Here is a 72,089-nt window from a genome sequence, read left to right as displayed (position 1 = left end):
CAGAAAGTCTCTGAAACTCTGACACTCTCTGAAACTCTCTGACACTCTCTGACGCTCCCTGAGACTCTCTGAAACTCTGTGACACTCTCTGACAATCCCTGACACTCTCTGAATCTCTCTGAATCACTCTGACACTCTGTGACTCTCTCTGAAGATCTCTGACACTCTCAGACACTATCTGACACTTTCTGAATCTCTCTGACACTCTCTGAATCTCTCTGAAACTCTCCGACACTCTGTGACACTTTCTGAAACTTTCTCACTCTCTGACACTCTCTGAAGATCTCTGCAACTCTCTGAAAATGTCTGACACTCTCTGAAACTCTGTGAAACTCTCTGATACACTCTGACACTCTCTGACATTCTCAGACACTCTCTGACACTCTCTGACACTTTCTGAATCTCTCTGACAGTATCTGACACTTTCTGAAAATCTCGGACACTCTCTGACACACTCTGCAACTCTGTGTCACTCTGTGACACTCTCTGACACTCTCGGAAGCTCTCCGAAACGCTCTGACACTCTGTGACACTCTGTAACTCTCTGAAACTCCCTGACACATCTCTGAAACTCTCTGAAAATCTCTGACACTCTCTGACACTCTGTGACACTCTCAGATACTCTCTGACTCCCGCAGACAAACTTCGACACACACAGAAACTCTCTGGCACTCTCTGACACTTTCAGAAACTCTCTGAAACTCTTTGCCACTCTCTGAAACGCTCTGACACTCTCTGACACTCTCTGAAACTCTTTGACACTCTCTGAAACTCTCTGACACTGTCTGACTCTATCTGAAACTCTCTGACACTCCCTGACACTGTCTGAAGCTCTTTGACACTCTCTGACACTCTCAGAAACTCTCTGAAACACTTTGCCACTCTCTGAAACGCTCTGACACTCTCTGACACTCTCTGAAACTCTCTGAAACTCTCCGACACTCTGTGACACTCTCTGAAACTTTCTGGCACTCTCTGACACTCTCTGAAGATCTCTGAAACTCTCTGAAAATCTCTGACACTCTCTGAATCTCTCTGACACTCACTGACACTCTGTGGCACTCACTGACACTCTCTGAATATCTCTGAAACACTCTGAAAATCTCTGACACTCTCTGAAACTCTGTGACACTCTCTGAAACACTCTGACACTCTCTGATACTCTCCAGCACACACAGAAACTGTCAGAAACTCTCAGGCACTCTCTGACACTCTCAGAAATTCTCTGAAACTCTCTGACACTCTCTGAAACCCTCTGACACTCTCTGACACTCTCTGAAACTCTTTGACACTCTTTGACACTGTCTGACTCTCTCTGAAACTCTCTGAAAATCTCTGACACTCTCTGACGCTCTCTGAAACTCTCAGACACTCTCAGACACTCTCTGACACTCTCTGACACTATCTGAGACTCTCTGAAACTCTCTGACACTCTCTGACACTCTCTGAAACTGTCTGAAACTCTCTGACACTCTCTGACACTCTCTGAAAGTCTCTGACACTCTCTGACACTCTCTGACAGTCTCTGAAACTCTCTGAAACTTTCTGGCACTCTCTGACACTCTCTGAAGATCTCTGACACTTTCTGATACTCTCTGACAGTATCTGACACTTTCTGAAAATCTCGGACACTCTCTGACACACTCTGCAACTCTGTGTCACTCTGTGACACTCTCTGACATTCTCTGAATCTCTCTGAAAATCTCTGAAACTCTGTGACACTCTGTTACTCTCTGAAACTCCCTGACACTCTCTGACACTCTCTGAAATTTTCTGACACTCTCTGACACTCTCTGAACATCTCTGAAACTCTCTGAAAATCTCTGACACTTTCTGACACGCTGTGACACTCTCAGATACTCTCTGACTCCCGCAGACAAACTTCGACACACACAGAAACTCTCTGGCACTCTCTGACACTTTCAGAAACTCTCTGAAACTCTTTGACACTCTTTGACACTCTCAGACACTGTCTGATTCTCTCTGAAACTCTCTGAAAATCTCTGACACTCTCTGACGCTCTCTGAAACTCTCAGACACTCTCTGACACTCTCTGACACTATCTGAGACTCTCTGAAACTCTCTGACACTCTCTGACACTGTCTGAAACTGTCTGAAACTCTCTGACACTCTCTGACACTCTCTGAAAGTCTCTGACACTCTCTGACACTCTCTGACACTCTCTGAAACTCTCTGACACTCTCTGACACTCTCAGACACTCTCTGACACTCTGTGACACTTTCTGAAACTCTCTGACACTATCTGACACTTTCTGAATCTCTCGGACACTCTCTGAATCTCTCTGAAACTCTCCAACACTCTGTGACACTCTCTGAAACTTTCTGGCACTCTCTGACACTCTCTGAAGATCTCTGACACTTTCTGAAACTCTCTGACAGTATCTGACACTTTCTGAAAATCTCGGACACTCTCTGACACACTCTGCAACTCTGTGTCACTCTGTGACACTCTCTGACACTCTCTGAATCTCTCTGAAACTCTCTGACACTCTGTGACACTCTGTTACTCTCTGAAACTCCCTGACACTCTCTGAAATTTTCTGACACTCGCTGACACTCTCTGAACATCTCTGAAACTCTCTGAAAATCTCTGACACTCTCTGACACTCTGTGACACTCTCAGATACTCTCTGACTCCCGCAGACAAACTTCGACACACACAGAATCTCTCTGGCACTCTCTGACACTTTGAGAAACTCTCTGAAACTCTTTGCCACTCTCTGAAACGCTCTGAAAATCTCTGACACTCTCTGACGCTCTCTGAAACTCTCAGACACTCTCAGAGACTCTCCGACACTCTCTGACACTATCGGAGACTCTCTGAAACTCTCTGACACTCTCTGTCACTCTCTGAAACTGTCTGAAACTCTCTGACACTCTCTGACACTCTCTGAAAGTCTCTGACACTCTCTGACACTCTCCGACACTCTCTGAAACTCTCTGAAACTTTCTGGCACTCTCTGACACTCTCTGAAGATCTCTGACACTTTCTGAAACTCTCTGACAGTATCTGACACTTTCTGAAAATCTCGGACACTCTCTGACACACTCTGCAACTCTGTGTCACTCTGTGACACTCTCTGACACTCTCTGAATCTCTCTGAAAATCTCTGAAACTCTGTGACACTCCCTGACACTCTGTGACACTCTCAGATACTCTCTGACTCCCGCAGACAAACTTCGACACACACAGAAACTCTCTGGCACTCTGTGACACTTTCAGAAACTCTCTGAAACTCTTTGCCACTCTCTGAAACGCTCTGACACTCTCTGACACTCTCTGAAACTCTTTGACACTCGCTGAAACTCTCTGACACTGTCTGACTCTATCTGAAACTCTCTGACACTCTCTGACACTCCCTGACACTCTGTGACACTCTCAGATACTCTCTGACTCCCGCAGACAAACTTCGACACACACAGAAACTCTCTGGCACTCTCTGACACTTTCAGAAACTCTCTGAAACTCTTTGCCACTCTCTGAAACGCTCTGACACTCTCTGACACTCTCTGAAACTCTTTGACACTCTCTGACACTCTCTGACACTCTCTGAAACTCTCTGACACTCTCTGACACTCTCAGACACTCTCTGACACTCTGTGACACTTTCTGAAACTCTCTGACACTATCTGACACTTTCTGAATCTCTCGGACACTCTCTGAATCTCTCTGAAACTCTCCAACACTCTGTGACACTCTCTGAAAGTTTCTGGCACTCTCTGACACTCTCTGAAGATCTCTAACACTTTCTGAAACTCTCAGACACTATCTGATTCTTTCTGAAACTCTCGGACACTCTCTGACACACTCTGCAACTCCATGACACTCTGTGACACTCTCTGACACTCTCTGAATCTCTCTGAAAAGCTCTGACACTCTGTGACACTTTCTGAAACTCTCTGACACTATCTGACACTTTCTGAATCTCTCGGACACTCTCTGAATTTCTCTGAAACTCTCCGACACTCTGTGACACTCTCTGAAACGTTCTGTCACTCTCTGACACTCTCTGAATATCTCTGGCACTCCCTGACACTCTCAGACACTCCCTGACTCTCTCTGAAACTTTCTGACACTCTCCGACACTCTCAAAGCATCTCTGAAAGTCTCTGAAAATCTCTGACACTCTCTGACACTCTGTGACACTCTCAGATACTCTCTGTGTCTCTCAGACACACTCAGAAACTCTCAGAATCTCTCTGGAACTCTCTGACACTCTCAGAAAGTCTCTGAAACTCTCTGACACTCTCTGAAACTCTCTGACACTCTCTGACGCTCCCTGAGACTCTCTGAAACTCTGTGACACTCTTTGTTACTCTCTGACACTCACTGACTCTCTCTGAAACTCTCTGAAACTCTCTGAAACTGTCTGACACTCTCTGACAATCTCTGACACTCTCTGAATCTCTCTGAATCACTCTGACACTCTGTGACACTCTCTGAAACTCTCTGACACACTCTGAAACTTTCTGACACTCTCTGAAACTCACTGAAGCTCTCTGAAACTCTCTGACACTCTCTGAAACTGTCTGAAACTCTCTGACACTCTCTGAAACTCTCTGACAATCTCTGGCACTCTCAGACACTCTCAGACACTCTCTGAAGATCTCTGAAACTCTCAGACACTATCGGAAACTTTCTGAATTTCTCGGACACTCTCTGAATCTCTCTGAAACTCTCCGACACTCTGTGACACTCTCTGAAACTTTCTCGCACTCTCTGACACTCTCTGAAGATCTCTGAAACTCTCTGAAAATCTCTGATACACTCTGACACTCTCTGACATTCTCAGACACTCTCTGACACTCTCTGACACTTTCTGAAACTCTCTGACAGTATCTGACACTTTCTGAAACTCTCGGACACTCTCTGACACACTCTGCAACTCTGTGTCACTCTGTGACACTCTCTGACTTTCTCTGAATCTCTCTGAAACTCTCTGACACTCTGTGACACTCTGTAACTCTCTGAAACTCCCTGACACTCTCTGAAACTCTCTGAAATTTTCTGACACTCTCTGAACATCTCTGAAACTCTCTGAAAATCTCTGACACTCTCTGACACTCTGTGACACTCTCAGATACTCTCTGACTCCCGCAGACACACTTCGACACACTCAGAAACTCTCTGGCACTCTCTGACACTCTCAGAAACTCTCTGAAACTCTTTGCCACTCTCTGAAACTCTCTGACACTCTCTGACTCTCTCTGAAACTCTCTGACACTCTCTGACACTCCCTGACACTCTCTGAAACTCTCTGACACTGTCTGACTCTATCTGAAACTCTCTGACACTCTCTGACACTCCCTGACACTGTCTGAAGCTCTCTGACACTCTCTGACACTCTCTGAAACTCTCTGAAACTCTCTGACACTCTCTGACACTCTCTGAAACTCTCTGACAATCTCTGACACTCTCAGACACTCTCTGACACTCTCTGAAACATTCTGAAACTCTCTGACGCTATCTGACACCTTCTGAATCTCTCGGACACTCTCTGAATCTCTCTGAAACTCTCCGACACTCTGTGACACTCTCTGAATCTTTCTGGCACTCTCTGACAATCTCTGAAGATCTCTGAAACTCCCTGAAAATCTCTGACACTCTCTGAATCTCTCTGACACTCACTGACACTCTGTGGCACTCACTGACACTCTCTGAAGATCTCTGAAGCACTCTGAAAATCTCTGACACTCTCTGAAACTCTGTGACACTCTCTGAAACTCTCTGACACTCTCTGATACTCTCCGGCACACAAAGAAACTGTCAGAAACTCTCAGGCACTCTCTGACACTCTCAGAAATTCTCTGAAACTCTCTGACACTCTCTGACACTCTCTGAAACTCTTTGACACTCTTTGACACTCTCAGACACTGTCTGACTCTCTCTGAAACTCTCTGAAACTCTCTGACACTCTCTGACACTCCCTGACACTCTCTGAAGCTTTCTGAAACTCTCTGACACTCTCTGAATCTCTCTGAAACTCTCCGACACTCTGTGACACTCTCTGAAACTTTCTGGCACTCACTGACACTCTCTGAAGATCTCTGAAACTCTCTGAAAATCTCTGACACTCTCTGAATCTCGCTGACACTCACTGACACTCTGTGGCACTCACTGACACTCTCTGAAGATCTCTGAAACTCTCTGACACTCTCTGACACTCTCTGAAACTCTCTGACAATCTCTGGCACTCTCAGACACTCTCAGACACTCTCAGACACTCTCTGAAGATCTCTGAAACTCTCAGACACTATCTGACACTTTCTGAATCTCTCGGACACTCTCTGAATCTCTCTGAAACTCTCTGTCACTCTGTGACACTCTCTGAAACTTTCTGGCACTCTCTGACACTCTCTGAAGATCTCTGAAACAGTCTGAAAATCTCTGACACTCTGAAACTCTGTGACACTCTCTGAAACACTCTGACACTCTCTGATACTCTCCAGCACACACAGAAACTGTCAGAAACTCTCAGGCATTCTCTGACACTCTCAGAAATTCTCTGAAACTCTCTGACACTCTCTGAAACCCTCTGACACTCTCTGACACTCTCTGAAACTCTTTGACACTCTTTGACACTCTCAGACACTGTCTGACTCTCTCTGAAACTCTCTGAAAATCTCTGACACTCTCTGACGCTCTCTGAAACTCTCAGACACTCTCAGACACTCTCTGACACTCTCTGACACTATCTGAGACTCTCTGAAACTCTCTGACACTCTCTGACACTCTCTGAAACTGTCTGAAACTCTCTGACACTCTCTGACACTCTCTGAAAGTCTCTGACACTCTCTGACACTCTCTGAAACTCTCTGACACTCTCTGACACTCTCAGACACTCTCTGACCCTCTGTGACACTTTCTGAAACTCTCTGACACTATCTGACACTTTCTGAATCTCTCGGACACTCTCTGAATCTCTCTGAAACTCTCCAACACTCTGTGACACTCTCTGAAACTTTCTGGCACTCTCTGACACTCTCTGAAGATCACTGACACTTTCTGAAACTCTCAGACACTATCTGATTCTTTCTGAAACTGTCGGACACTCTCTGACACACTCTGCAAATCCATGACACTCTGTGACACTCTCTGACACTCTCTGAATCTCTCTGAAAAGCTCTGACACTCTGTGACACTTTCTGAAACTCTCTGACACTATCTGACACTTTCTGAATCTCTCGGACACTCTCTGAATTTCTCTGAAACTCTCCCACACTCTGTGACACTCTCTGAAACGTTCTGGCACTCTCTGACACTCTCTGAATATCTCTGGCACTCCCTGACACTCTCAGACACTCTCTGTCGCTCTCTGACATTTTCTGAAACTCTCAGACACTATCTGACTCTTTCTGAAACTCTCGGACACTCTCTGACACACTCTGCAACTCTATGACACTCTGTGACACTCTCTGACACTCTCTGAATCTCTCTGAAAAGCTCTGACACTCTGTGACACTCTCTGAAACTCTCTGAAATTCCCTGACACTCCCTGACTCTCTCTGAAACTTTCTGACACGCTCCGACACTCTCAAAGCATCTCTGAAAGTCTCTGAAAATCTCTGACACTCTCTGACACTCTGTGACACTCTCAGATACACTCTGTGTCTCTCAGACACACTCCGACACACTCAGAAACTCTCAGAATCTCTCTGGAACTCTCTGACACTCTCAGAAAGTCTCTGAAACTCTCTGACACTCTCTGAAACTCTCTGACACTCTCTGACGCTCCCTGAGACTCTCTGAAACTCTGTGACACTCTTTGTTACTCTCTGACAATCACTGACTCTCTCTGAAACGCTCTGACACTCTCTGAAACTCTCTGAAACTGTCTGACACTCTCTGACAATCTCTGACACTCTCTGAATCTCTCTGAATCACTCTGACACTCTGTGACACTCTCTGAAACTCTCTGACACTCTCTGAAACTTTCTGACACTCTCTGAAACTCACTGAAGCTCTCTGAAACTCTCTGACACTCTCTGACACTCTCTGAAACTCTCTGACACTCTCTGACACTCTCTGAAACTCTCTGACAATCTCTGGCACTCTCAGACACTCTCAGACACTCTCTGAAGATCTCTGAAACTCTCAGACACTATCTGACACTTTCTGAATCTCTCGCACACTCTCTGAATCTCTCTGAAACTCTCCGACACTCTGTGACACTCTCTGAAACTTTCTCGCACTCTCTGACACTCTCTGAAGATCTCTGAAACTCTTTGAAAATCTCTGACACTCTCTGAAACTCTGTGAAACTCTCTGATACACTCTGACACTCTCTGACATTCTCAGACACTCTCTGACACTCTCTGACACTTTCTGAAACTCTCTGACAGTATCTGACACTTTCTGAAACTCTCGGGCACTCTCTGACACACTCTGCAACTCTGTGTCACTCTGTGACACTCTCTAACACTCTCTGAATCTCTCTGAAACTCTCTGACACTCTGTGACACTCTGTAACTCTCTGAAACTCCCTGACACTCTCTGACACTCTGAAATTTTCTGACACTCTCTGACACTCTCTGAACATCTCTGAAACTCTCTGAAAATCTCTGACACTCTCTGACACTCTGTGACACTCTCAGATACTCTCTGACTCCCGCAGACACACTTTGACACACTCAGAAATTCTCTGGCACTCTCTGACACTCTCAGAAACTCTCTGAAACTCTTTGCCACTCTCTGAAACTCTCAGACACTCTCTGACACTCTCTGAAACTCTTTGACACTCTTTGACACTCTCAGACACTGTCTGACTCTCTCTGAAACTCTCTGAAACTCTCTGACACTCTCTGACACTCCCTGACACTCTCTGAAGCTTTCTGAAACTCTCTGACACTCTGTGACACCCTCTGAAACTCTCTGAAACTCTCGGACACTCTCTGAATCTTTCTGACACTCTCTGAAACTCTTTGTAACGCTCTGACACTCTCTGACACTCTCTGAAGCTCTCAGACACTCTCAGACACTCTCTGACACTCTCTGACACTATCTGAGACTCTCTGAAACTCTCTGACACTCTCTGAAACTCTCTGACACTCTCTGACACTCTCTGACACTCTCTGACACTCTCTGAAACTCTCTGACAATCTCTGGCACTCTCAGACACTCTCAGAAACTCTCTGAAGATCTCTGAAACTCTCTGACACTATCTGACACTTTCTGAATCTCTCGGACACTCTCTGAATCTCTCTGAAACTCTCCGACACTCTGTCACACTCTCTGAAACTTTCTGGCACTCTCTGACACTCTCTGAAGATCTCTGGCACTCTCTGAAAATCTCTGACACTCTCTGAAACTCTGTGACACTTTCTGAAACTCTCTGACACTATCTGACTCTTTCTGAAACTCTCGGACACTCTCTGACACACTCTGCAACTCTATGACACTATGTGACACTCTCTGACACTCTCTGAATCTCTCTGAAAAGCTCTGACACTCTGCGACACTCTCTGAAACTCTCTGAAACTCCCTGACACTCTCTGAAACTCTCTGAAACTTTCTGACACTCTCTGACACTCTCTGAACATCTCTGAAACTCTCTGAATATCTCTGACAATCTCTGACACTCTGTGACACTCTCAGATACTCTCGACTCTCTCAGACACACTCCGACACACTCAGAAACTCTCAGAAACTCTCTGGAACTCTCTGACACTCTCAGAAAGTCTCTGAAACACTCTGACACTCTCTGAAACTCTCTGACACTATCTGACACTCTCTGACACTCTCTGAAACTCTTTGACGCTCTTTGACACTCTGTGACACTGTCTGACTCTGTCTGAAACTCTCTGACACTCTCTGACACTCCCTGACACTCTCTGAAACTCTATGACACTCTCTGACACACTCTGACACTCTCTGAATCTCTCGGACACTCTCTGAATTTCTCTGAAACTCTCCGACACCCTGTGACACTCTCTGACACTGTCTGAAGCTCTCTGACACTCTCTGGCACTCTCTGAAACTCTCTGAAACTCTATGACACTCTCTGACACACTCTGACACTCTCTGAATCTCTCGGACACTCTCTGAATATCTCTGAAACTCTCCGACACTCTGTGACACTCTCTGAAACGTTCTGGCACTCTCTGACACTCTCTGAATATCTCTGGCACTCCCTGACACTCTCAGACACTCTCTGTCGCTCTCTGACATTTTCTGAAACTCTCAGACACTATCTGACTCTTTCTGAAACTCTCGGACACTCTCTGACACACTCTGCAACTCTATGACACTCTGTGACACTCTCTGACACTCTCTGAATCTCTCTGAAAAGCTCTGACACTCTGTGACACTCTCTGAAACTCTCTGAAATTCCCTGACACTCCCTGACTCTCTCTGAAACTTTCTGACACGCTCCGACACTCTCAAAGCATCTCTGAAAGTCTCTGAAAATCTCTGACACTCTCTGACACTCTGTGACACTCTCAGATACACTCTGTGTCTCTCAGACACACTCCGACACACTCAGAAACTCTCAGAATCTCTCTGGAACTCTCTGACACTCTCAGAAAGTCTCTGAAACTCTCTGACACTCTCTGAAACTCTCTGACATTCTCTGACACTCCCTGAGACTCTCTGAAACTCTGTGACACTCTTTGTTACTCTCTGACAATCACTGACTCTCTCTGAAACGCTCTGACACTCTCTGAAACTCTCTGAAACTGTCTGACACTCTCTGACAATCTCTGACACTCTCTGAATCTCTCTGAATCACTCTGACACTCTGTGACACTCTCTGAAACTCACTGAAGCTCTCTGAAACTCTCTGACACTCTCTGACACTCTCTGAAACTCTCTGAAACTCTCTGACACTCTCTGACACTCTCTGAAACTCTCTGACAATCTCTGGCACTCTCAGACACTCTCAGACACTCTCTGAAGATCTCTGAAACTCTCAGACACTATCTGACACTTTCTGAATCTCTCGCACACTCTCTGAATCTCTCTGAAACTCTCCGACACTCTGTGACACTCTCTGAAACTTTCTCGCACTCTCTGACACTCTCTGAAGATCTCTGAAACTCTTTGAAAATCTCTGACACTCTCTGAAACTCTGTGAAACTCTCTGATACACTCTGACACTCTCTGACATTCTGAGACACTCTCTGACACTCTCTGACACTTTCTGAAACTCTCTGACAGTATCTGACACTTTCTGAAACTCTCGGGCACTCTCTGACACACTCTGCAACTCTGTGTCACTCTGTGACACTCTCTAACACTCTCTGAATCTCTCTGAAACTCTCTGACACTCTGTGACACTCTGTAACTCTCTGAAACTCCCTGACACTCTCTGACACTCTCTGAAATTTTCTGACACTCTCTGACACTCTCTGAACATCTCTGAAACTCTCTGACACTCTCTGACACTCTGTGACACTCTCAGATACTCTCTGACTCCCGCAGACACACTTTGACACTCTCAGAAATTCCCTGGCACTCTCTGACACTCTCAGAAACTCTCTGAAACTCTTTGCCACTCTCTGAAACTCTCAGACACTCTCTGACACTCTCTGAAACTCTTTGACACTCTTTGACACTCTCAGACACTGTCTGACTCTCTCTGAAACTCTCTGAAACTCTCTGACACTCCCTGACACTCTCTGAAGCTTTCTGAAACTCTCTGACAATCTGTGACACCCTCTGAAACTCTCTGAAACTCTCGGACACTCTCTGAATCTTTCTGACACTCTCTGAAACTCTCTGAAACTCTTTGTAACGCTCTGACACTCTCTGACACTCTCTGAAGCTCTCAGACACTCTCAGACACTCTCTGACACTCTCTGACACTATCTGAGACTCTCTGAAACTCTCTGACACTCTCTGAAACTCTCTGACACTCTCTGACACCCTCTGACACTCTCTGACACTCTCTGAAACTCTCTGACAATCTCTGGCAATCTCTGACACTCTCTGAATCTCTCTGAATCACTCTGACACTCTGTGACACTCTCTGAAACTCTCTGACACTCTCTGAAACTTTCTGACACTCTCTGAAACTCTCTGAAGCTCTCTGAAACTCTCTGAAACGCTCTGACACTATCTGACACTCTCTGAAAGTCTCTGACAATCTCTGGCACTCTCAGACACTCTCAGACACTCTCTGAAGATCTCTGAAACTCTCTGACACTATCTGACACTTTCTGAATCTCTCGGACACTCTCTGAATCTCTCTGAAACTCTCCGACACTCTGTCACACTCTCTGAAACTTTCTGGCACTCTCTGACACTCTCTGAAGATCTCTGGCACTCTCTGAAAATCTCTGACACTCTCTGAAACTCTGTGACACTCTCTGAAAGACTCTGACACTCTCTCACACTCTCAGACACTCTCTGACACTCTCTGACACTTTCTGAAACTCTCTGACACTATCTGACTCTTTCTGAAACTCTCGGACACTCTCTGACACACTCTGCAACTCTATGAGACTATGTGACACTCTCTGACACTCTCTGAATCTCTCTGAAAAGCTCTGACACTCTGTGACACTCTCTGAAACTCTCTGAAAGTCCGTGACACTCTCTGAAACTCTCTGAAACTTTCTGACACTCTCTGACACTCTCTGAACATCTCTGGAACTCTCTGAAAATCTCTGACACTCTCTGACACTCTATGACACTCTCAGATACTCTCGACTCTCTCAGACACACTCCGACACACTCAGAAACTCTCAGAAACTCTCTGAAACTCTCTGACACTCTCAGAAAGTCTCTGAAACACTCTGACACTCTCTGAAACTCTCTGACACTATCTGACACTCTCTGACACTCTCTGAAACTCTTTGACGCTCTTTGACACTCTGTGACACTGTCTGACTCTGTCTGAAATTCTCTGACACTCTCTGACACTCCCTGACACTCTCTGAAACTCTCTGAAACACTTTGACACTCTTTAACAATCTCAGACACTGTCTGACTCTATCTGAAACTCTCTGACACTCTCTGACACTCCCTGACACTGTCTGAAGCTCTCTGACACTCTCTGACACTCTCTGAAACTCTCTGAAACTCTATGACACTCTCTGACACACTCTGACACTCTCTGAAACTCTCTGACAATCTCTGACACTCTCAGACACTCTCTGACACTTTCTGAAACTCGCTGACACTATCTGACATTTTCTGAATCTCTCGGACACTCTCTGAATCTCTCTGAAACTCTCCGACACTCGGTGACTCTCTCTGAAACTTTCTGGCACTCTCTGACACTCTCTGAAGATCTCTGGCACTCTGAAAATCTCTGACACTCTCTGAAACTTTCTGGCACTCTCTGACACTCTCTGAAGATCTCTGACACTCTCTGAAACTCTGTGACACTCTCTGAAACACTCCGACACTCTCTCACACTCTCAGACACTCTCTGACACTCTCGGACACTTTCTGAAACTCTCTGACACTATCTGACTCTTTCTGAAACTCTCGGACACTCTCTGACACACTCTGCAACTCTATGACACTATGTGATACTCTCTGACACTCTCTGGATCTCCCTGAAATGCTCTGACACTCAGTGACACTCTCTGAAACTCTCTGAAAGTCCCTGACACTCTCTGATACTCTCTGAAACTTTCTGACACTCTCTGAAACTTTCTGACACTCTCTGAAACTCTCTGAAGCTCTCTGAAACTCTCTGAAACTCTCTGACACTCTCTGACACTCTCTGAAACTCTCTGACACTCTCTGACACTCTCTGAAACTCTCTGACAATCTCTGGCACCCTCAGACACTCTCAGACACTCTGTGAATCTCTCTGAAACTCTCCGACACTCTGTGACACTCTCTGAAACTTTCTGGCACTCTCTCACACTCTCAGACACTCTCTGACACTCTCGGACACTTTCTGAAACTCGCTGACACTATCTGACACTTTCTGAAACTCTCGGACACTCTCTGAATCTCTCTGAAACTCTCCGACACTCGGTGACACTCTCTGAAACTTTCTGGCACTCTCTGACACTCTCTGAAGATCTCTGGCACTCTCTGAAACTCTGTGACACTCTCTGAAACACTCCGACACTCTCTCACACTCTCAGACACTCTCTGACACTCTCGGACACTTTCTGAAACTCTCTGACACTAACTGACTCTTTCTGAAACTCTCGGACACTCTCTGACACACTCTGCAACTCTATGACACTATGTGACACTCTCTGAAACTCTCTGGATCTCTCTGAAAAGCTCTGACACTCTGTGACACTCTCTGAAACTCTCTGAAAGTCCCTGACACTCTCTGACTCCCTCTGAAACTTTCTGACACTCTCTGACACTCTCTGAACATCTCTGAAACTCTCTGAAACTCTCTGACACTCTCTGACACTCTGTGACACTCTCAGATACTCTCTGACTCTCTCAGACACACTCCGACACACTCAGAAACTCTCAGAAACTCTCTGGAACTCTCTGACACTCTCAGAAAGTCTCTGAAACACTCTAACACTCTCTGAAACTCTCTGACACTATCTGACACTCTCTGACACTCTCTGAAACTCTTTGACACTCTTTGAAACTCTGTGACACTGTCTGACTCCCTCTGAAACTCTCTGACACTCTCTGACACTCCCTGACACTCTCTGAAACTCTCTGACACTCTCTCAAACTCTTTGACAGTCTTTGACAATCTGAGACACTGTCTGACTCTATCTGAAACACTCTGACACTCTCTGACACTCCCTGACACTGTCTGAAGCTCTCTGACACTCTCTGACACTCTCTGAAACTCTCTGAAACTCGCTGACACTCTCTGAAGATCTCTGGCACTTTCTGAAAATCTCTGACACTCTCTGAAACTCTGTGACACTCTCTGAAAGACTCGGACACTCTCTTACACTCTCAGACACTCTCTGACACTCTCTGACACTTTCTGAAACTCTCGGACACTCTCTGACACACTCTGCAACTCTATGACACTCTGTGACACTCTCTGACACTCTCTGAATCTCTCTGAAAAGCTCTGACACTCTGTGACACTCTCTGAAACTCTCTGAAACTCCGTGACACTCTCTGACTCTCTCTGAAACTTTCTGACACTCTCTGACACTCTCTGAACATCTCTGAAACTCTCTGAAAATCTCTGACACTCTCTGACACTCTGTGACACTCTCAGATACTCTCTGACTCTGTCAGACACACTACGACACACTCAGAAACTCTCAGAAACCCTCTGGAACTCTCTGACACTCTCAGAAAGTCTCTGAAACACTCTGACACTCTCTCAAACTCTCTGACACTCTCTGACGCTCTCTGACACTCTCTGAAACTCTGTGACACACTTTGACACTCTCTGACACTCACTGACTCTCTCTGAAACTCTCTGACATTCTCTGAAACTCTCTGAAACTCTCTGACAATCTATGGCAATCTCTGACACTCTCTGAATCTCTCTGAATCACTCTGAAACTCTGTGACACTCTCTGAAACTCTCTGACACTCTCTGAAACTTTCTGACACTCTCTGAAACTCTCTGAAGCTCTCTGAAACTCTCTGAAACTCTCTGACACACTCTGACACTCTCTGAAACTCTCTGAAACTCTCTGACACTCTCTGAAACTCTCTGACAATCTCTGACACTCTCAGACACTCTCAGACACTCTGTGAATCTCTCTGAAACTCTCCGCCACTCTGTGACACTCTCTGAAACTTTCTGGCACTCTCTGACACTCTCTGAAGATCTCTGGCACTCTCTGAAAATCTCTGACACTCTCTGAAACTCTGTGACACTCTCTGAAAGACTCTGACACTCTCTCACACTCTCAGACACTCTCTGACACTCTCGGACTCTTTCTGAAACTCTCTGACACTATCTGACTCTTTCTGAAACTCTCGGACACTCTCTGACACACTCTGCAACTCTATGACACTATGTGACACTCTCTGACACTCTCTGAATCTCTCTGAAAAGCTCTGACACTCTGTGACACTCTCTGAAACTTTCTGACACTCTCTGACACTCTCTGAACATCTCTGAAACTCTCTGAAAATCTCTGACACTCTCTGACACTCTGTGACACTCTCAGATACTCTCTGACTCTCGCAGACACACTCCGACACACTCAGAAACTCTCAGAAACTCTCTGGAACTCTCTGACACTCTCAGAAAGTCTCTGAAGCACTCTGACACTCTCTGAAACTCTCTGACACTATCTGACACTCTCTGACACTCTCTGAAACTCTTTGACACTCTTTGACACTCTGTGACACTGTCTGACTCTCTCTGAAACTCACTGACACTCTCTGACACTCCCTGACACTCTCTGAAACTCTCTGACACTCTCTGAAACTCTTTGACACTCTTTGACAATCTCAGACACTGTCTGACTCTATCTGAAACTTTCTGACACTCTCTGACACTCCCTGACACTGTCTGAAGCTCTCTGACACTCTCTGAAACTCTCTGAAACTCTCTGACACTCTCTGACACTCTCTGACACTCTCTGAAAATCTCTGAAACTCTCTGACACTCTCAGACACTCTCTGAAACTCTCTGACCCTTTCTGAAACTCGCTGACACTATCTGACACTTTCTGAATCTCTCGGGCACTCTCTGAATCTCTCTGAAACTCTCCGACACTCTGTGACACTCTCTGAAACTTTCTGGCACTCTCTGACACTCTCTGAAGATGTCTGAAACTCTCTGAAAATCTCTGACACTCTCTGAAACTCTCTGACACTCACTGACACTCTGTGGCACTCACTGACAGTCTCTGAACATCTCTGAAACTCTCTGAAAATCTCTGACTCTCTCTGAAACTCTGTGACACTCTCTGAAACACTCTGACAATCTCTGACACTCTCCGGCACACTCAGAAACTGTCAGAAACTCTCAGGCACTCTCTGACACTCTCAGAAATTCTCTGAAACTCTCTGACACTCTCTGAAACCCTCTGACACTCTCTGACACTCTCTGACACTCTCTGAAACTCTTTGACACTCTTTGACACTCTCAGACACTGTCTGACACTCTCTGAAGCTTTCTGAAACTCTCTGACACTCTGTGACACCCTCTGAAAGTCTCGGACAATCTCTGAAACTTTCTGACACTCTCTGAAACTCTCTGAAACTCTTTGTAACTCTCTGACACTCTCAGAAACTCTCAGAAGCTCACTGAAACTCTCTGACACTCTCTGAAACTCTCAGACACTCTCAGACACTCTCTGACACTCTCTGACACTATCTGAGACTCTCTGAAACTCTCTGACACTCTCTGAAATTCTCTGAAACTCTCTGACACTCTCTGAAACTCTCTGACAATCTCTGACACTCTCAGACACTCTCAGACACTCTGTGAATCTCTCTGAAACTCTCCGACACTCTGTGACACTCTCTGAAACTTTCTGGCACTCTCTGACACTCTCTGAAGATCTCTGGCACTCTCTGAAAATCTCTGACACTCTCTGAAACTCTGTGACACTCTCTGAAAGACTCTGACACTCTCTCACACTCTCAGACACTCTCTGACACTCTCGGACTCTTTCTGAAACTCTCTGACACTATCTGACTCTTTCTGAAACTCTCGGACACTCTCTGACACACTCTGCAACTCTATGACACTATGTGACACTCTCTGACACTCTCTGAATCTCTCTGAAAAGCTCTGACACTCTGTGACACTCTCTGAAACTTTCTGACAATCTCTGACACTCTCTGAACATCTCTGAAACTCTCTGAAAATCTCTGACACTCTCTGACACTCTGTGACACTCTCAGATACTCTCTGACTCTCGCAGCCACACTCCGACACACTCAGAAACTCTCAGAAACTCTCTGGAACTCTCTGACACTCTCAGAAAGTCTCTGAAGCACTCTGACACTCTCTGAAACTCTCTGACACTATCTGACACTCTCTGACACTCTCTGAAACTCTTTGACACTCTTTGACACTCTGTGACACTGTCTGACTCTCTCTGAAACTCACTGACACTCTCTGACACTCCCTGACACTCTCTGAAACTCTCTGACACTCTCTGAAACTCTTTGACACTCTTTGACAATCTCAGACACTGTCTGACTCTATCTGAAACTTTCTGACACTCTCTGACACTCCCTGACACTGTCTGAAGCTCTCTGACACTCTCTGAAACTCTCTGAAACTCTCTGACACTCTCTGACACTCTCTGACACTCTCTGAAACTCTCTGACAATCTCTGACACTCTCAGACACTCTCTGAAACTCTCTGACACTTTCTGAAACTCGCTGACACTATCTGACACTTTCTGAATCTCTCGGGCACTCTCTGAATCTCTCTGAAACTCTCCGACACTCTGTGACACTCTCTGAAACTTTCTGGCACTCTCTGACACTCTCTGAAGATGTCTGAAACTCTCTGAAAATCTCTGACACTCTCTGAAACTCTCTGACACTCACTGACACTCTGTGGCACTCACTGACAGTCTCTGAAGATCTCTGAAACTCTCTGAAAATCTCTGACACTCTCTGAAAGTCTGTGACACTCTCTGAAACACTCTGACAATCTCTGACACTCTCCGGCACACTCAGAAACTGTCAGAAACTCTCAGGCACTCTCTGACACTCTCAGAAATTCTCTGAAACTCTCTGACACTCTCTGAAACCCTCTGACACTCTCTGACACTCTCTGACACTCTCTGAAACTCTTTGACACTCTTTGACACTCTCAGACACTGTCTGACACTCTCTGAAGCTTTCTGAAACTCTCTGACACTCTGTGACACCCTCTGAAAGTCTCGGACAATCTCTGAAACTTTCTGACACTCTCTGAAACTCTCTGAAACTCTTTGTAACTCTCTGACACTCTCAGAAACTCTCAGAAGCTCACTGAAACTCTCTGACACTCTCTGAAACTCTCAGACACTCTCAGACACTCTCTGACACTCTCTGACACTATCTGAGACTCTCTGAAACTCTCTGACACTCTCTGAAATTCTCTGAAACTCTCTGACACTCTCTGAAACTCTCTGACACTCTCTGACACTCTCAGACACTCTCTGACACTCTGTGACACTTTCTGAAACTCTCTGACACTATCTGACACTTTCTGAATCTCTCGGACACTCTCTGAATCTCTCTGAAACTCTCCGACACTCTGTGACACTCTGAAACTTTCTGGCACTCTCTGACACTCTCTGAAGATCTCTGGCACTCTCTGAAAATCTCTGACACTCTCTGAAACTCTGTGACACTCTCTGAAAGACTCTGACACTCTCTTACACTCTCAGACACTCTCTGACACTGTCTGACACTTTCTGAAACTCTCGGACACTCTCTGACACTCTCCAGCACACTCAGAAACTGTCAGAAACTCTCAGGCACTCTCTGACACCCTCAGAAATTCTCTGAAACTCTCTGACACTCTCTGAAACCCTCTGACACTCTCTGACACTCTCTGACACTCTCTGAAACTCTTTGACACTCTTTGACACTCTCTGACACTTTCTGAAACCCGCTGACACTATCTGACACTTTCTGACACTCTCTGAAACTCTCTGAAGCTCTCTGAAACTCTCTGAAACTCTCTGACACTCTCTGACACTCTCTGAAACTCTCTGACAATCTCTGGCACTCTCAGACACTCTCAGACACTCTCTGAAGATCTCTGAAACTCTCTGACACTATCTGACACTTTCTGAATCTCTCGGACACTCTCTGAATCTCTCTGAAACTCTCCGACACTCTGTCACACTCTCTGAAACTTTCTCGCACTCTCTGACACTCTCTGAAGATCTCTGAAACTCTCTGACATTCTCAGACACTCTCTGACACTCTCTGACACTTTCTGAAACTCTCTGACACTATCTGACACTTTCTGAAACTCTCGGACACTCTCTGACACACTCTGCATTTCTGTGTCACTCTGTGACACTTTCTGACACTCTCTGAATCTCTCTGAACATCTCTGACACTCTGTGACACTCGGTAACTCTCTGAAACTCCCTGACACTCTCTGACACTCTCTGAAACTTTCTGACACTCTCTGACACTCTCTGAACATCTCTGAAACTCTCTGAAAATCTCTGACACTCTCTGACACTCTGTGACACTCTCAGATACTCTCTGACTCCCGCAGACACACTTCGACACACTCAGAAACTCTCAGAAACTCTCTGGCACTCTCTGACACTCTCAGAAACTCTCTGAAACTCTTTGACACTCTCTGAACCTCTCTGACACTCTCTGACACTCTCTGACACTCTCTGAAACCCTTTGACACTCTCTGACACTCCCTGACATTCTCTGAAACTCTCTGACACTCTCTGACACTCTCTGAAACTCTTTGACACTCTTTGACAATCTCAGACACTGTCTGACTCTATCTGAAACTCTCTGACACTCTCTGACACTCCCTGACACTGTCTGAAGCTCTCTGACACTCTCTGACACTCTCTGAAACTCTCTGAAACTCTCTGACACTCTCTGACACTCTCTGAAACTCTCTGACAATCTCTGGCACTCTCAGACACTCTCTGACACTCTCTGACACTTTCTGAAACTCTCTGACACTATCTGACACTTTCTGAATCTCTCTGACACTCTCTGAATCTCTCTGAAACTCTCCGACACTCTGTGACACTCTCTGAAACTTTCTGGCACTCTCTGACACTCTCTGAAGATCTCTGAAACTCTCTGAAAATCTCTGACACTCTCTGAAACTCTCTGACACTCACTGACACTCTGACACTCTCTGACACTCTCCGGCACACTCAGAAACTGTCAGAAACTCTCAGGCACTCTCTGACACTCTCAGAAAGTCTCTGAAACACTCTGACACTCTCTGAAACTCTCTGACACTCTCTGACGCTCTCTGACATTCTCTGAAACTCTGTGACACACTTTGACACTCTCTGACACTCACTGACTCTCTCTGAAACTCTCTGACATTCTCTGAAACTCTCTGAAACTGTCTGACAATCTCTGGCAATCTCTGACACTCTCTGAATCTCTCTGAATCACTCTGACACTCTGTGACACTCTCTGAAACTCTCTGAAACTCCCTGACACTCTCTGACTCTCTCTGAAACTTTCTGACACTTTCTGACACTCTCTGAACATCTCTGAAACTCTCTGAAAATCTCTGACACTCTCTGACACTCTGTGACACTCTCAGATACTCTCTGAATCTCTCAGACACACTCCGACACACTCAGAAACTCTCAGAAACCCTCTGGAACTCTCTGACACTCTCAGAAAGTCTCTGAAACACTCTGACACTCTCTGAAACTCTCTGACACTCTCTGACGCTCTCCGACATTCTCTGAAACTCTGTGACACATTTTGCCACTCTCTGACACTCACTGACTCTCTCTGAAACTCTCTGACATTCTCTGAAACTCTCTGAAACTGTCTGACAATCTCTGGCAATCTCTGACACTCTCTGAATCTCTCTGAATCACTCTGACACTCTGTGACACTCTCTGAAACTCTCTGACACTCTCTGAAACTTTCTGACACTCTCTAAAACTCTCTGAAGCTCTCTGAAACTCTCTGAAACTCTCTGACACTCTCTGACACTCTCTGAAACTCTCTGACAATCTCTGGCACTCTCAGACACTCTCAGACACTCTCTGAAGATCTCTGAAACTCTCTGACACTATCTGACACTTTCTGAATCTCTCGGACACTCTTTGAATCTCTCTGAAACTCTCCGACACTCTGTCACACTCTCTGAAACTTTCTCGCACTCTCTGACACTCTCTGAAGATCTCTGAAACTCTCTGAAAATCTCAGACACTCTCTGACACTCTCTGACACTTTCTGAAACTCTCTGACACTATCTGACACTTTCTGAAACTCTCGGACACTCTCTGACACACTCTGCAACTCTGTGTCACTCTGTGACACTTTCTGACACTCTCTGAATCTCTCTGAAACTCTCTGACACTCTGTGACACTCGGTAACTCTCTGAAACTCCCTGACACTCTCTGACACTCTCTGAAACTTTCTGACACTCTCTGACACTCTCTGAACATCTCTGAAACTCTCTGAAAATCTCTGACACTCTCTGACACTCTGTGACACTCTCAGATACTCTCTGACTCCCGCAGACACACTTCGACACACTCAGAAACTCTCAGAAACTCTCTGGCACTCTCTGACACTCTCAGAAACTCTCTGAAACTCTTTGACACTCTCTGAACCTCTCTGACACTCTCTGACACTCTCTGACACTCTCTGAAACCCTTTGACACTCTTTGACACTCTCAGACACTGTCTGACTCTCTCTGAAACTCTCTGACACTCTCTGACACTCCCTGACATTCTCTGAAACTCTCTGACACTCTCTGACACTCTCTGAAACTCTTTGACACTCTTTGACAATCTCAGACACTGTCTGACTCTATCTGAAACTCTCTGACACTCTCTGACACTCCCTGACACTGTCTGAAGCTCTCTGACACTCTCTGACACTCTCTGAAACTCTCTGAAACTCTCTGACACTCTCTGACACTCTCTGAAACTCTCTGACAATCTCTGGCACTCTCAGACACTCTCTGACACTCTCTGACACTTTCTGAAACTCTCTGACACTATCTGACACTTTCTGAATCTCTCGGACACTCTCTGAATCTCTCTGAAACTCTCCGACACTCTGTGACACTCTCTGAAACTTTCTGGCACTCTCTGACACTCTCTGAAGATCTCTGAAACTCTCTGAAAATCTCTGACACTCTCTGAAACTCTCTGACACTCACTGACACCCTGACACTCTCTGACACTCTCCAGCACACTCAGAAACTGTCAGAAACTCTCAGGCACTCTCTGACACCCTCAGAAATTCTCTGAAACTCTCTGACACTCTCTGAAACCCTCTGACACTCTCTGACACTCTCTGACACTCTCTGAAACTCTTTGACACTCTTTGACACTCTCTGACACTTTCTGAAACCCGCTGACACTATCTGACACTTTCTGACACTCTCTGAAACTCTCTGAAGCTCTCTGAAACTCTCTGAAACTCTCTGACACTCTCTGACACTCTCTGAAACTCTCTGACAATCTCTGGCACTCTCAGACACTCTCAGACACTCTCTGAAGATCTCTGAAACTCTCTGACACTATCTGACACTTTCTGAATCTCTCGGACACTCTCTGAATCTCTCTGAAACTCTCCGACACTCTGTCACACTCTCTGAAACTTTCTCGCACTCTCTGACACTCTCTGAAGATCTCTGAAACTCTCTGACATTCTCAGACACTCTCTGACACTCTCTGACACTTTCTGAAACTCTCTGACACTATCTGACACTTTCTGAAACTCTCGGACACTCTCTGACACACTCTGCATTTCTGTGTCACTCTGTGACACTTTCTGACACTCTCTGAATCTCTCTGAACATCTCTGACACTCTGTGACACTCGGTAACTCTCTGAAACTCCCTGACACTCTCTGACACTCTCTGAAACTTTCTGACACTCTCTGACACTCTCTGAACATCTCTGAAACTCTCTGAAAATCTCTGACACTCTCTGACACTCTGTGACACTCTCAGATACTCTCTGACTCCCGCAGACACACTTCGACACACTCAGAAACTCTCAGAAACTCTCTGGCACTCTCTGACACTCTCAGAAACTCTCTGAAACTCTTTGACACTCTCTGAACCTCTCTGACACTCTCTGACACTCTCTGACACTCTCTGAAACCCTTTGACACTCTTTGACACTCTCAGACACTGTCTGACTCTCTCTGAAACTCTCTGACACTCTCTGACACTCCCTGACATTCTCTGAAACTCTCTGACACTCTCTGACACTCTCTGAAACTCTTTGACACTCTTTGACAATCTCAGACACTGTCTGACTCTATCTGAAACTCTCTGACACTCTCTGACACTCCCTGACACTGTCTGAAGCTCTCTGACACTCTCTGACACTCTCTGAAACTCTCTGAAACTCTCTGACACTCTCTGACACTCTCTGAAACTCTCTGACAATCTCTGGCACTCTCAGACACTCTCTGACACTCTCTGACACTTTCTGAAACTCTCTGACACTATCTGACACTTTCTGAATCTCTCTGACACTCTCTGAATCTCTCTGAAACTCTCCGACACTCTGTGACACTCTCTGAAACTTTCTGGCACTCTCTGACACTCTCTGAAGATCTCTGAAACTCTCTGAAAATCTCTGACACTCTCTGAAACTCTCTGACACTCACTGACACTCTGACACTCTCTGACACTCTCCGGCACACTCAGAAACTGTCAGAAACTCTCAGGCACTCTCTGACACTCTCAGAAAGTCTCTGAAACACTCTGACACTCTCTGAAACTCTCTGACACTCTCTGACGCTCTCTGACATTCTCTGAAACTCTGTGACACACTTTGACACTCTCTGACACTCACTGACTCTCTCTGAAACTCTCTGACATTCTCTGAAACTCTCTGAAACTGTCTGACAATCTCTGGCAATCTCTGACACTCTCTGAATCTCTCTGAATCACTCTGACACTCTGTGACACTCTCTGAAACTCTCTGACACTCTCTGAAACTTTCTGACACTCTCTGAAACTCTCTGAAGCTCTCTGAAACTCTCTGAAACTCTCTGGCACTCTCAGACACTCTCTGACACTCTCTGACACTTTCTGAAACTCTCTGACACTATCTGACACTTTCTGAATCTCTCGGACACTCTCTGAATCTCTCTGAAACTCTCCGACTCTCTGTGACACTCTCTGAAACTTTCTGGCACTCTCTGACACTCTCTGAAGATCTCTGAAACTCTCTGAAAATCTCTGACACTCTCTGAAACTCTCTGACACTCACTGACACTCTGACACTCTCTGACACTCTCCGGCACACTCAGAAACTGTCCGAAACTCTCAGGCACTCTCTGACACCCTCAGAAATTCTCTGAAACTCTCTGACACTCTCTGAAACCCTCTGACACTCTCTGACACTCTCTGACACTCTCTGAAACTCTTTGACACTCTTTGACACTCTCTGACACTTTCTGAAACCCGCAGACACTATCTGACACTTTCTGAATCTCTCGGACACTCTCTGAATCTCTCTGAAACTCTCCGACACTCTGTGACACTCTCTGAAACTTTCTGGCACTCTCTGACACTCTCTGAAGATGTCTGAAACTCTCTGAAAATCTCTGACACTCTCTGAAACTCTCTGACACTCACTGACACTCATTGGCACTCACTGACACTCTCTGAAGATCTCTGAAACTCTCTGAAAATCTCTGACACTCTCTGAAACTCTGTGACACTCTCTGAAACACTCTGACAATCTCTGACACTCTCCGGCACACTCAGAAACTGTCAGAAACTCTCAGGCACTCTCTGACACTCTCAGAAATTCTCTGAAACTCTCTGACACTCTCTGAAACCCTCTGACACTCTCTGACACTCTCTGACACTCTCTGAAACTCTTTGACACTCTTTGACACTCTCAGACACTGTCTGACACTCTCTGAAGCTTTCTGAAACTCTCTGAAACTCTGTGACACCCTCTGAAACTCTCTGAAACTCACGGACAATCTCTGAAACTTTCTGACACTCTCTGAAACTCTCTGAAACTCTTTGTAACTCTCTGACACTCTCAGAAACTCTCAGAAGCTCACTGAAACTCTCTGACACTCTCTGAAACTCTCAGACACTCTCAGACACTCTCTGACACTCTCTGACACTATCTGAGACTCTCTGAAACTCTCTGACACTCTCTGAAATTCTCTGAAACTCTCTGACACTCTCTGAAACTCTCTGACACTCTCTGACACTCTGTGACACTTTCTGAAACTCTCTGACACTATCTGACACTTTCTGAATCTCTCGGACACTCTCTGAATCTCTCTGAAACTCTCCGACACTCTGTGACTCTCTGAAACTTTCTGGCACTCTCTGACACTCTCTGAAGATCTCTGGCACTCTCTGAAAATCTCTGACACTCTCTGAAACTCTGTGACACTCTCTGAAAGACTCTGACACTCTCTTACACTCTCAGACACTCTCTGACACTCTCTGACACTTTCTGAAACACTCGGACACTCTCTGACACACTCTGCAACTCTATGACACTCTGTGACACTCTCTGACACTCTCTGAATCTCTCTGAAAAGCTCTGACACTCTGTGACACTCTCTGAAACTCTCTGAAACTTTCTGACACTCTCTGACACTCTCTGAACATCCCTGAAACACTCTGAAAATCTCTGACACTCTCTGACACTCTGTGACACTCTCAGATAGTCTCTGACTCTCTCAGACACACTCCGACACACTCAGAAACTCTCAGAAACCCTCTGGAACTCTCTGACACTCTCAGAAAGTCTCTGAAACACTCTGACACTCTCTGAAACTCTCTGACACTCTCTGACGCTCTCTGACATTCTCTGAAACTCTGTGACACACTTTGACACTCTCTGACACTCACTGACTCTCTCTGAAACTCTCTGACACTCTCTGAAATTCTCTGAAACTCTCTGACACTCTCTGAAACTCTCTGACACTCTCTGACACTCTGTGACACTTTCTGAAACTCTCTGACACTATCTGACACTTTCTGAATCTCTCGGACACTCTCTGAATCTCTCTGAAACTCTCCGGCACTCTGTGACTCTCTGAAACTTTCTGGCACTCTCTGACACTCTCTGAAGATCTCTGGCACTCTCTGAAAATCTCTGACACTCTCTGAAACTCTGTGACACTCTCTGAAAGACTCTGACACTCTCTTACACTCTCAGACACTCTCTGACACTCTCTGACACTTTCTGAAACACTCGGACACTCTCTGACACACTCTGCAACTCTATGACACTCTGTGACACTCTCTGACACTCTCTGAATCTCTCTGAAAAGCTCTGACACTCTGTGACACTCTCTGAAACTCTCTGAAACTCTCTGACATTCTCTGAAACTCTCTGAAACTGTCTGACAATCTCTGGCAATCTCTGACACTCTCTGAATCTCTCTGAATCACTCTGACAATCTGTGACACTCTCTGAAACTCTCTGACACTCTCTGAAACTTTCTGACACTCTCTGAAACTCTCTGAAGCTCTCTGAAACTCTCTGAAACTCTCTGACACTCTCTGACACTCTCTGAAACTCTCTGACAATCTCTGGCACTCTCAGACACTCTCAGACACTCTCTGAAGATCTCTGAAACTCTCTGACACTCTCTGACACTTTCTGAAACACTCGGACACTCTCTGACACACTCTGCAACTCTATGACACTCTGTGACACTCTCTGACTCTCTCTGTATCTCTCTGAAAAGCTCTGACACTCTGTGACACTCTCTGAAACTCTCTGAAACTTTCTGACACTCTCTGACACTCTCTGAACATCCCTGAAACACTCTGAAAATCTCTGACACTCTCTGACACTCTGTGACACTCTCAGATAGTCTCTGACTCTCTCAGACACACTCCGACACACTCAGAAACTCTCAGAAACCCTCTGGAACTCTCTGACACTCTCAGAAAGTCTCGGAAACACTCTGACACTCTCTGAAACTCTCTGACACTCTCTGACGCTCTCTGACATTCTCTGAAACTCTGTGACACACTTTGACACTCTCTGACACTCACTGACTCTCTCTGAAACTCTCTGACATTCTCTGAAACTCTCTGAAACTGTCTGACAATCTCTGGCAATCTCTGACACTCTCTGAATCTCTCTGAATCACTCTGACACTCTGTGACACTCTCTGAAACTCTCTGACACTCTCTGAAACTTTCTGACACTCTCTGAAACTCTCTGAAGCTCTCTGAAACTCTCTGAAACTCTCTGACACTATCTGACACTCTCTGAAACTCTCTGACAATCTCTGGCACTCTCAGACACTCTCAGACACTCTCTGAAGATCTCTGAAACTCTCTGACACTATCTGACACTTTCTGAATCTCTCGGACACTCTCTGAATCTCTCTGAAACTCTCCGACACTCTGTCACACTCTCTGAAACTTTCTCGCACTCTCTGACACTCTCTGAAGATCTCTGAAACTCTCTGACATTCTCAGACACTCTCTGACACTCTCTGACACTTTCTGAAACTCTCTGACAATATCTGACACTTTCTGAAACTCTCGGACACTCTCTGACACACTCTGCAACTCTGTGTCACTCTGTGACACTTTCTGACACTCTCTGAATCTCTCTGAAACTCTCTGACACTCTTTGACACTCTGTAACTCTCTGAAACTCCCTGACACTCTCTGACACTCTCTGAAACTTTCTGACACTCTCTGACACTCTCTGAACATCTCTGAAACTCTCTGAAAAGCTCTGACACTCTCTGACACTCTGAGACACTCTCAGATACTCTCTGACTCCCGCAGACACACTTCGACACACTCAGAAACTCTCAGAAACTCTCTGGCACTCTCTGTCACTCTCAGAAACTCTCTGAAACTCTTTGACACTCTCTGAACCTCTCTGACACTCTCTGACACTCTCTGACACTCTCTGAAACCCTTTGACACTCTTTGACACTCTCAGACACTGTCTGACTCTCTCTGAAACTCTCTGACACTCTCTGACACTCCCTGACATTCTCTGAAACTCTCTGACACTCTCTGAAACTCTTTGACACTCTTTGACAATCTCAGACACTGTCTGACTCTATCTGAAACTCTTTGACACTCTCTGACACTCCCTGACACTGTCTGAAGCTCTCTGACACTCTCTGACACTCTCTGAAACTCTCTGAAACTCTCTGACACTCTCTGACACTCTCTGAAACTCTCTGACAATCTCTGGCACTCTCAGACACTCTCTGACACTCTCTGACACTTTCTGAAACTCTCTGACACTATCTGACACTTTCTGAATCTCTCGGACACTCTCTGAATCTCTCTGAATCTCTCCGACACTCTGTGACACTCTCTGAAACTTTCTGGCACTCTCTGACACTCTCTGAAGATCTCTGAAACTCTCTGAAAATCTCTGACACTCTCTGAAACTCTCTGAAACTCTTTGACACTCTCTGAACCTCTCTGACACTCTCTGACACTCTCTGACACTCTCTGAAACCCTTTGACACTCTTTGACACTCTCAGACACTGTCTGACTCTCTCTGAAACTCTCTGACACTCTCTGACACTCCCTGACATTCTCTGAAACTCTCTGACACTATCTGACACTCTCTGAAACTCTTTGACACTCTTTGACAATCTCAGACACTGTCTGACTCTATCTGAAACTCTCTGACACTCTCTGACACTCCCTGACACTGTCTGAAGCTCTCTGACACTCTCTGACACTCTCTGAAACTCTCTGACACTCTCTGACACTCTCTGAAACTCTCTGACAATCTCTGGCACTCTCAGACACTCTCTGACACTCTCTGACACTTTCTGAAACACTCGGACACTCTCTGACACACTCTGCAACTCTATGACACTCTGTGACACTCTCTGACACTCTCTGAATCTCTCTGAAAAGCTCTGACACTCTGTGACACTCTCTGAAACTCTCTGAAACTTTCTGACACTCTCTGACACTCTCTGAACATCCCTGAAACACTCTGCAAATCTCTGATAATCTCTGACACTCTGTGACACTCTCAGATAGTCTCTGACTCTCTCAGACACACTCCGACACACTCAGAAACTCTCAGAAACCCTCTGGAACTCTCTGACACTCTCAGAAAGTCTCTGAAACACTCTGACACTCTCTGAAACTCTCTGACACTCTCTGACGCTCTCTGACATTCTCTGAAACTCTGTGACACACTTTGACACTCTCTGACACTCACTGACTCTCTCTGAAACTCTCTGACATTCTCTGAAACTCTCTGAAACTGTCTGACAATCTCTGGCAATCTCTGACACTCTCTGAATCTCTCTGAATCACTCTGACACTCTGTGACACTCTCTGAAACTCTCTGACACTCTCTGAAACTTTCTGACACTCTCTGAAACTCTCTGAAGCTCTCTGAAACTCTCTGAAACTCTCTGACACTCTCTGACACTCTCTGAAACTCTCTGACAATCTCTGGCACTCTCAGACACTCTCAGACACTCTCTGAAGATCTCTGAAACTCTCTCACACTCTCTGACACTTTCTGAAACACTCGGACACTCTCTGACACACTCTGCAACTCTATGACACTCTGTGACACTCTCTGACACTCTCTGTATCTCTCTGAAAAGCTCTGACACTCTGTGACACTCTCTGAAACTCTCTGAAACTTTCTGACACTCTCTGACACTCTCTGAACATCCCTGAAACACTCTGAAAATCTCTGACACTCTCTGACACTCTGTGACACTCTCAGATAGTCTCTGACTCTCTCAGACACTCTCCGACACACTCAGAAACTCTCAGAAACCCTCTGGAACTCTCTGACACTCTCAGAAAGTCTCTGAAACACTCTGACACTCTCTGAAACTCTCTGACACTCTCTGACGCTCTCTGACATTCTCTGAAACTCTGTGACACACTTTGACACTCTCTGACACTCACTGACTCTCTCTGAAACTCTCTGACATTCTCTGAAACTCTCTGAAACTGTCTGACAATCTCTGGCAATCTCTGACACTCTCTGAATCTCTCTGAATCACTCTGACACTCTGTGACACTCTCTGAAACTCTCTGACACTCTCTGAAACTTTCTGACACTCTCTGAAACTCTCTGAAGCTCTCTGAAACTCTCTGAAACGCTCTGACACTATCTGACACTCTCTGAAAGTCTCTGACAATCTCTGGCACTCTCAGACACTCTCAGACACTCTCTGAAGATCTCTGAAACTCTCTGACACTATCTGACACTTTCTGAATCTCTCGGACACTCTCTGAATCTCTCTGAAACTCTCCGACACTCTGTCACACTCTCTGAAACTTTCTCGCACTCTCTGACACTCTCTGAAGATCTCTGAAACTCTCTGACATTCTCAGACACTCTCTGACACTCTCTGACACTTTCTGAAACTCTCTGACACTATCTGACACTTTCTGAAACTCTCGGACACTCTCTGACACACTCTGCAACTCTGTGTCACTCTGTGACACTTTCTGACACTCTCTGAATCTCTCTGAAACTCTCTGACACTCTTTGACACTCTGTAACTCTCTGAAACTCCCTGACACTCTCTGACACTCTCTGAAACTTTCTGACACTCTCTGACACTCTCTGAACATCTCTGAAACTCTCTGAAAAGCTCTGACACTCTCTGACACTCTGTGACACTCTCAGATACTCTCTGACTCCCGCAGACACACTTCGACACACTCAGAAAATCTCAGAAACTCTCTGGCACTCTCTGTCACTCTCAGAAACTCTCTGAAACTCTTTGACACTCTCTGAACCTCTCCGACACTCTCTGACACTCTCTGACACTCTCTGAAACCCTTTGACACTCTCTGACACTCTCAGACACTGTCTGACTCTCTCTGAAACTCTCTGACACTCTCTGACACTCCCTGACATTCTCTGAAACTCTCTGACACTCTCTGAAACTCTTTGACACTCTTTGACAATCTCAGACACTGTCTGACTCTATCTGAAACTCTTTGACACTCTCTGACACTCCCTGACACTGTCTGAAGCTCTCTGACACTCTCTGACACTCTCTGAAACTCTCTGAAACTCTCTGACACTCTCTGACACTCTCTGAAACTCTCTGACAATCTCTGGCACTCTCAGACACTCTCTGACACTCTCTGACACTTTCTGAAACTCTCTGACACTATCTGACACTTTCTGAATCTCTCGGACACTCTCTGAATCTCTCTGAATCTCTCCGACACTCTGTGACACTCTCTGAAACTTTCTGGCACTCTCTGACACTCTCTGAAGATCTCTGAAACTCTCTGAAAATCTCTGACACTCTCTGAAACTCTCTGAAACTCTTTGACACTCTCTGAACATCTCTGACACTCTCTGACACTCTCTGACACTCTCTGAAACCCTTTGACACTCTTTGACACTCTCAGACACTGTCTGACTCTCTCTGAAACTCTCTGACACTCTCTGACACTCCCTGACATTCTCTGAAACTCTCTGAAACTCTCTGACACTCTCTGACACTCTCTGAAACTCTCTGACAATCTCTGGCACTCTCAGACACTCTCTGACACTCTCTGACACTTTCTGAAACACTCGGACACTCTCTGACACACTCTGCAACTCTATGACACTCTGTGACACTCTCTGACACTCTCTGAATCTCTCTGAAAAGCTCTGACAATCTGTGACACTCTCTGAAACTCTCTGAAGCTTTCTGACACTCTCTGACACTCTCTGAACATCCCTGAAACACTCTGAAAATCTCTGATAATCTCTGACACTCTGTGACACTCTCAGATAGTCTCTGACTCTCTCAGACACACTCCGACACACTCAGAAACTCTCAGAAACCCTCTGGAACTCTCTGACACTCTCAGAAAGTCTCTGAAACACTCTGACACTCTCTGAAACTCTCTGACACTCTCTGACGCTCTCTGACATTCTCTGAAACTCTGTGACACACTTTGACACTCTCTGACACTCACTGACTCTCTCTGAAACTCTCTGACATTCTCTGAAACTCTCTGAAACTGTCTGACAATCTCTGGCAATCTCTGACACTCTCTGAATCTCTCTGAATCACTCTGACACTCTGTGACACTCTCTGAAACTCTCTGACACTCTCTGAAACTTTCTGACACTCTCTGAAACTCTCTGAAGCTCTCTGAAACTCTCTGAAACTCTCTGACACTCTCTGACACTCTCTGAAACTCTCTGACAATCTCTGGCACTCTCAGACACTCTCAGACACTCTCTGAAGATCTCTGAAACTCTCTCACACTCTCTGACACTTTCTGAAACACTCGGACACTCTCTGACACACTCTGCAACTCTATGACACTCTGTGACACTCTCTGACACTCTCTGTATCTCTCTGAAAAGCTCTGACACTCTGTGACACTCTCTGAAACTCTCTGAAACTTTCTGACACTCTCTGACACTCTCTGAACATCCCTGAAACACTCTGAAAATCTCTGACACTCTCTGACACTCTGTGACACTCTCAGATAGTCTCTGACTTTCTCAGACACACTCCGACACACTCAGAAACTCTCAGAAACCCTCTGGAACTCTCTGACACTCTCAGAAAGTCTCTGAAACACTCTGACACTCTCTGAAACTCTCTGACACTCTCTGACGCTCTCTGACATTCTCTGAAACTCTGTGACACACTTTGACACTCTCTGACACTCACTGACTCTCTCTGAAACTCTCTGACATTCTCTGAAACTCTCTGAAAATGTCTGACAATCTCTGGCAATCTCTGACACTCTCTGAATCTCTCTGAATCACTCTGACACTCTGTGACACTCTCTGAAACTCTCTGACACTCTCTGAAACTTTCTGACACTCTCTGAAACTCTCTGAAGCTCTCTGAAACTCTCTGAAACTCTCTGACACTATCTGACATTCTCTGAAACTCTCTGACAATCTCTGGCACTCTCAGACACTCTCAGACACTCTCTGAAGATCTCTGAAACTCTCTGACACTATCTGACACTTTCTGAATCTCTCGGACACTCTCTGAATCTCTCTGAAACTCTCCGACACTCTGTCACACTCTCTGAAACTTTCTCGCACTCTCTGACACTCTCTGAAGATCTCTGAAACTCTCTGACATTCTCAGACACTCTCTGACACTCTCTGACACTTTCTGAAACTCTCTGACACTATCTGACACTTTCTGAAACTCTCGGACACTCTCTGACACACTCTGCAACTCTGTGTCACTCTGTGACACTTTCTGACACTCTCTGAATCTCTCTGAAACTCTCTGACACTCTTTGACACTCTGTAACTCTCTGAAACTCCCTGACACTCTCTGACACTCTCTGAAACTTTCTGACACTCTCTGACACTCTCTGACACTCTCTGAAACTCTCTGAAAAGCTCTGACACTCTCTGACACTCTGTGACACTCTCAGATACTCTCTGACTCCCGCAGACACACTTCGTCACACTCAGAAACTCTCAGAAACTCTCTGGCACTCTCTGTCACTCTCAGAAACTCTCTGAAACTCTTTGACACTCTCTGAACCTCTCTGACACTCTCTGACACTCTCTGACACTCTCTGAAACCCTTTGACACTCTCTGACACTCTCAGACACTGTCTGACTCTCTCTGAAACTCTCTGACACTCTCTGACACTCCCTGACATTCTCTGAAACTCTCTGACACTCTCTGAAACTCTTTGACACTCTTTGACAATCTCAGACACTGTCTGACTCTATCTGAAACTCTTTGACACTCTCTGACACTCCCTGACACTGTCTGAAGCTCTCTGACACTCTCTGACACTCTCTGAAACTCTCTGAAACTCTCTGACACTCTCTGACACTCTCTGAAACTCTCTGACAATCTCTGGCACTCTCAGACACTCTCTGACACTCTCTGACACTTTCTGAAACTCTCTGACACTATCTGACACTTTCTGAATCTCTCGGACACTCTCTGAATCTCTCTGAATCTCTCCGACACTCTGTGACACTCTCTGAAACTTTCTGGCACTCTCTGACACTCTCTGAAGATCTCTGAAACTCTCTGAAAATCTCTGACACTCTCTGAAACTCTCTGAAACTCTTTGACACTCTCTGAACCTCTCTGACACTCTCTGACACTCTCTGACACTCTCTGAAACCCTTTGACACTCTTTGACACTCTCAGACACTGTCTGACTCTCTCTGAAACTCTCTGACACTCTCTGACACTCCCTGACATTCTCTGAAACTCTCTGACACTCTCTGACACTCTCAGAAACTCTTTGACACTCTTTGACAATCTCAGACACTGTCTGACTCTATCTGAAACTCTCTGACACTCTCTGACACTCCCTGACACTGTCTGAAGCTCTCTGACACTCTCTGACACTCTCTGAAACTCTCTGAAACTCTCTGACACTCTCTGACACTCTCTGAAACTCTCTGACAATCTCTGGCAATCTCAGACACTCTCTGACACTCTCTGACACTTTCTGAAACTCTCTGACACTATCTGACACTTTCTGAATCTCTCGGACACTCTCTGAATCTCTCGGAAACTCTCCGACACTCTGTGACACTCTCTGAAACTTTCTGGCACTCTCTGACACTCTCTGAAGATCTCTGAAACTCTCTGAAAATCTCTGACACTCTCTGAAACTCTCTGACACTCACTGACACTCTGACACTCTCTGACACTCTCCGGCACACTCAGAAACTGTCAGAAACTCTCAGGCACTCTCTGACACCCTCAGAAATTCTCTGAAACTCTCTGAAAATCTCTGAAACCCTCTGACACTCTCTGACACTCTCTGACACTCTCTGAAACTCTTTGACACTCTTTGACACTCTCTGACACTTTCTGAAACTCGCTGACACTATCTGACACTTTCTGAATCTCTCGGACACTCTCTGAATCTCTCTGAAACTCACCGACACTCTGTGACACTCTCTGAAACTTTCTGGCACTCTCTGACACTCTCTGAAGATGTCTGAAACTCTCTGAAAATCTCTGACACTCTCTGAAACTCTCTGACACTGACTGACACTCATTGGCACTCACTGACACTCTCTGAAGATCTCTGAAACTCTCTGAAAATCTCTGACACTCTCTGAAACTCTGTGACACTCTCTGAAACACTCTGACAATCTCTGACACTCTCCGGCACACTCAGAAACTGTCAGAAACTCTCAGGCACTCTCTGACACTCTCAGAAATTCTCTGAAACTCTCTGACACTCTCTGAAACCCTCTGACACTCTCTGACACTCTCTGACATTCTCTGTAACTCTTTGACACTCTTTGACACTCTCAGACACTGTCTGACACTCTCTGAAGCTTTCTGAAACTCTCTGACACTCTGTGACACCCTCTGAAACTCTCTGAAACTCACGGACAATCTCTGAAACTTTCTGAAACTCTCTGAAACTCTCTGAAACTCTTTGTAACTCTCTGACACTCTCTGAAACTCACGGACAATCTCTGAAACTTTCTGACACTCTCTGAAACTCTCAGAAGCTCACTGAAACTCTCTGAAACTCTCTGACAATCTCTGGCACTCTCAGACACTCTCTGACACTCTCTGACACTTTCTGAAACTCTCTGACACTATCTGACACTTTCTGAATCCCTCGGACACTCTCTGAATCTCTCTGAAACTCTCCAACACTCTGTGACACTCTCTGAAACTTTCTGGCACTCTCTGACACTCTCTGAAGATCTCTGAAACTCTCTGAAAATCTCTGACACTCTCTGAAACTCTCTGACACTCACTGACACTCTGACACTCTCTGACACTCTCCGGCACACTCAGAAACTGTCCGAAACTCTCAGGCACTCTCTGACACCCTCAGAAATTCTCTGAAACTCTCTGACACTCTCTGAAACCCTCTGACACTCTCTGACACTCTCTGAAACTCTTTGACACTCTTTGACACTCTCTGACACTTTCTGAAACTCGCTGACTCTATCTGACACATTTGTGAATCTCTCGGACACTCTCTGAATCTCTCTGAAACTCTCCGACACTCTGTGACACTCTCTGAAACTTTCTGGCACTCTCTGACACTCTCTGAAGATGTCTGAAACTCTCTGAAAATCTCTGACACTCTCTGAAACTCTCTGACACTCACTGACACTCATTGGCACTCACTGACACTCTCTGAAGATCTCTGAAACTCTCTGAAAATCTCTGACACTCTCTGAAACTCTGTGACACTCTCTGAAACACTCTGACAATCTCTGACACTCTCCGGCACACTCAGAAACTGTCAGAAACTCTCAGGCACTCTCTGACACTCTCAGAAATTCTCTGAAACTCTCTGACACTCTCTGAAACCCTCTGACACTCTCTGACACTCTCTGACATTCTCTGTAACTCTTTGACACTCTTTGACACTCTCAGACACTGTCTGACACTCTCTGAAGCTTTCTGAAACTCTCTGACACTCTGTGACACCCTCTGAAAATCTCTGAAACTCACGGACAATCTCTGAAACTTTCTGACACTCTCTGAAACTCTCTGAAACTCTTTGTAACTCTCTGACACTCTCTGAAAATCACGGACAATCTCTGAAACTTTCTGACACTCTCTGAAACTCTCAGAAGCTCACTGAAACTCTCTGACACTCTCTGAAACTCTCAGACACTCTCAGACACTCTCTGACACTCTCTGACACTATCTGAGACTCTCTGAAACTCTCTGACACTCTCTGAAATTCTCTGAAACTCTCTGACACTCTCTGAAACTCTCTGACACTCTCTGACACTCTCAGACACTTCTGACACTCTGTGACACTTTCTGAAACTCTCTGACACTATCTGACACTCTCTGAATCTCTCGGACACTCTCTGAATCTCTCTGAAACTCTCCGACACTCTGTGACACTCTGAAATTTTCTGGCACTCTCTGACACTCTCTGACACTCTGTGACATTCTCAGATACTCTCAGACTCTCTCAGACACACTCCGACACACTCAGAAACTCTCAGAACCTCTCTGGAACTCTCTGACACTCTCCGAAAGTCTCTGAAACTCTCTGACTCTCTCTGAAACTCTCTGAAAATCTCTGACACTCTCTGACACTCTGTGACACTCTCAGATACTCTCAGACTCTCTCAGACACACTCCGACACACTCAGAAACTCTCAGAACCTCTCTGGAACTCTCTGACACTCTCAGAAAGTCTCTGAAACTCTCTGACTCTCTCTGAAACTCTCTGAAAATCTCTGACACTCTCTGACACTCTGTGACACTCTCAGATACTCTCAGACTCTCTCAGACACACTCCGACACACTCAGAAACTCTCAGAACCTCTCTGGAACTCTCTGACACTCTCAGAAAGTCTCTGAAACTCTCTGACTCTCTCTGAAACTCTCTGACGCTCTCTGACACTCTCTGAAACTCTGTGACACACTTTGACACTCTCTGACACTCACTGACTCTCTGAAATTCTCTGACACTCTCTGAAACTCTCTGAAACTGTCTGACACTCTCTGACAATCTCTGACACTCTCTGAATCTCTCTGAACCACTCTGACACTCTGTGACACTCTCTGAAACTCTGACACTCTCTGAAACTCTCTGACAATCTCTGGCACTCTGTGACACTCTCAGATACTCTCTGACTCCCGCAGACACACTTCGACACACTCAGAAACTCTCAGAAACTCTCTGGCACTCTCTGTCACTCTCAGAAACTCTCTGAAACTCTTTGACACTCTCTGAAGATCTCTGAAACTCTCTGACACTATCTGACTCTTTCTGAAACTCTCCGACACTCTCTGACACACTCTGCAACTGTTTGACACTCTGTGACACTCTCTGAAACTCTCTGAAAGTCCCTGACACTCTCTGACACTCTCTGAAACTTTCTGACACTCTCTGACACTCTCTGAACATCTCTGAAACTCTCTGAAAATCTCTGACACTCTCTGACACTCTGTGACACACTCAGATACTCTCTGACTCTCTCAGACACACTCCGACACACTCAGAAACTCTCAGAAACTCTCTGGAACTCTCTGACACTCTCAGAAAGTCTCTGAAACACTCTGACACTCTCTAAAACTCTCTGACACTATCTGACGCTCTCTGAAACTCTCTGAAACTCTTTGACACACTTTGACACTCTCTGACACTCTCTGAAACTCTCTGAAACTCTCTGACACTCTCTGACACTCTCTGAAACTCTCTGACAATCTCTGACACTCTCAGACACTCTCTGACACTCTCTGACACTTTCTGAAACTCTCTGACACTATCTGACACTGTCTGAATCTCTCGGACACTCTCTGAATCTCTCTGAAACTCTCCGACACTCTGTGACACTCTCTGAAACTTTCGGGCACTCTCTGACACTCTCTGAAGATCTCTGAAACTCTCTGAAAATCTCTGACACTCTCTGAATCTCGCTGAAACTCTCTGACACTCTTTGACACTCTGTAACTCTCTGAAACTCCCTGACACTCTCTGACACTCTCTGAAACTTTCTGACACTCTGACACTCTCTGAATATCTCTGAAACTCTCTGAAAAGCTCTGACACTCTCTGACACTCTGTGACACTCTCAGATACTCTCTGACTCCCGCAGACACACTTCGACACACTCAGAAACTCTCAGAAACTCTCTGGCACTCTCTGTCACTCTCAGAAACTCTCTGAAACTCTTTGACACTCTCTGAACCTCTCTGACACTCTCTGACACTCTCTGACACTCTCTGAAACCCTTTGACACTCTTTGACACTCTCAGACACTGTCTGACTCTCTCTGAAACTCTCTGACACTCTCTGACACTCCCTGACATTCTCTGAAACTCTCTGACACTCTCTGAAACTCTTTGACACTCTTTGACAATCTCAGACACTGTCTGACTCTATCTGAAACTCTCTGACACTCTCTGACACTCCCTGACACTGTCTGAAGCTCTCTGACACTCTCTGACACTCTCTGAAACTCTCTGAAACTCTCTGACACTCTCTGACACTCTCTGAAACTCTCTGACAATCTCTGGCACTCTCAGACACTCTCTGACACTCTCTGACACTCTCTGAAACTCTCTGACTATCTCTGACACTCTCAGACACTCTCTGACACTCTCTGACACTTTCTGAAACTCTCTGACACTATCTGACACTGTCTGAATCTCTCGGACACTCTCTGAATCTCTCTGAAACTCTCCGACACTCTGTGACACTCTCTGAAACTTTCTGGCACTCTCTGACACTCTCTGAAGATCTCTGAAACTCTCTGAAAATCTCTGACACTCTCTGAATCTCGCTGAAACTCTCTGACACTCTTTGACACTCTGTAACTCTCTGAAACTCCCTGACACTCTCTGAAACTTTCTGACACTCTCTGACACTCTCTGAACATCTCTGAAACTCTCTGAAAAGCTCTGACACTCTCTGACACTCTGTGACACTCTCAGATACTCTCTGACTCCCGCAGACACACTTCGACACACTCAGAAACTCTCAGAAACTCTCTGGCACTCTCTGTCACTCTCAGAAACTCTCTGAAACTCTTTGACACTCTCTGAACCTCTCTGACACTCTCTGACACTCTCTGACACTCTCTGAAACCCTTTGACACTCTTTGACACTCTCAGACACTGTCTGACTCTCTCTGAAACTCTCTGACACTCTCTGACACTCCCTGACATTCTCTGAAACTCTCTGACACTCTCTGAAACTCTTTGACACTCTTTGACAATCTCAGACACTGTCTGACTCTATCTGAAACTCTCCGACACTCTCTGAAACTCCCTGACACTGTCTGAAGCTCTCTGACACTCTCTGACACTCTCTGAAACTCTCTGAAACTCTCTGACACTCTCTGACACTCTCTGAAACTCTCTGACAATCTCTGGCACTCTCAGACACTCTCTGACACTCTCTGACACTCTCTGAAACTCTCTGACACTATCTGACACTTTCTGAATCTCTCGGACACTCTCTGAATCTCTCTGAATCTCTCCGACACTCTGTGACACTCTCTGAAACTTTCTGGCAATCTCTGACACTCTCTGAAGATCTCTGAAACTCTCTGAAAATCTCTGACACTCTCTGAAACTCTCTGAAACTCTTTGACACTCTCTGAACCTCTCTGACACTCTCTGACACTCTCTGACACTCTCTGAAACCCTTTGACACTCTTTGACACTCTCAGACACTGTCTGACTCTCTCTGAAACTCTCTGACACTCTCTGACACTCCCTGACATTCTCTGAAACTCTCTGACACTCTCTGACACTCTCTGAAACTCTTTGACACTCTTTGACAATCTCAGACACTGTCTGACTCTATCTGAAACTCTCTGACACTCTCTGACACTCCCTGACACTGTCTGAAGCTCTCTGACACTCTCTGACACTCTCTGAAACTCTCTGAAACTCTCTGACACTCTCTGACACTCTCTGAAACTCTCTGACAATCTCTGGCACTCTCAGACACTCTCTGACACTCTCTGACACTTTCTGAAACTCTCTGACACTATCTGACACTTTCTGAATCTCTCGGACACTCTCTGAATCTCTCTGAAACTCTCCGACACTCTGTGACACTCTCTGAAACTTTCTGGCACTCTCTGACACTCTCTGAAGATCTCTGAAACTCTCTGAAAATCTCTGACACTCTCTGAAACTCTCTGACACTCTCTGACACTCTGACACTCTCTGACACTCTCCGGCACACTCAGAAACTGTCAGAAACTCTCAGGCACTCTCTGACACCCTCAGAAATTCTCTGAAACTCTCTGACACTCTCTGACGCTCTCTGACACTCTCTGAAACTCTGTGACACACTTTGACACTCTCTGACACTCACTGACTCTCTGAAATTCTCTGACACTCTCTGAAACTCTCTGAAACTGTCTGACACTCTCTGACAATCTCTGACACTCTCTGAATCTCTCTGAACCACTCTGACACTCTGTGACACTCTCTGAAACTCTGACACTCTCTGAAACTCTCTGACAATCTCTGGCACTCTGTGACACTCTCAGATACTCTCTGACTCCCGCAGACACACTTCGACACACTCAGAAACTCTCAGAAACTCTCTGGCACTCTCTGTCACTCTCAGAAACTCTCTGAAACTCTTTGACACTCTCTGAAGATCTCTGAAACTCTCTGACACTATCTGACTCTTTCTGAAACTCTCCGACACTCTCTGACACACTCTGCAACTATTTGACACTATGTGACACTCTCTGACACTCTCTGAATCTCTCTGAAAAGCTCTGACACTCTGTGACACTCTCTGAAACTCTCTGAAAGTCCCTGACACTCTCTGACACTCTCTGAAACTTTCTGACACTCTCTGACACTCTCTGAACATCTCTGAAACTCTCTGAAAATCTCTGACACTCTCTGACACTCTGTGACACACTCAGATACTCTCTGACTCTCTCAGACACACTCCGACACACTCAGAAACTCTCAGAAACCCTCTGGAACTCTCTGACACTCTCAGAAAGTCTCTGAAACACTCTGACACTCTCTAAAACTCTCTGACACTATCTGACGCTCTCTGAAACTCTCTGAAACTCTGTGACACACTTTGACACTCTCTGACACTCTCTGAAACTCTCTGAAACTCTCTGACACTCTCTGACACTCTCTGAAACTCTCTGACAATCTCTGACACTCTCAGACACTCTCTGACACTCTCTGACACTTTCTGAAACTCTCTGACACTATCTGACACTGTCTGAATCTCTCGGACACTCTCTGAATCTCTCTGAAACTCTCCGACACTCTGTGACACTCTCTGAAACTTTCTGGCACTCTCTGACACTCTCTGAAGATCTCTGAAACTCTCTGAAAATCTCTGACACTCTCTGAATCTCGCTGAAACTCTCTGACACTCTTTGACACTCTGTAACTCTCTGAAACTCCCTGACACTCTCTGACACTCTCTGAAACTTTCTGACACTCTCTGACACTCTCTGAATATCTCTGAAACTCTCTGAAAAGCTCTGACACTCTCTGACACTCTGTGACACTCTCAGATACTCTCTGACTCCCGCAGACACACTTCGACACACTCAGAAACTCTCAGAAACTCTCTGGCACTCTCTGTCACTCTCAGAAACTCTCTGAAACTCTTTGACACTCTCTGAACCTCTCTGACACTCTCTGACACTCTCTGACACTCTCTGAAACCCTTTGACACTCTTTGACACTCTCAGACACTGTCTGACTCTCTCTGAAACTCTCTGACACTCTCTGACACTCCCTGACATTCTCTGAAACTCTCTGACACTCTCAGAAATTCTTTGACACTCTTTGACAATCTCAGACACTGTCTGACTCTATCTGAAACTCTCTGACACTCTCTGACACTCCCTGACACTGTCTGAAGCTCTCTGACACTCTCTGACACTCTCTGAAACTCTCTGAAACTCTCTGACACTCTCTGACACTCTCTGAAACTCTCTGACAATCTCTGGCACTCTCAGACACTCTCTGACACTCTCTGACACTCTCTGAAACTCTCTGACTATCTCTGACACTCTCAGACACTCTCTGACACTCTCTGACACTTTCTGAAACTCTCTGACACTATCTGACACTGTCTGAATCTCTCGGACACTCTCTGAATCTCTCTGAAACTCTCCGACACTCTGTGACACTCTCTGAAACTTTCTGGCACTCTCTGACACTCTCTGAAGATCTCTGAAACTCTCTGAAAATCTCTGACACTCTCTGAATCTCGCTGAAACTCTCTGACACTCTTTGACACTCTGTAACTCTCTGAAACTCCCTGACACTCTCTGACACTCTCTGAAACTTTCTGACACTCTCTGACACTCTCTGAACATCTCTGAAACTCTCTGAAAAGCTCTGACACTCTCTGACACTCTGTGACACTCTCAGATACTCTCTGACACCCGCAGACACACTTCGACACACTCAGAAACTCTCAGAAACTCTCTGGCACTCTCTGTCACTCTCAGAAACTCTCTGAAACTCTTTGACACTCTCTGAACCTCTCTGACACTCTCTGACACTCTCTGACACTCTCTGAAACCCTTTGACACTCTTTGACACTCTCAGACACTGTCTGACTCTCTCTGAAACTCTCTGACACTCTCTGACACTCCCTGACATTCTCTGAAACTCTCTGACACTCTCTGAAACTCTTTGACACTCTTTGACAATCTCTGACACTCTCTGACACTCTCCGGCACACTCAGAAACTGTCAGAAACTCTCAGGCACTCTCTGACACCCTCAGAAATTCTCTGAAACTCTCTGACACTCTCTGACGCTCTCTGACACTCTCTGAAACTCTGTGACACACTTTGACACTCTCTGACACTCACTGACTCTCTGAAATTCTCTGACACTCTCTGAAACTCTCTGAAACTGTCTGACACTCTCTGACAATCTCTGACACTCTCTGAATCTCTCTGAACCACTCTGACACTCTGTGACACTCTCTGAAACTCTGACACTCTCTGAAACTCTCTGACAATCTCTGGCACTCTGTGACACTCTCAGATACTCTCTGACTCCCGCAGACACACTTCGACACACTCAGAAACTCTCAGAAACTCTCTGGCACTCTCTGTCACTCTCAGAAACTCTCTGAAACTCTTTGACACTCTCTGAAGATCTCTGAAACTCTCTGACACTATCTGACTCTTTCTGAAACTCTCCGACACTCTCTGACACACTCTGCAACTATTTGACACTATGTGACACTCTCTGACACTCTCTGAATCTCTCTGAAAAGCTCTGACACTCTGTGACACTCTCTGAAACTCTCTGAAAGTCCCTGACACTCTCTGACACTCTCTGAAACTTTCTGACACTCTCTGACACTCTCTGAACATCTCTGAAACTCTCTGAAAATCTCTGACACTCTCTGACACTCTGTGACACACTCAGATACTCTCTGACTCTCTCAGACACACTCCGACACACTCAGAAACTCTCAGAAACCCTCTGGAACTCTCTGACACTCTCAGAAAGTCTCTGAAACACTCTGACACTCTCTAAAACTCTCTGACACTATCTGACGCTCTCTGAAACTCTCTGAAACTCTGTGACACACTTTGACACTCTCTGACACTCTCTGAAACTCTCTGAAACTCTCTGACACTCTCTGACACTCTCTGAAACTCTCTGACAATCTCTGACACTCTCAGACACTCTCTGACACTCTCTGACACTTTCTGAAACTCTCTGACACTATCTGACACTGTCTGAATCTCTCGGACACTCTCTGAATCTCTCTGAAACTCTCCGACACTCTGTGACACTCTCTGAAACTTTCTGGCACTCTCTGACACTCTCTGAAGATCTCTGAAACTCTCTGAAAATCTCTGACACTCTCTGAATCTCGCTGAAACTCTCTGACACTCTTTGACACTCTGTAACTCTCTGAAACTCCCTGACACTCTCTGACACTCTCTGAAACTTTCTGACACTCTCTGACACTCTCTGAATATCTCTGAAACTCTCTGAAAAGCTCTGACACTCTCTGACACTCTGTGACACTCTCAGATACTCTCTGACTCCCGCAGACACACTTCGACACACTCAGAAACTCTCAGAAACTCTCTGGCACTCTCTGTCACTCTCAGAAACTCTCTGAAACTCTTTGACACTCTCTGAACCTCTCTGACACTCTCTGACACTCTCTGACACTCTCTGAAACCCTTTGACACTCTTTGACACTCTCAGACACTGTCTGACTCTCTCTGAAACTCTCTGACACTCTCTGACACTCCCTGACATTCTCTGAAACTCTCTGACACTCTCAGAAATTCTTTGACACTCTTTGACAATCTCAGACACTGTCTGACTCTATCTGAAACTCTCTGACACTCTCTGACACTCCCTGACACTGTCTGAAGCTCTCTGACACTCTCTGACACTCTCTGAAACTCTCTGAAACTCTCTGACACTCTCTGACACTCTCTGAAACTCTCTGACAATCTCTGGCACTCTCAGACACTCTCTGACACTCTCTGACACTCTCTGAAACTCTCTGACTATCTCTGACACTCTCAGACACTCTCTGACACTCTCTGACACTTTCTGAAACTCTCTGACACTATCTGACACTGTCTGAATCTCTCGGACACTCTCTGAATCTCTCTGAAACTCTCCGACACTCTGTGACACTCTCTGAAACTTTCTGGCACTCTCTGACACTCTCTGAAGATCTCTGAAACTCTCTGAAAATCTCTGACACTCTCTGAATCTCGCTGAAACTCTCTGACACTCTTTGACACTCTGTAACTCTCTGAAACTCCCTGACACTCTCTGACACTCTCTGAAACTTTCTGACACTCTCTGACACTCTCTGAACATCTCTGAAACTCTCTGAAAAGCTCTGACACTCTCTGACACTCTGTGACACTCTCAGATACTCTCTGACACCCGCAGACACACTTCGACACACTCAGAAACTCTCAGAAACTCTCTGGCACTCTCTGTCACTCTCAGAAACTCTCTGAAACTCTTTGACACTCTCTGAACCTCTCTGACACTCTCTGACACTCTCTGACACTCTCTGAAACCCTTTGACACTCTTTGACACTCTCAGACACTGTCTGACTCTCTCTGAAACTCTCTGACACTCTCTGACACTCCCTGACATTCTCTGAAACTCTCTGACACTCTCTGAAACTCTTTGACACTCTTTGACAATCTCAGACACTGTCTGACTCTATCTGAAACTCTCCGACACTCTCTGAAACTCCCTGACACTGTCTGAAGCTCTCTGACACTCTGTGACACTCTCTGAAACTCTCTGAAACTCTCTGACACTCTCTGACACTCTCTGAAACTCTCTGACAATCTCTGGCACTCTCAGACACTCTCTGACACTCTCTGACACTCTCTGAAACTCTCTGACACTATCTGACACTTTCTGAATCTCTCGGACACTCTCTGAATCTCTCTGAAACTCTCCGACACTCTGTGACACTCTCTGACACTCTCTGAAACTCTCTGACTATCTCTGACACTCTCAGACACTCTCTGACACTCTCTGACACTTTCTGAAACTCTCTGACACTATCTGACACTGTCTGAATCTCTCGGACACTCTCTGAATCTCTCTGAAACTCTCCGACACTCTGTGACACTCTCTGAAACTTTCTGGCACTCTCTGACACTCTCTGAAGATCTCTGAAACTCTCTGAAAATCTCTGACACTCTCTGAATCTCGCTGAAACTCTCTGACACTCTTTGACACTCTGTAACTCTCTGAAACTCCCTGACACTCTCTGACACTCTCTGAAACTTTCTGACACTCTCTGACACTCTCTGAACATCTCTGAAACTCTCTGAAAAGCTCTGACACTCTCTGACACTCTGTGACACTCTCAGATACTCTCTGACACCCGCAGACACACTTCGACACACTCAGAAACTCTCAGAAACTCTCTGGCACTCTCTGTCACTCTCAGAAACTCTCTGAAACTCTTTGACACTCTCTGAACCTCTCTGACACTCTCTGACACTCTCTGACACTCTCTGAAACCCTTTGACACTCTTTGACACTCTCAGACACTGTCTGACTCTCTCTGAAACTCTCTGACACTCTCTGACACTCCCTGACATTCTCTGAAACTCTCTGACACTCTCTGAAACTCTTTGACATTCTTTGACAATCTCAGACACTGTCTGACTCTATCTGAAACTCTCCGACACTCTCTGAAACTCCCTGACACTGTCTGAAGCTCTCTGACACTCTCTGACACTCTCTGAAACTCTCTGAAACTCTCTGACACTCTCTGACACTCTCTGAAACTCTCTGACAATCTCTGGCACTCTCAGACACTCTCTGACACTCTCTGACACTCTCTGAAACTCTCTGACACTATCTGACACTTTCTGAATCTCTCGGACACTCTCTGAATCTCTCTGAATCTCTCCGACACTCTGTGACACTCTCTGAAACTTTCTGGCACTCTCTGACACTCTCTGAAGATCTCTGAAACTCTCTGAAAATCTCTGACACTCTCTGAAACTCTCTGAAACTCTTTGACACTCTCTGAACCTCTCTGACACTCTCTGACACTCTCTGACACTCTCTGAAACCCTTTGACACTCTTTGACACTCTCAGACACTGTCTGACTCTCTCTGAAACTCTCTGACACTCTCTGACACTCCCTGACATTCTCTGAAACTCTCTGACACTCTCTGACACTCTCTGAAACTCTTTGACACTCTTTGACAATCTCAGACACTGTCTGACTCTATCTGAAACTCTCTGACACTCTCTGACACTCCCTGACACTGTCTGAAACTCACGGACAATCTCTGAAACTTTCTGACACTCTCTGAAACTCTCAGAAGCTCACTGAAACTCTCTGAAACTCTCTGACAATCTCTGGCACTCTCAGACACTCTCTGACACTCTCTGACACTTTCTGAAACTCTCTGACACTATCTGACACTTTCTGATTCTCTCGGACACTCTCTGAATCTCTCTGAAACTCTCCGACACTCTGTGACACTCTCTGAAACTTTCTGGCACTCTCTGACACTCTCTGAAGATCTCTGAAACTCTCTGAAAATCTCTGACACTCTCTGAAACTCTCTGACACTCACTGACACTCTGACACTCTCTGACACTCTCCGGCACACTCAGAAACTGTCCGAAACTCTCAGGCACTCTCTAACACCCTCAGAAATTCTCTGAAACTCTCGGACACTCTCTGAAACCCTCTGACACTCTCTGACACTCTCTGACACTCTCTGAAACTCTTTGACACTCTTTGACACTCTCTGACACTTTCTGAAACTCGCTGACACTATCTGACACTTTCTGAATCTCTCGGACACTCCCTGAATCTCTCTGAAACTCTCCGACACTCTGTGACACTCTCTGAAACTTTCTGGCACTCTCTGACTCTCTCTGAAGATGTCTGAAACTCTCTGAAAATCTCTGACACTCTCTGAAACTCTCTGACACTCACTGACACTCATTGGCACTCACTGACACTCTCTGAAGATCTCTGAAACTCTCTGAAAATCTCTGACACTCTCTGAAACTCTGTGACACTCTCTGAAACACTCTGACAATCTCTGACACTCTCCGGCACACTCAGAAACTGTCAGAAACTCTCAGGCACTCTCTGACACTCTCAGAAATTCTCTGAAACTCTCTGACACTCTCTGAAACCCTCTGACACTCTCTGACACTCTCTGACATTCTCTGTAACTCTTTGACACTCTTCGACACTCTCAGACACTGTCTGACACTCTCTGAAGCTTTCTGAAACTCTCTGACACTCTGTGACACCCTCTGAAACTCTCTGAAACTCACGGACAATCTCTGAAACTTTCTGACACTCTCTGAAACTCTCTGAAACTCTTTGTAACTCTCTGACACTCTCTGAAACTCACGGACAATCTCTGAAACTTTCTGACACTCTCTGAAACTCTCAGAAGCTCACTGAAACTCTCTGACACTCTCTGAAACTCTCAGACACTCTCAGACACTCTCTGACACTCTCTGACACTATCTGAGACTCTCTGAAACTCTCTGACACTCTCTGAAATTCTCTGAAACTCTCTGACACTCTCTGAAACTCTCTGACACTCTCTGACACTCTCAGACACTCTCTGACACTCTGTGACACTTTCTGAAACTCTCTGACACTATCTGACACTCTCTGAATCTCTCGGACACTTTCTGAATCTCTCTGAAACTCTCCGACACTCTGTGACACTCTGAAATTTTCTGGCACTCTCTGACACTCTCTGACACTCTGTGACACTCTCAGATACTCTCAGACTCTCTCAGACACACTCCGACACACTCAGAAACTCTCAGAACCTCTCTGGAACTCTCTGACACTCTCCGAAAGTCTCTGAAACTCTCTGACTCTCTCTGAAACTCTCTGAAAATCTCTGACACTCTCTGACACTCTGTGACACTCTCAGATACTCTCAGACTCTCTCAGACACACTCCGACACACTCAGAAACTCTCAGAACCTCTCTGGAACTCTCTGACACTCTCAGAAAGTCTCTGAAACTCTCTGACTCTCTCTGAAACTCTCTGAAAATCTCTGACACTCTCTGACACTCTGTGACACTCTCAGATACTCTCAGACTCTCTCAGACACACTCCGACACACTCAGAAACTCTCAGAACCTCTCTGGAACTCTCTGACACTCTCAGAAAGTCTCTGAAACTCTCTGACTCTCTCTGAAACTCTCTGACACTCTCTGACGCTCTCTGACACTCTCTGAAACTCTGTGACACACTTTGACACTCTCTGACACTCACTGACTCTCTGAAATTCTCTGACACTCTCTGAAACTCTCTGAAACTGTCTGACACTCTCTGACAATCTCTGACACTCTCTGAATCTCTCTGAATCACTCTGACACTCTGTGACACTCTCTGAAACTCTGACACTCTCTGAAACTCTCTGACAATCTCTGGCACTCTGTGACACTCTAAGACACTCTCTGAAGATCTCTGAAACTCTCTGACACTATCTGACTCTTTCTGAAACTCTCCGACACTCTCTGACACACTCTGCAACTCTTTGACACTATGTGACACTCTTTGACACTCTCTGAATCTCTCTGAAAAGCTCTGACACTCTGTGACACTCTCTGAAACTCTCTGAAATTCCCTGACACTCTCTGACACTCTCTGAAACTTTCTGACACTCTCTGACACTCTCTGAACATCTCTGAAACTCTCTGAAAATCTCTGACACTCTCTGACACTCTGTGACACACTCAGATACTCTCTGACTCTCTCAGACACACTCCGACACACTCAGAAACTCTCAGAAACTCTCTGGAACTCTCTGACACTCTCAGAAAGTCTCTGAAACACTCTGACACTCTCTGAAACTCTCTGGAACTCTCTGACACTCTCAGAAAGTCTCTGAAACACTCTGACACTCTCTGAAACTCTCTGACACTATCTGACGCTCTCTGACACTCTCTGAAACTCTGTGACACACTTTGACACTCTCTGACACTCTCTGAAACTCTCTGAAACTCTCTGACACTCTCTGACACTCTCTGAAACTCTCTGACAATCTCTGACACTCTCAGACACTCTCTGACACTCTCTGACACTTTCTGAAACTCTCTGACACTATCTGACACTGTCTGAATCTCTCGGACACTCTCTGAATCTCTCTGAAACTCTCCGACACTCTGTGACACTCTCTGAAACTTTCTGGCACTCTCTGACACTCTCTGAAGATCTCTGAAACTCTCTGAAAATCTCTGACACTCTCTGAAACTCTCTGACACTCACTGACACTCTGTGGCACTCACTGACACTCTCTGAAGATCTCTGAAACTCTCTGAAAATCTCTGACACTCTCTGAACCCCTCTGACACTCTCTGACACTCTCTGAAACTCTTTGACACTCTTTGACACTCTCAGACACTCTCTGACTCTCTCTGAAACACTCTGAAACTCTCTGACACTCTCTGACACTCCCTGACACTCTCTGAAGCTTTCTGAAACTCTCTGACACTCTGTGACACCCTTTGAAACTCTCTGAAACTCTCGGACACTCTCTGAAACTTTCTGACACTCTCTGAAACTCTCTGAAACTCTTTGTAACTCTCTGACACTCTCAGAAACTCTCAGAAGCTCACTGAAACTCTCTGACACTCTCTGACACTCTCTGAAACTCTCAGACACTCTCAGACACTCTCTGACACTCTCTGACACTATCTGAGACTCTCTGAATCTATCTGACACTCTCTGAAATTCTCTGAAACTCTCTGACACTCTCTGACATTCTCTGAAACTCTCTGACACTCTCTGACACTCTCAGACACTCTCTGACACTCTGTGACACTTTCTGAAATTCTCTGACACTATCTGACACTTTCTGATTCTCTCGGACACTCTCTGAATCTCTCTGAAACTCTCCGACACTCTGTGACACTCTCTGAAACTTTCTGGCACTCTCTGACACTCTCTGAAGATCTCTGGCACTCTCTGAAAATCTCTGACACTCTCTGAAACTCTGTGACACTCTCTGAAAGACTCTGACACTCTCTGACACTCTCAGACACTCTCTGAAACTCTCTGAATCTCTCTGAATCACTCTGACACTATCTGACTCTTTCTGAAACTCTCGGACACTCTCTGACACACTCTGCAACTCTATGACACTCTCTGACACTCTCTGACACTCTCTGAATCTCTCTGAAAAGCTCTGACACTCTGTGACACTCTCTGAAACTCTCTGAAACTCCCTGACACTCTCTGAATCTCTCTGAAACTTTCTGACACTCTCAGACACTCTCTGAAACTCTCTGACACTCTCTGAAACTCTCTGACAATCTCTGGCACTCTGTGACACTCTAAGACACACTCTGAAGATCTCTGAAACTCTCTGACACTATCTGACTCTTTCTGAAACTCTCGGACACTCTCTGACACACTCTGCAACTCTTTGACACTATGTGACACTCTCTGACACTCTCTGAATCTCTCTGAAAAGCTCTGACACTCTGTGACACTCTCTGAAACTCTCTGAAAGTCCCTGACACTCTCTGACTCTCTCCGAAACTTTCTGACACTCTCTGACACTCTCTGAACATCTCTGAAACTCTCTGAAAATCTCTGACACTCTCTGACACTCTGTGACACTCTCAGATACTCTCTGACTCTCTCAGACACACTCCGACACACTCAGAAACTCTCAGAAACTCTCTGGAACTCTCTGACACTCTCAGAAAGTCTCTGAAACACTCTGACACTCTCTGAAACTCTCTGACAGTATCTGACGCTCTCTGACACTCTCTGAAACTCTGTGACACACTTTGACACTCTCTGACACTCTCTGAAACTCTCTGAAACTCTCTGACACTCTCTGACACTCTCTGAAACTCTCTGACAATCTCTGACACTCTCAGACACTCTCGGACACTCTCTGACACTTTCTGAACCTCTCTGACAATATCTGACACTGTCTGAATCTCTCGGACACTCTCTGAATCTCTCTGAAACTCTCCGACACTCTGTGACACTCTCTGAAACTTTCTGGCACTCTCTGACACTCTCTGAAGATCTCTGAAACTCTCTGAAAATCTCTGACACTCTCTGAAACTCTCTGACACTCACTGACACTCTGTGGCACTCACTGACACTCTCTGAAGATCTCTGAAACTCTCTGACACTCTCTGAAACTCTGTGACACTCTCTGAAACACTCTGACACTCTCTGACACTGTCCGGCACACTCAGAATCTGTCAGAAACTCTCAGGCACTCTCTGACAATCTCAGAAATTCTCTGAAACTCTCTGACACTCTCTGAAACCCACTGACACTTTCTGACACTCTCTGAAACTCTTTGACACTCTTTGACACTCTCAGACACTCTCTGACTCTCTCTGAAACACTCTGAAACTCTCTGACACTCTGACACTCCCTGTCACTCTCTGAAGCTTTCTGAAACTCTCTGACACTCTGTGACACCCTTTGAAACTCTCTGAAACTCTCGGACACTCTCTGAAACTTTCTGACACTCTCTGAAACTCTTTGTAACTCTCTGACGCTCTCAGAAACTCTCAGAAGCTCACTGAAACTCTCTGACACTCTCTGACACTCTCTGAAACTCTCAGACACTCTCAGACACTCTCTGACACTCTCTGACACTATCTGAGACTCTCTGAAACTCTCTGACACTCTCTGAAATTCTCTGAAACTCTCTGTCACTCTCTGACACTCTCTGAAACTCTCTGACACTCTCTGACACTCTCAGACACTCTCTGACACGCTGTGACACTTTCTGAAACTCTCTGACACTATCTGACACTTTCTGAATCTCTCGGACACTCTCTGAATCTCTCTGAAACTTTTCGACACTCTGTGACACTCTCTGAAACTTTCTGGCACTCTCTGACACTCTCTGAAGATCTCTGGCACTCTCTGAAAATCTCTGACAATCTCTGAAACTCTGTGACACTCTCTGAAAGACTCTGACACTCTCTGACACTCTCAGACACTCTCTGAAACTCTCTGAATCTCTCTGAATCACTCTGACTCTATCTGACTCTTTCTGAAACTCTCGGACATTCTCTGACACACTCTGCAACTCTATGACACTCTGTGACACTCTCTGACACTCTCTGAATCTCTCTGAAAAGCTCTGACACTCTGTGACACTCTCTGAAACTGTCTGAAACTCCCTGACACTCTCTGACTCTCTCTGAAACTTTCTGACATTCTCTGACACTCTCTGAACATCTCTGAAACTCTCTGAAAATCTCTGACACTCTCTGAAACTCTGTGACACTCTCTGAAACACTCTGACATTCTCTGACACTCTCCGGCACACTCAGAAACTGTCAGAAACTCTCAGGCAGTCTCTGACACTCTCAGAAAATCTCTGAAACTCTCTGACACTCTCTGAAACCCTCTGACACTCTCTGACACTCTCTGAAACTCTTTGACACTCTTTGACACTCTCAGACACTCTCTGACACGCTGTGACACTCTCTGACACTCTCTGACACTATCTGAGACTCTGTGAAACTCTCTGACACTCTCTGAAATTCTCTGAAACTCTCTGTCACTCTCTGACACTCTCTGAAACTCTCTGACACTCTCTGACACTCTCAGACACTCTCTGACACGCTGTGACACTTTCTGAAACTCTCTGACACTATCTGACACTTTCTGAATCTCTCGGACACTCTCTGAATCTCTCTGAAACTTTTCGACACTCTGTGACACTCTCTGAAACTTTCTGGCACTCTCTGACACTCTCTGAAGATCTCTGGCACTCTCTGAAAATCTCTGACAATCTCTGAAACTCTGTGACACTCTCTGAAAGACTCTGACACTCTCTGACACTCTCAGACACTCTCTGAAACTCTCTGAATCTCTCTGAATCACTCTGACACTATCTGACTCTTTCTGAAACTCTCGGACATTCTCTGACACACTCTGCAACTCTATGACACTCTGTGACACTCTCTGACACTCTCTGAATCTCTCTGAAAAGCTCTGACACTCTGTGACACTCTCTGAAACTGTCTGAAACTCCCTGACACTCTCTGACTCTCTCTGAAACTTTCTGACACTCTCTGACACTCTCTGAACATCTCTGAAACTCTCTGAAAATCTCTGACACTCTCTGACACTCTGTGACACTCTCAGATACTCTCTGACTCTCTCAGACACACTCCGACACACTCAGAAACTCTCAGAAACTCTCTGAAACACTCTGACACTCTCTGAAACTCTCTGACACTATCTGACGCTCTCTGACACTCTCTGAAACTCTGTGACACACTTTGACACTCTCTGACACTCTCTGAAACTCTCTGAAACTCTCTGACACTCTCTGACACTCTCTGAAACTCTCTGACAATCTCTGACACTCTCAGACACTCTCTGACACTCTCTGACACTTTCTGAAACTCTCTGACACTATCTGACACTTTCTGAATCTCTCGGACACTCTCTGAATCTCTCTGAAACTCTCCGACACTCTGTGACACTCTCTGAAACTTTCTGGCACTCTCTGACACTCTCTGAAGATCTCTGAAACTCTCTGAAAATCTCTGACACTCTCTGAAACTCTCTGACACTATCTGACGCTCTCTGACACTCTCTGAAACTCTGTGACACACTTTGACACTCTCTGACACTCTCTGAAACTCTCTGAAACTCTCTGACACTCTCTGACACTCTCTGAAACTCTCTGACAATCTCTGACACTCTCAGACACTCTCTGACACTCTCTGACACTTTCTGAAACTCTCTGACACTATCTGACACTTTCTGAATCTCTCGGACACTCTCTGACACTCTCTGAAACTCTCTGACACTCTCTGACACTCTCAGACACTCTCTGACACGCTGTGACACTTTCTGAAACTCTCTGACACTATCTGACACTTTCTGAATCTCTCGGACACTCTCTGAATCTCTCTGAAACTCTCCGACACTCTGTGACACTCTCTGAAATTTTCTGGCACTCTCTGACACTCTCTGAAGATCTCTGAAACTCTCTGAAAATCTCTGACACTCTCTGAAACTCTCTGACACTCACTGACACTCTGTGGCACTCACTGACACTCTCTGAAGATCTCTGAAACTCTCTGAAAATCTCTGACACTCTCTGAAACTCTGTGACACTCTCTGAAACACTCTGACACTCTCTGACACTCTCCGGCACACTCAGAAACTGTCAGAAACTCTCAGGCAGTCTCTGACACTCTCAGAAAATCTCTGAAACTCTCTGACACTCTCTGAAACCCTCTGACACTCTCTGACACTCTCTGAAACTCTTTGACACTCTTTGACACTCTCAGACACTCTCTGACTCTCTCTGAAACACTCTGAAACTCCCTGACACTCTCTGACACTCCCTGACACTCTCTGAAGCTTTCTGAAACTGTCTGACACTCTGTGACACCCTTTGAAACTCTCTGAAACTCTCGGACACTCTCTGAAACTTTCTCACACTCTCTGAAACTCTCTGAAACTCTTTGTAACTCTCTGACACTCTCAGAAACTCTCAGAAGCTCACTGAAACTCTCTGACACTCTCTGACACTCTCTGAAACTCTCAGACACTCTCAGACACTCTCTGGCACTCTCTGACACTATCTGAGACTCTCTGAAACTCTCTGACACTCTCTGAAATTCTCTGAAACTCCCTGAGACTCTCTGACACTCTCTGAAACTCTCTGACACTCTCTGACACTCTCAGATACTCTCTGACTCTCTCAGACACACTCCGACACACTCAGAAACTCTCAGAAACTCTCTGGAACTCTCTGACACACTCAGAAACTCTCTGAAACTCTCGGAAACTCTCTGACACGCTCTGACGCTCTCTGACACTCTCTGAAACTCTGTGACACTCTTTGACACTCTCTGACACTCACTGAATCTCTCTGAAACTCTCTGACACTCTCTGAAACTCTCTGAAACTGTCTGACACTCTCTGACAATCTCTGACACTCTCTGAATCTCTCTGAATCACTCTGGCACTCTGTGACACTCTCTGAAACTCTCTGACACTCTCTGAAACTTTCTGACACTCTCTGAAACTCTGTGAAGCTCTCTGAAACTCTCTGAAACTCTCTGACACTCTCTGACACTCTCTGAAACTCCCTGAAACTCTCTGACACTCTCTGACACTCTCTGAAACTCTCTGACAATCTCTGTCACTCTCAGACACTCTCAGACACTCTCTGAAGATCTCTGAAACTCTCTGACACTATCTGACTCTTTCTGAAACTCTCGGACACTCTCTGACACACTCTGCAACTCTATGACACTATGTGACACTCTCTGACACTCTCTGAATCTCTCTGAAAAGCTCTGACACTCTGTGACACTCTCTGAAACTCTCTGAAAGTCCCTGACACTCTCTGACTCTCTCTAAAACTTTCTGACACTCTCTGACACTCTCTGAACATCTCTGAAACTCTCTGAATATCTCTGACACTCTGTGACACTCTCAGATACTCTCTGACTCTCTCAGACACACTCCGACACACTCAGAAACTCTCAGAAACTCTCTGGAACTCTCTGACACTCTCAGAAAGTCTCTGAAACACTCTGAAACTCTGTGACACACTTTGACACTCTCTGACACTCACTGACTCTCTCTGAAACTCTCTGACACTCTCTGAAACTCTCTGAAACTGTCTGAAACTCTCTGACAATCTCTGACACTCTCTGAATCTCTCTGAATCACTCTGACACTCTGTGACACTCTCTGAAACTCTCTGACACTCTCTGAAACTTTCTGACACTCTCTGAAACTCTCTGAAGCTCTCTGAAACTCTCTGACACTCTCTGACACTCTCTGAAACTCTCTGAAACTCTCTGACATTCTCTGACACTCTCTGAAACTCTCTGACAATCTCTAGCACTCTCAGACAATCTCAGACACTCCCTGATGATCTCTGAAACTCTCTGACACTATCTGACACTTTCTGAATCTCTCGGACACTCTCTGAATCTCTCTGAAACTCTCCGACACTCTGTCACACTCTCTGAAACTTTCTGGCACTCTCTGACACTCTCTGAAGATCTCTGAAACTCTCTGAAAATCTCTGACACTCTCTGAAACTCTGTGAAACTCTCTGAAACACTCTGACACTCTCTGACATTCTCAGACACTCTCTGACACTCTCTGTCACTTTCTGAAACTCTCTGACAGTATCTGACACTTTCTGAAACTCTCGGACACTCTCTGACACACTCTACAACTCTGTGTCACTCTGTGACACTCTCTGACACTCTCTGAATCTCTCTGAAACTCTCTGACACTCTGAGATAATCTGTAACTCTCTGAAACTCCCTGACACTCTCTGACACTCTCTGAAACTTTCTGACACTCTCTGACACTCTCTGAACATCTCTGAAACTCTCTGAAAATCTCTGACACTCTCTGACACTCTGCGACACTCTCAGATACTCTCTGACTCTCTCAGACACACTTCGACACACTCAGAATCTCTCGGAAACTCTCTGGCACTCTCTGACATTCTCAGAAACTCTCTGAAACTCTTTGACACTCTCTGAAACTCTCTGAAAATCTCTGACACTCTCTGACACTCTCTGAAACTCTTTGACACTCTTTGACACTCTGTGACACTGTCTGACTCTCTCTGAAACTCTATGACACTCTCTGACACTCCCTGACACTCTCTGAAACTCTCTGACACTCTCTGAAACCCTTTGACACTCTTTGACAATCTCAGACACTGTCTGACTCTATCTGAAACTCTCTGACACTCTCTGACACTCCCTGACACTGTCTGAAGCTCTCTGACACTCTCTGACACTCTCTGAAACTCTCTGAAACTCTCTGACACTCTCTGAAACTCTCTGACACTTTTTGAAACTCTCTGACACTATCTGACACTTTCTGAATCTCTCGGACACTCTCTGAATCTCTCTGAAACTCTCCGACACTCTGTGACACTCTCTGAAACTTTCTGGCACACTCTGACACTCTCTGAAGATCTCTGAAACTCTCTGAAAATCTCTGACACTCTCTGAAACTCTCTGACACTCACTGACACTCTGTGGCACTCACTGACACTCTCTGAAGACCTCTGAAACTCTCTGAATATCTCTGACACTCTCTGACACTCTCCGGCAAACGCAGAAAATGTCAGAAACTCTCAGGCACTCTCTGACACTCTCAGAAATTCTCTGAAACTCTCTGACACTCTCTGAAACCCTCTGACACTCTCTGACACTCTTTGACACTCTTTGACACTCTCAGACACTGTCTGACACTCTCTGAAACTCTCTGAAACTCTCTGACACTCTGTGACACCCTCTTAAACTCGCTGAAACTCTCGGACAATCTCTGAAACTTTCTGACAGTCTCTGAAACTCTCTGAAACTCTTTGTAACTCTCTGACACTCTCAGAATCTCTCAGACACTCTCAGACACTCTCTGACACTCTCTGACACTATCTGAGACTCTCTGAAACTCTCTGACACTCTCTGAAATTTTCTGAAACTCTCTGACACTATCTGACACTTTCTGAATCTCTCGGACACTCTTTGAATCTCTCTGAAACTCTCCGACACTCTGTGACACTCTCTGAAACTTTCTGGCACTCTCTGACACTCTCTGAAGATCTCTGACACTCTCTGAAGATCTCTGACACTCTCTGAAACTCTGTGAAACTCTCTGAAAGACTCTGACACTCTCTTACACTCTCAGACACTCTCTGACACTCTCTGACACTTTCTGAAACTCTCTGACACTATCTGACTCTTTCTGAAACTCTCGGACTCTCTCTGACACACTCTGCAACACTATGACACTCTGTGACACTCTCTGACACTCTCTGAAACTCCCTGACACTCTCTGACTCTCTCTGAAACTTTCTGACACTCTCTGACACTCTCTGAACATCTCTGAAAATCTCTGAAAATCTCTGACACTCTCTGACACTCTCTGAACATCTCTGAAATTCTCTGAAAATCTCTGACACTCTCTGACACTCTTTGAACATCTCTGAAACTCTCTGAAAATCTCTGACACTCTCTGAAACTCTGTGAAACTCTCTGAAACACTCTGACACTCTCTGACATTCTCAGACACTCTCTGACACTCTCTGACACTTTCTGAAACTCTCTGACACTATCTGACACGTTCTGAAACTCTCGGACACTCTCTGACACACTCTGCAACTCTGTGTCACTCTGTGACACTCTCTGACACTCTCTGAATCTCTCTGAAACTCTCTGACACTCTGTGACACTCTGTAACTCTCTGAAACTCCCTGACACTCTCTGACACTCTCTGAAACTTTCTGGCACTCTCTGACACTCTCTGAACATCTCTGAAACTCTCTGAAAATCTCTGACACTCTCTGACACTCTGTGATACTCTCAGATACTCTCTGACTCCCGCAGACACACTTCGACACACTCAGAAACTCTCAGAAACTCTCTGGCACTCTCTGACACTCTCAGAAACTCTCTGAAACTATTTGACACTCTCTGAAACTCTCTGACACTCTCTGACACTCTCTGAAACTCTCTGAAACTCTTTAACACTCTTTGACACTCTCAGACACTGTCTGACTCTCTCTGAAACTCTCTGACACTCTCTGACACTCCCTGACACTCTCTGAAACTCTCTGACACTCTCTGACACTCTCTGGAACTCTTTGACACTCTTTGACAATCTCAGACACTGTCTGTCTCTATCTGAAACTCTCTGACACTCCCTGACACTGTCTGAAGCTCTCTGACACTCTCTGACACTCTCTGAAACTCTCTGAAACTCTTTGACACTCTCTGACACTCTCCGAAACTCTCTGACAATCTCTGGCACTCTCAGACACTCTCTGACACTCTCTGACACTTTCTGAAACTCTCTGACATTATCTGACACTTTCTGAATCTCTCGGACACTCTCTGAATCTCTCTGAAACTCTCCAACACTCTGTGACAGTCTCTGAAACTTTCTGGCACTCTCTGACACTCTCTGAAGATCTCTGAAACTCTCTGAAAATCTCTGACACTCTCTGAAACTGTCTGACACTCACTGACACTCTGTGGCACTCACTGACACTCTCTGAAGATCTCCGAAACTCTCTGAAAATCTCTGACACTCTCTGACACTCTCTGAAACTCTGTGACACTCTCTGAAACACTCTGACAATCTCTGACACTCTCCGGCACTCTCAGAAACTGTCAGAAACTCTCAGGCACTCTCTGACACTCTCAGAAATTCTCTGAAACTCTCTGACACTCTCTGAAACCCTCTGACACTCTCTGACACTCTCTGACACTCTCTGGAACGCTTTGACACTCTTTGACACTCTCAGACACTGTCGGACTCTCTCTGAAACTCTCTGACACTCTCTGACACTCTCTGAAGCTTTCTGAAACTCTCTGACACTCTGTGACACCCTCTGAAACTCTCTGAAACACTGTGACAATCTCTGAAACTCTTTGTAACTCTCTGACACTCTCAGAAACTCTCAGAAGCTCACTGAAACTCTCTGACACTCTCAGACACTCTCTGACACTCTCTGGCACTATCTGAGACCCTCTGAAACTCTCTGACACTCTCTGAAATTCTCTGAAACTCTCTGACACTCTCTGAAACTCTCTGACACTCTCTGACACTCTCAGACACTCTCTGACACTCTGTGACACTTTCTGAAACTCTCTGACTCTATCTGACACTTTCTGAATCTCTCGGACACTCTCTGAATCTCTCTGAAACTCTCCGACACTCTGTGACACTCTCTGAAACTTTATGGCACTCTCTGACACTCTCTGAAGATCTCTGAAACTCTCTGACATTCTCAGACACTCTCTGACACTCTCTGACACTTTCTGAAACTCTCTGACACTATCTGACACTTTCTGAAACTCTCGGACACTCTCTGACACACTCTGCAACTCTGTGTCACTCTGTGACACTTTCTGACACTCTCTGAATCTCTCTGAAACTCTCTGACACTCTTTGACACTCTGTAACTCTCTGAAACTCCCTGACACTCTCTGACACTCTCTGAAACTTTCTGACACTCTCTGACACTCTCTGAACATCTCTGAAACTCTCTGAAAATCTCTGACACTCTCTGACACTCCGGGACACTCTCAGATACTCTCTGACTCTCTCAGACACACTCCGACACACTCAGAAACTCTCAGAAACCCTCTGGAACTCTCTGACACTCTCAGAAAGTCTCTGAAACGCTCTGAAACTCTCTGAAACTCTCTGACACTCTCTGACGCTCTCTGACACTCTCTGAAACTCTGTGACACTCTTTGACACTCTCTGACACTCACTGACTCTCTCTGAAACTTTCTCACAATCTCTGAAACTCTCTGAAGCTCTCTGAAACTCTCTGAAACTCTCTGACACTCTCTGACACTCTCTGAAACTCTCTGACACTCTCTGACACTCTCTGAAACTCTCTGACAATCTCTGGCACTCTCAGACACTCTCAGACACTCTCTGAAGATCTCTGAAACTATCTGACACTTTCTGAATCTCTCGGACACTCTCTGAATCTCTCTGAAACTCTCCGACACTCTGCCACACTCTCTGAAACTTTCTCGCACTCTCTGACACTCTCTGAAGATCTCTGAAACTCTTTGAAAATCTCTGACACTCTCTGAAACTCTGTGAAACTCTCCGAAACACTCTGACACTCTCTGACATTCTCAGACACTCTCTGACACTCTCTGACACTTTCTGAAACACTCGGACAGTATCTGACACTTTCTGAAACTCTCGGACACTCTCTGACACACTCTGCAACTCTGTGTCACACTGTGACACTCTCTGACACTCTCTGACACTCTCTGAATCTCTCTGAAACTCTCTGACACTCTGTGACACTCTGTAACTCTCTAAAACTCCCTGACACTCTCTGACACTCTCTGAAACTTTCTGACACTCTCTGACACTCTCTGAACATCTCTGAAACTCTCTGAAAATCTCTGACACTCTCTGACACTCTGTGATACTCTCAGATACTCTCGGACTCCAGCAGACACACTTCGACACACTCAGAGACTCTCAGAAACTCTCTGGCACTCTCTGACACTCTCAGAAACTCTCTGAAACTCTTTGACACTCTCTGAAACTCTCTGACACTCTCTGACACTCTCTGACACTCTCTGAAACTCTTTGACACTCTTTGACACTCTCAGACACTGTCTGACTCTCTCTGAAACTCTCTGACACTCCCTGACACTCTCTGACACTCTCTGACACTCTCTGACACTCTCTGAAACCCTTTGACACTCTTTGACAATCTCAGACACTGTCTGACTCTATCTGAAACTCTCTGACACTCTCTGACACTCCCTGACACTGTCTGACGCTCTCTGACACTCTCTGACACTCTCTGACACTCTCTGAAACTCCCTGACAATCTCTGGCACTCTCAGACACTCTCTGACGCTCTCTGACGCTTTCTGAAACTCTCTGACACTATCTGACACTTTCTGAATCTCTCGGACACTCTCGGAATCTCTCTGAAACTCTCCGACACTCTGTGACACTCTCTGAAACTTTCTGGCACTCTCTGAAACTCTCTGAAGATCTCTGAAACTTTCTGAAAATCTCTGACACTCTCTGAAACTCTCTGACACTCACTGACACTCTGTGGCACTCACTGACACTCTCTGAAGATCTCTGAAACTCTGAAAATCTCTGACACTCTCTGAAACTCTGTGACACTCTCTGAAACACTCTGACACTCTCTGACACTCTCCGGCACACTCAGAAACAGTCAGAAACTCTCAGGCACTCTCTGACACTCTCAGAAATTCTCTGAAACTCTCTGACACTCTCTGAAACCCTCTGACACTCTCTGACACTCTCTGACACTCTCTGAAACTCTTTGACACTCTCTGACACTCTCAGACACTGTCTGACACTCTTGGAAGCTTTCTGAAACTCTCTGACACTCTGTGACACCCTCTGAAACTCTCTGAAACTCTCGGACAATCTCTGAAACTTTCTGACACTCTCTGAAAGTCTCTGAAACTCTCTGGAACTCTCTGACACTCTCAGAAAGTCTCTGAAACTCTCTGAAACTCTCGGAAACTCTCTGACACGCTCTGACGCTCTCTGACACTCTCTGAAACTCTGTGACACTCTTTGACACTCTCTGACACTCACTGACTCTCTCTGAAACTCTCTGACACTCTCTGAAACTTTCTGAAACTGTCTGACACTCTCTGACAATCTCTGACAATCTCTGACACTCTCTGAATCTCTCTGAATCACTCTGGCACTCTGTGACACTCTCTGAAACTTTCTGACACTCTCTGAAACTCTGTGAAGCTCTCTGAAACTCTCTGAAACTCTCTGACACTCTCTGACACTCTCTGAAACTCCCTGAAATTCTCTGACACTCTCTGACACTCTCTGAAACTCTCTGACAATCTCTGTCACTCTCAGACACTCTCAGACACTCTCTGAAGATCTCTGAAACTCTCTGACACTATCTGACTCTTTCTGAAACTCTCGGACACTCTCTGACACACTCTGCAACTCTATGACACTATGTGACACTCTCTGACACTCTCTGAATCTCTCTGAAAAGCTCTGACACTCTGTGACACTCTCTGAAACTCTCTGAAAGTCCCTGACACTCTCTGACTCTCTCTAAAACTTTCTGACACTCTCTGACACTCTCTGAACATCTCTGAAACTCTCTGAATATCTCTGACAATCTGTGACACTCTCAGATACTCTCTGACTCTCTCAGACACACTCCGACACACTCAGAAACTCTCAGAAACTCTCTGGAACTCTCTGACACTCTCAGAAAGTCTCTGAAACACTCTGACACTCTCTGAAACTCTCTGACACTATCTGACGCTCTCTGAAACTCTCTGAAACTCTGTGACACACTTTGACACTCTCTGACACTCACTGACTCTCTCTGAAACTCTCTGACACTCTCTGAAACTCTCTGAAACTGTCTGAAACTCTCTGACAATCTCTGACACTCTCTGAATCTCTCTGAATCACTCTGACACTCTGTGACACTCTCTGAAACTCTCTGACACTCTCTGAAACTTTCTGACACTCTCTGAAACTCTCTGAAGCTCTCTGAAACTCTCTGAAACTCTCTGACACTCTCTGACACTCTCTGAAACTCTCTGAAACTCTCTGACATTCTCTGACACTCTCTGAAACTCTCTGACAATCTCTAGCACTCTCAGACAATCTCAGACACTCTCTGATGATCTCTGAAACTCTCTGACACTATCTGACACTTTCTGAATCTCTCGGACACTCTCTGAATCTCTCTGAAACTCTCCGACACTCTGTCACACTCTCTGAAACTTTCTGGCACTCTCTGACACTCTCTGAAGATCTCTGAAACTCTCTGAAAATCTCTGACACTCTCTGAAACTCTGTGAAACTCTCTGAAACACTCTGACACTCTCTGACATTCTCAGACACTCTCTGACACTCTCTGTCACTTTCTGAAACTCTCTGACAGTATCTGACACTTTCTGAAACTCTCGGACACTCTCTGACACACTCTACAACTCTGAGTCACTCTGTGACACTCTCTGACACTCTCTGAATCTCTCTGAAACTCTCTGACACTCTGAGATAATCTGTAACTCTCTGAAACTCCCTGACACTCTCTGACACTCTCTGAAACTTTCTGACACTCTCTGACACTCTCTGAACATCTCTGAAACTCTCTGAAAATCTCTGACACTCTCTGACACTCTGCGACACTCTCAGATACTCTCTGACTCTCTCAGACACACTTCGACACACTCAGAATCTCTCAGAAACTCTCTGGCACTCTCTGACATTCTCAGAAACTCTCTGAAACTCTTTGACACTCTCTGAAACTCTCTGAAAATCTCTGACACTCTCTGACACTCTCTGAAACTCTTTGACACTCTTTGACACTCTGTGACACTGTCTGACTCTCTCTGAAACTCTATGACACTCTCTGACACTCCCTGACACTCTCTGAAACTCTCTGACAATCTCTGAAACCCTTTGACACTCTTTGACAATCTCAGACACTGTCTGACTCTATCTGAAACTCTCTGACACTCTCTGACACTCCCTGACACTGTCTGAAGCTCTCTGACACTCTCTGACACTCTCTGAAACTCTCTGAAACTCTCTGACACTCTCTGAAACTCTCTGACACTATCTGACACTTTCTGAATCTCTCGGACACTCTCTGAATCTCTCTGAAACTCTCCGACACTCTGTGACACTCTCTGAAACTTTCTGGCACACTCTGACACTCTCTGAAGATCTCTGAAACATTCTGAAAATCTCTGACACTCTCTGACACTCTGTGGCACTCACTGACACTCTCTGAAGACCTCTGAAACTCTCTGAATATCTCTGACACTCTCTGACACTCTCTGACACTCTCCGGCAAACGCAGAAAATGTCAGAAACTCTCAGGCACTCTCTGACACTCTCAGAAATTCTCTGAAACTCTCTGACACTCTCTGAAACCCTCTGACACTCTCTGACACTCTTTGACACTCTTTGACACTCTCAGACACTGTCTGACTCTCTCTGAAACTCTCTGAAACTCTCTGACACTCTGTGACACCCTCTTAAACTCGCTGAAACTCTCGGACAATCTCTGAAACTTTCTGACAGTCTCTGAAACTCTCTGAAACTCTTTGTAACTCTCTGACACTCTCAGAATCTCTCAGACACTCTCAGACACTCTCTGACACTCTCTGACACTATCTGAGACTCTCTGAAACTCTCTGACACTCTCTGAAATTTTCTGAAACTCTCTGACACTATCTGACACTTTCTGAATCTCTCGGACACTCTCTGAATCTCTCTGAAACTCTCCGACACTCTGTGACACTCTCTGAAACTTTCTGGCACTCTCTGACACTCTCTGAAGATCTCTGACACTCTCTGAAACTCTGTGAAACTCTCTGAAAGACTCTGACACTCTCTTACACTCTCAGACACTCTCTGACACTCTCTGACACTTTCTGAAACTCTCTGACACTATCTGACTCTTTCTGAAACTCTCGGACTCTCTCTGACACACTCTGCAACACTATGACACTCTGTGACACTCTCTGACACTCTCTGAAACTCCCTGACACTCTCTGACTCTCTCTGAAACTTTCTGACACTCTCTGACACTCTCTGAACATCTCTGAAAATCTCTGAAAATCTCTGACACTCTCTGACACTCTCTGAACATCTCTGAAATTCTCTGAAAATCTCTGACACTCTCTGACACTCTTTGAACATCTCTGAAACTCTCTGAAAATCTCTGACACTCTCTGAAACTCTGTGAAACTCTCTGAAACACTCTGACACTCTCTGACATTCTCAGACACTCTCTGACACTCTCTGACACTTTCTGAAACTCTCTGACACTATCTGACACGTTCTGAAACTCTCGGACACTCTCTGACACACTCTGCAACTCTGTGTCACTCTGTGACACTCTCTGACACTCTCTGAATCTCTCTGAAACTCTCTGACACTCTCTGACACTCTGTAACTCTCTGAAACTCCCTGACACTCTCTGACACTCTCTGAAACTTTCTGGCACTCTCTGACACTCTCTGAACATCTCTGAAACTCTCTGAAAATCTCTGACACTCTCTGACACTCTGTGATACTCTCAGATACTCTCTGACTCCCGCAGACACACTTCGACACACTCAGAAACTCTCAGAAACTCTCTGGCACTCTCTGAAACTCTCTGACACTCTCTGACACTCTCTGAAACTCTCTGAAACTCTTTAACACTCTTTGACACTCTCAGACACTGTCTGACTCTCTCTGAAACTCTCTGACACTCTCTGACACTCCCTGACACTCTCTGAAACTCTCTGACACTCTCTGACACTCTCTGGAACTCTTTGACACTCTTTGACAATCTCAGACACTGTCTGTCTCTATCTGAAACTCTCTGACACTCCCTGACACTGTCTGAAGCTCTCTGACACTCTCTGACACTCTCTGAAACTCTCTGAAACTCTTTGACACTCTCTGACACTCTCCGAAACTCTCTGACAATCTCTGGCACTCTCAGACACTCTCTGACACTCTCTGACACTTTCTGAAACTCTCTGACACTATCTGACACTTTCTGAATCTCTCGGACACTCTCTGAATCTCTCTGAAACTCTCCAACACTCTGTGACAGTCTCTGAAACTTTCTGGCACTCTCTGACACTCTCTGAAGATCTCTGAAACTCTCTGAAAATCTCTGACACTCTCTGAAACTGTCTGACACTCACTGACACTCTGTGGCACTCACTGACACTCTCTGAAGATCTCCGAAACTCTCTGAAAATCTCTGACACTCTCTGACACTCTCTGAAACTCTGTGACACTCTCTGAAACACTCTGACAATCTCTGACACTCTCCGGCACTCTCAGAAACTGTCAGAAACTCTCAGGCACTCTCTGACACTCTCAGAAATTCTCTGAAACTCTCTGACACTCTCTGAAACCCTCTGACACTCTCTGACACTCTCTGACACTCTCTGAAACGCTTTGACACTCTTTGACACTCTCAGACACTGTCGGACTCTCTCTGAAACTCTCTGACACTCTCTGACACTCTGTGACACCCTCTGAAACTCTCTGAAACACTGTGACAATCTCTGAAACTCAGTGTAACTCTCTGACACTCTCAGAAACTCTCAGAAGCTCACTGAAACTCTCTGACACTCTCAGAAACTCTCAGACACTCTCAGACACTCTCTGAAACTCTCTGGCACTATCTGAGACCTTCTGAATCTCTCTGACACTCTCTGAAATTCTCTGAAACTCTCTGACACTCTCTGAAACTCTCTGACACTCTCTGACACTCTCAGACACTCTCTGACACTCTGTGACACTTTCTGAAACTCTCTGACTCTATCTGACACTTTCTGAATCTCTCGGACACTCTCTGAATCTCTCTGAAACTCTCCGACACTCTGTGACACTCTCTGAAACTTTCTGGCACTCTCTGACACTCTCTGAAGATCTCTGAAACTCTCTGACATTCTCAGACACTCTCTGACACTCTCTGACACTTTCTGAAACTCTCTGACACTATCTGACACTTTCTGAAACTCTCGGACACTCTCTGACACACTCTGCAACTCTGTGTCACTCTGTGACACTTTCTGACACTCTCTGAATCTCTCTGAAACTCTCTGACACTCTCTGACACTCTCTGACACTCTCTGAAACTTTCTGACACTCTCTGACACTCTCTGAACATCTCTGAAACTCTCTGAAAATCTCTGACACTCTCTGACACTCTGTGACACTCTCAGATACTCTCTGACTCTCTCAGACACACTCCGACACACTCAGAAACTCTCAGAAACCCTCTGGAACTCTCTGACACTCTCAGAAAGTCTCTGAAACGCTCTGAAACTCTCTGAAACTCTCTGACACTCTCTGACGCTCTCTGACACTCTCTGAAACTCTGTGACACACTTTGACACTCTCTGACACTCACTGACTCTCTCTGAAACTCTCTGACATTCTCTGAAACTCTCTGAAACTGTCTGACAATCTCTGGCAATCTCTGACACTCTCTGAATCTCTCTGAATCACTCTGACACTCTGTGACACTCTCTGAAACTCTCTGACACTCTCTGAAACTTTCTGACAATCTCTGAAACTCTCTGAAGCTCTCTGAAACTCTCTGAAACTCTCTGACACTCTCTGACACTCTCTGAAACTCTCTGACACTCTCTGACACTCTCTGAAACTCTCTGACAATCTCTGGCACTCTCAGACACTCTCAGACACTCTCTGAAGATCTCTGAAACTATCTGACACTTTCTGAATCTCTCGGACACTCTCTGAATCTCTCTGAAACTCTCCGACACTCTGCCACACTCTCTGAAACTTTCTCGCACTCTCTGACACTCTCTGAAGATCTCTGAAACTCTTTGAAAATCTCTGACACTCTCTGAAACTCTGTGAAACTCTCCGAAACACTCTGACACTCTCTGACATTCTCAGACACTCTCTGACACTCTCTGACACTTTCTGAAACACTCTGACAGTATCTGACACTTTCTGAAACTCTCGGACACTCTCTGACACACTCTGCAACTCTGTGTCACACTGTGACACTCTCTGACACTCTCTGACACTCTCTGAATCTCTCTGAAACTCTCTGACACTCTGTGACACTCTGTAACTCTCTAAAACTCCCTGACACTGTCTGACACTCTCTGAAACTTTCTGACACTCTCTGACACTCTCTGAACATCTCTGAAACTCTCTGAAAATCTCTGACACTCTCTGACACTCTGTGATACTCTCAGATACTCTCGGACTCCAGCAGACACACTTCGACACACTCAGAGACTCTCAGAAACTCTCTGGCACTCTCTGACACTCTCAGAAACTCTCTGAAACTCTTTGACACTCTCTGAAACTCTCTGACACTCTCTGACACTCTCTGACACTCTCTGAAACTCTTTGACACTCTTTGACACTCTCAGACACTGTCTGACTCTCTCTGAAACTCTCTGACACTCCCTGACACTCTCTGAAACTCTCTGACACTCTCTGACACTCTCTGAAACCCTTTGACACTCTTTGACAATCTCAGACACTGTCTGACTCTATCTGAAACTCTCTGACACTCTCTGACACTCCCTGACACTGTCTGAAGCTCTCTGACACTCTCTGACACTCTCTGAAACTCTCTGAAACTCCCTGACACTCTCTGAAACTCTCTGACACTCTCTGACACTCTCTGAAACCCTTTGACACTCTTTGACAATCTCAGACACTGTCTGACTCTATCTGAAACTCTCTGACACTCTCTGACACTCCCTGACACTGTCTGAAGCTCTCTGACACTCTCTGACACTCTCTGACACTCTCTGAAACTCCCTGACAATCTCTGGCACTCTCAGACACTCTCTGACGCTCTCTGACGCTTTCTGAAACTCTCTGACACTATCTGACACTTTCTGAATCTCTCGGACACTCTCGGAATCTCTCTGAAACTCTCCGACACTCTGTGACACTCTCTGACACTCTCTGAAACTTTCTGGCACTCTCTGAAACTCTCTGAAGATCTCTGAAACTTTCTGAAAATCTCTGACACTCTCTGAAACTCTCTGACACTCACTGACACTCTGTGGCACTCACTGACACTCTCTGAAGATCTCTGAAACTCTGAAAATCTCTGACACTCTCTGAAACTCTGTGACACTCTCTGAAACACTCTGACACTCTCTGACACTCTCCGGCACACTCAGAAACTGTCAGAAACTCTCAGGCACTCTCTGACACTCTCAGAAATTCTCTGAAACTCTCTGACACTCTCTGAAACCCTCTGACACTCTCTGACACTCTCTGACACTCTCTGACACTCTCTGAAACTCTTTGACACTCTCTGACACTCTCTGACACTCCCTGACACTCTCTGAAGCTTTCTGAAACTCTCGGACACTCTGTGACACCCTCTGAAACTCTCTGAAACTCTCGGACACTCTCTGAAACTTTCTGACACTCTCTGAAACTCTCTGAAACTCTTTGTAACTCTCTGACACTCTCCGAAACTCTCAGAAGCTCACTGAAATACTCTGACACTCTCTGACACTCTCAGACACTCTCTGACACTCTCTGACACTATCTGAGACTCTCTGAAACTCTCTGACACTCTCTGAAATTCCCTGAAACTCTCTGACACTCTCTGACACTCTCTGAAACTCTCTGACACTCTCTGACACTCTCAGTCACTCTCTGACACTCTCTGACACTTTCTGAAACTCTCTGACACTATCTGACACTTTCTGAATCTCTCGGACACTCTCTGAATCTCTCTGAAACTCTCCGACACTCTGTGACACTCTCTGAAACTTTCTGGCACTCTCTGACACTCTCTTAAGATCTCTGGCACTCTCTGAAACTGTCTGACACTCTCTGAAACTCTGTGACACTCTCTGAAAGACTCTGACACTCTCTGACACTCTCAGACACTCTCTGACACTCTCTGACACTTTCTGAATCTCTCTGACACTATCTGACTCTTTCTGAAACTCTCGGACACTCTCTGACACACTCTGTAACTCTATGACACTCTGTGACACTCTCTGACACTCTCTGAATCTCTCTGAAAAGCTCTGACACTGTGTGACACTCTCTGAAACTCTCTGAAACTCACTGACACTCTCTGACTCTCTCTGAAACTCTCTGAATATCTCTGACACTCTCTGACACTCTGTGACACTCTCAGATACTCTCTGACTCTCTCAGACACACTCCGACACACTCAGAAACTCTCAGAAACTCTCTGGAACTCTCTGACACTCTCAGAAAGTCTCTGAAACTCTCTGACTCTCTCTGAAACTCTCTGACACTCTCTGACGCTCTCTGACACTCTCTGAAACTCTGTGACACTCTTTGACACTCTGACACTCACTGACTCTCTCTGAAACTCTCTGACACTCTCTGACACTCTGTGATACTCTCAGATACTCTCTGACTCCCGCAGACACACTTCGACACACTCAGAAGCTCTCAGAAACTCTCTGACACTCTCTGACACTCTCAGACACTCTCTGACACTCTCTGACACTTTCTGAATCTCTCTGACACTATCTGACTCTTTCTGAAACTCTCGGACACTCTCTGACACACTCTGTAACTCTATGACACTCTGTGACACTCTCTGACACTCTCTGA

Source organism: Heterodontus francisci, chromosome 18, assembly GCF_036365525.1.
Source record: "Heterodontus francisci isolate sHetFra1 chromosome 18, sHetFra1.hap1, whole genome shotgun sequence".
Taxonomy (NCBI): domain Eukaryota; kingdom Metazoa; phylum Chordata; class Chondrichthyes; order Heterodontiformes; family Heterodontidae; genus Heterodontus; species Heterodontus francisci.
Note: the sequence above shows the minus strand (reverse complement) of the source record.